Source organism: Eurypyga helias, unplaced genomic scaffold, assembly GCF_000690775.1.
Source record: "Eurypyga helias isolate BGI_N326 unplaced genomic scaffold, ASM69077v1 scaffold4311, whole genome shotgun sequence".
NCBI classification, from domain to species: Eukaryota; Metazoa; Chordata; class Aves; order Eurypygiformes; family Eurypygidae; genus Eurypyga; species Eurypyga helias.
In genome coordinates, this window is record NW_010228781.1 from 1,372 (window position 1) to 73,460 (window position 72,089).

General features: G+C 40.0%; 1 protein-coding gene across 1 annotated transcript; it reads left to right on the plus strand.

The window, feature by feature from the left end:
- Nucleotides 1-1,511: 1,511 nt before the first annotated feature.
- LYPLAL1 (lysophospholipase-like 1) lies at nucleotides 1,512-24,393 on the plus strand (the record flags this gene model as incomplete). The annotated part of the gene is made up of 4 exons (XM_010160123.1): nucleotides 1,512-1,645; nucleotides 11,981-12,150; nucleotides 23,419-23,534; nucleotides 24,154-24,393. Coding segments are annotated over 4 exons (660 nt in total), but the record flags the coding sequence as incomplete, so codon positions are not given.
- Between the last annotated feature and the right edge of the window lie 47,696 nt (nucleotides 24,394-72,089).

Genomic DNA, 72,089 nt, shown 5'->3' on the forward strand with positions numbered 1-72,089 from the left:
GACTCCAGACACACAAAAGGACATGACTGAATTTTGTCTTACCTCATGAGTTTTCTGCAGACTTTTCATGGACAAACTAACTTCATTAGCTGTAAATGTTTCTGCTGGTCATGGTAAAGTTTAAGAAATGTGAATAAATAAGAAAAGATGTTGTCCTGAAGGTGCATTAATTGTATGTGTAAATAAAAATCAATGAAATTTTTTTGCTCTAGCTTTAGCACTCAAATATTTTCCATTGGGGGTTTATAATCATTGTAATAATAAATGGGTATATTCATGTGACATTGTTCAGGTGACCCCATGCAATGTCGCAGTAAGCCTGGCTTAGGGCAGTGATATCTTTTTTTTTTTTTTTTCCTTGTGGTTTGGCCATTTTATTGGAAAGAATAGAGCAAGTTCTGAAGTCAAACTGACTAATTTGAGATAAAGTTAATAGAGAATACTCTTAACTCAGATGAGCAGTTTGAGATGATAATATGTGGGAGCCTCGATTTAAAATAAGTCTAAAGCCCTAGGACATGAGTGGCAGTAGTGGAATTCCAGTTTGCTGAATCCCCACCAAATTTTTAAGTTGAATACCACTACATGTTGTATTACTGCCTCCTGTAAACCATATTCCTTGATGGGCCAGTTTCCTCAAGCTTGAAGTGTTAAGTCTTATTGGAGACTTGTGTGCGCATGCTGTTCAGAGAGGTGGCAGTGACATTGTAGTTAAAGATAACAATGATGCAAAGACAAGCTCTAGAACTGTCCGATGCATGTATGTACATTTGTTGGAAAGGAACACATAAGAATTCATCCTGTATATCTGTTCATAGCACTTCAGTCTGCAGCGATTTTGACTATAGGATGAGTTGATAAGACTAGCAGAAAAGCACACTGAGTCAAATCTCAACTAGTTTTCAAACAGAATGGTGAGATTAAGGTTTTTGAGGAGCCTGCCAGATATTTTAACCCACGCTTATCTCTTGAGCGATTTTTACAAAATATTGGGAGTATTTGACTGATGCTTCCCTTAAAGCTTATGTGTAGTATTAGCATAATTAAATGTGAAGATTTTTTTTTTTAATTGTTCTTGACTAGGTTTTGAAGTGGGTTGAAATAAAATTCTGTACTAAAAGTAATTATCTTTTCTAAGGGGAGCAACAGGCATTTTATTTTTTTTTTTTTTTTTAAGATGTTCATCAGTATTTTTTTAGCACTGTTACCAGCAAATAAGGTGATATAAGGTGAAAAAACACCCCTTAAAAAAGGGGTAAGGCCTTGTGCCTGATTAGTATGTACTTAAACTAATGGATGAGTAAAGTATTTAGTAGAATTACGCTGTGGGGCCTCTTCTTCTGGGGACTTCTTCCAGGAAGCGTTGAGTCCATCTTCCTTGGAAAGGGGATTGAGGCTATTCTAGAAGGTTATTTTCTAGTATTTTGGAGGATTAACTTTGTGGTTTAGAAATTACAGCAACCTGATATAAATATATTTGACACTGTATAGTTTTTCTTCTAAATACACAGAATAATTCTTGCTGTACTCTTCTGTGTGACACAGGTGATACTGGCCAAGGAGCAAGAACATGGATAAAGCAAATCTTGAATCAAGACATGGCTTTCCAACATATAAAAGTAATTTACCCAACGGCTCCTGCCAGGTATTGTTTAACATATTTTAATTGTAGGATTAAATTACTCTATTCGAGTACTGTAAAATACGATTGTGACTATTGCTTCAGACTGTCATAACACTTCCTTCTTCTTTCTCATGTATATGCTTTTTGGCAAAGCTGGAGCTCAGCAGCACTTTGCTGCCCGGGAATCTTGAATTTAAGTGGTTAAGACTAAATGGTTCAGATTTTCACAGAAGTCACAGTCTCTAATTCAAATTCAAGTATTGTTCTCATAGTATCTTTCCATTTCTTTGTAATAAACAGAAGAAGATACTTCAGTGTGTGTTTTAATGGCATCATAGAACTGTGTTCTTGATCACAATCCTACCTGTATTATATCCCATAAATTAACTACTAAAATATTCTGAATATTTCAGTTGTACAACTAAGTAGTTGTATTTAGTGCCAGGTTTCAGTTCTGAAGGTGGTCAGTGTTTTTGGCAAGAAGTACGTGAAGGATCTTCAGCTGCTGGAGAAAGGACTGGGAAATTAAAATTGCACATTTCTTCTAGTTTGGATCCTGACCCAACTGTTTCAAATAGAATTGCGTTCAACATTTGCTGGAGGCACAAAACTCGTTATAGAATGATGCTGTGTGTTCAGTGATAGACTGGAAATAGAAATAAAAAATAGTTATCCCTGAGAATTTGAAAGTTAATGAGGTCAAACCTAAAGACTAAAAGTCCATACCTCCAAACACCTCCATATTTAGCTGTCCAAAGACATGGCCTTATATTTTAGGGAGGTATAATTTGTCATAATATAAATTCACTTTTAAGGTGTCTGTGACTAAGTTAGGAAAAAGTTTCCTTGAAAGGTAATGGGGCTTAAGTTTATTTCTGAATTTGTGCATAAGCATGGATGAATGCTGAAAGGAAAAGGAAATTGTGACATTCTACACAGACTTTCGAGGTACAGAGGTTTGAAAGTCAGAAGAAATTTTCTTGGAGGGTATAAACAAGTATAATAGCAGATTTTGTCTGGCACTCACCAATATGTGAAAAAAAAAAAGCCAACCCACTCCAACCTTTCCTTGACTATGTATTTTTATGATCTACTTAGGCAGGAAAAGCAATTGAGAGATTGCAGTGTGAATGTACTCACTGTGTTACAGAAAAATCAAGCCTGTGAGTGGAAGTCTTTGAAGCAGAGTGTTTTGGGTTAGTAGGTAGTGAATATGATTTTCTGTAAATATCATGCACATTATTTCATTGATGACAAGCTGAAGTGATGGCTGGAGTTACCGTTGGCACATCACACGTAGTGACAGGCTCCTCCTCTTCCCTATCAGCACAACAGGTACTGGGGAAATGTAGGAGGTTTTGCTTCCTTATGAAATGATCTTTCTTCACATGTTATATGCAGGCAGAGTGCCTCAGACCACATCTGTTAGGCCAGTGCTTCACTCTTCCGTCCCACTGTACTTCTGGAGTCCATTCCTTTTTCTCGTTTGTTTTGGCTTCTTTGGGTAACTGCAGATGTAAACTATGTATAAATGATTAACCAGCAAGATCTCCTGACTCAAATGGGTGGCGTTGATGTGGAATTAATTTTTACCTTGAGACTTTGGATTTCACTACTTTGGTAAACAGATGGGAAGAAAAAGATTTGAATAAATAATTAATTCCACTCTTCTTTTTAAGTTGAGGTTACTCTTGTTCTTCTCTTGGGCAGATAGAGGTCATGTATGAGTTGATTCAGAAGTGGTTTTTAGCAAAACTCTGAAAAGTTGTATATTCAAAGAATGAAAAATACCCACACTATTTGTCTTTGACTGGCAATATGAAGTACGCTCGGGAATATTAGTGTGCAGCCCTCTGTTGCTGATAAGCACCATTAGCTGACACAGTGAAATAAAACAGATGCCCTGAAGTAGGGTAATGTTTGCCACTGTTTTCAGCAATGCCGAAGTGAGGTTTGTGAAGATACGTGTTATTGCTTGAAACCAGGATAACACAAGCCTTTACAGAGCGATTTAATGTTGTTGTGGTATTCTAGTCCAAAACATGCTGCAGTTTTTGAAACGTTTGTAAGGGTTGCTCTCCTTTCTTCCACAAGAAGTTAAAACAAGGCCTAGAACATCCAGGCTTGAATGGCAGATATTAAAGTAATTCTATCTGCATTAGGAACTTAAATATATGGTCTGATTTTATGTGCATGTATATTAGTGTTCACAAGAATTCCAAATGCTTCTGACACCACCTGGGAATTCAGCATCCTTGATGATGAGACCTCTAGGTACGGGTGTGCAGATATTCTGAAGAAGGTTCTGATCCGGTCTTTGACTATGCAGAGACAGAGCTGGTGGAAAGCTACGCTGGTGTGAGCGAGAGTCTCTGTGGGTGGCACAAACAGCCGCTGCATTGTCAGTTGCAGGAGCAGAGTGCAAAGCTTGCCAGCAGGTTTTTTACACCGATGATGAAATCAAAGAAAAGTTTGAAGGCAAGATCATAGGAGGATCGCTTGGCTAATACTCTCTTCTGGCAAAATACTGTTAATGTGGAAGTAGTTCATACTCTATAAACTCCTGTCTTCTCCAGCATAACTTACCACATACACACTGAACGCTCTCCGTCAAGGTAGTTGTGCCAGTAAAATCAGGTTTGATGATACAACGGCAGTGCTAGAGACTTTGGCAGGATAAACTGCAGGTCAGGAATACCTTTTTGGGTTTTTGATGGATATGGTTCTGCTGATACCTAGATCTATAGATTTAGCCTTATACATTCTTCGTGTCTATTAAATAAGAGTTCTGAAAAGCAGTGGAATTGACATGTTTCAACAAAACATTGACATTTCGTTTTTTCTTTGTGGAGGATGTGTGGCGATTATGTTTACATTTTGTTTAGATTTTTATCCCAGACACTGAAACATACATATTTTTAATTTACTACATCCTCAGAGGTTCAGACATGTTTTGAATCAAGAGTCAATGTTTGAAAAATATTTTGGAAAACCAGCCCAGTGTATAATCTAGATTAATCCTAAAACATGTTCTGTGGCTCCATTAGCATTGATCTTGGCAAATACTACTTCAGTTTTACAGGTAAAAACAATAGAACATTACTAAGATAAATTTTATAAAACTGTTTTTTGCTGTTCTCTATATTTTTCTGTGAAGAGTTGGACTTTTAAAAAAATATTTACATTTCTTCAATCATTTTTATAATGTGCAGAGTCTGTAGAGAATGATCACCAGATGTCTCCTGGACAGGTAAAGTGTTTGCAATCTTGTCACATTCATCCCCCATCACTTTGGAATGTCCTATGAGTCTCATATTTGTTTCTTTCCTGAGCAAAAATAACAATGTAGATAGTGCAATGCTTATGGTAAAAAACATGCTTAGATTAAAAAAGGGAATAAGTCTTGGTGTGATACAGTGAGGGTAGTGGCACCTGAATTTAGAATACTTGGAAATTAAATGCATTGAACTGGGGCATGCAAATTTTGCTTTATAAAATAAAATTTTTAGACTTTTCTTAGAGAAGTTTTTTCTTTGTCATGTAGGCAACTGGGATACTTAAAAATGAATAGAGGACTTGTTTTAATAGATTCTCCTTTTAAATTTATCTGGCTTTCTTTCAAGATCAGTACTTCTGAAAATAGATTAAACTTGTTAAACACAGCAGAATTGTATTTCCTCTCTCTTGTAATGCTAATGTATATATTAAATTAAAAAAAAAAAAAAACATAGCCCTAGCAGCTGATGCAATCCCTAAAGCCACGTCTACAGGAATAGTTTTAAAGGAAAGGGTTTCCTTTTTCCTTTTTTATTTGGGTCAGGATGGCTGCGTCTTTAAATACTGTTTCAGCTGCTACAACTGTGACTTAAACATTAGGTTTCTATTGAGTTTCTAAATCAGAACTGAATACCACCCAATTGAACTTTTTTAATAGAAAGTGATAGTTTAAATTGGCATTGCAGGAGCTAACGTGGTAAAGCTAAAACCATTTAGGCTCCACTTCTTTTAATAAGTATACCTTACCTTCTATAATTCCCTTAAAAAATCTAGGTCAAAGATTCTTTGCGTTGTCTAGCATTCCATTCTGACAGTCCTCTTTTGCAAGTCAGAAAGTAAACTATAAATACTTCTTGGGTTGTTTTGTAGATCTTTTTGACATTCACTCAACATACCTTTCTGTGGCCAATAAGTCTCCATGCAGAGTTTGTTTTCTGCCTTTTTCCCCCCCCCAATTTATTCTTATTTCCTTTGTCTCTAAGCATGTGGCTGATAAGGAGTGCTCAACGTTGTATGGCCTGGTGCTCCATCCTTTCACCTAAGTTCACATCTTTGCTCAGCTCATGGGTGGAAATGAGTTTCATCTCATCGTAGTCCCCATCTGGCTATACTGCAAAACCACCAGACAGTTTGGCACCGTTCAGCTGCATTGGCAGTCTCCGCTTGCGAGAGGCCTAGGATTGGAAAAGCAGCAGGGGTACTGCAGGTCAGACTTGAGATGGATTGGCAGAGCCGTGGAGGGGAGCACGCACAGTGCTTATCATACTATTTTTGGCTCAAGCAAATGTTATTAATCCTTCACTTTTGTAAGCCTTAACCTCATTCATAAATTTAACACAAAGAAGTCTTTCTAGAGGTGGAAGTTTGAGGGACAAATGGAAAGGGGTTTGGTTGGTATCATGGGGTGATTCCTTCATCTTCTGTAAGTAGACATTTAACACGTTCTGCATAATAACGGTGGAAGCATGCTTGGATAAACTTCATATTTTCCTTTTATTTCTCTTGCATTAGGTGAGGAAAACATGGATATACACACATGAAATGCTTCCATCATATACAAAATACTGTGTGGAATGCAGTAAATACTTGTCACATACTTTAATTGTGCTTTGGGAAAGCAAAGTAGAACATGATGGCAATAATCTTGCATTTCTAATCCCTTTAAGTATATTGTGCTCTTAGACATCCATCTTTGTTTTTCTTCTCTCGACCGTTTTCCAGTACCGAAGAATTGGAGACAGTGGTTTTCATATGGCCCCTCCAGTTGTGGGGTGCTGAGTAGTGTCATTCTGTGCTGTTGCTTTGCAGCCTCTTCAGGGGCTTGTGTGAGCAGCTAGCGTCATTCATCCACCCTCACTGTTGTTGGCCACCAGATTGTCAAAGATACCACTTTGAGTCCCAGAGTGTCTTTCAAACCCTGTAATGGAGAACAGATTCAGGTTAGACCCTGGTTTGCCTCTTGCCATTTTCTTCCAGTGAATTCATAAAGCAGCTACTGCTAGCTGGGTGCTGAGGAACTGGCAGCATATAGGAAAGGTTATTTACAGTCTTCTCAATCTTAATATTGTTGCCATTTCTCTGATTAGTACAAATCCCCACAATTTACACACCCCTAAAAAAACCCAAAACCCAACAACAAAAAACCTTGACCAACCAACTAAAAAAAAAATCCACCAAACCAACAAAAACAAACTCAGAATTTGTCCTGCTGAGTTTTGTGTTGGCTTCTATTGCAGCTTCCATTGTCTTGAATAAATAAGATTTGTCCCAAGTAACAAAAGCTGTCAACATAGTATTTCTTCAAGAGCCATTCCATACTGGCTCCATTAGCTCTCATTTCAGGCAGTATACATCCAGAACAACTCCATCAAAAGCATCTGCGTGTGGTTGAGTGAACAGGCACAGCCTGTTCTGAGGAACAGCTGAAATTACTCCTCATGGAGATAACTCTTGCCTGCTTTTTTTAAAGTATATTTCCAAATCTATGCTGTTTGACTTTCTGACACATCTTCTACTGTGTTACCAGGCCGCAAGGCTTCATTGTTACGATGTGTTGAATCGCAGTTTTAATGCAAGATAAACCTTGGACTAGAGCTTGGAATTATACTTCCAATTTCAATAGGTGGATTCTCTGTGTCCTCCTCCCTTTTCTTTTAAAATTTACTTTCTGCCTCAAGCAGACAGTGAGAATTAAAAAGCAGAATTAAGAGTCAGATTTTCTGTTGGGATGTACTAGTGTCAGCAGTGAGATATTGCAGAGAATTTGGGACTGAGGAGTAACTTCACTTTCATTGGAAAAACCTGCCATCAGCTTTAAGAGAGTCAAGACTTGCATCTATAACTTAAGCAGTCTGGCAGTGTGCTCTCTAGACTTTCTCCAAGGGATGCATAGACTTTCAGAAGATAACATGACAATCCCTCATGCAACTCTGTGTCTCCTAGCTGAGAGGAGGGCGTTTGGGAAGGAAGCAAAAGTGAGGATTTCAAAAATTTTTATCTTTTTCTAATTCTTTGAGTATTGAAGCCTAACTTCACAATAAATTCCCAGTTCTGTCTGACATGTCAGGAAGTTCTGTCTGGAACGTCAAGAAAGCTGTAAGCCAGGACCCATGGTCTGTTTTTTGTGTGACTGCATTAGCAGGGCGATCGTAGCACTGAGGATGAAGGCAGTGATAACGATTGTGCATCCAGAGAAGAGGTTGGAGTGAGAATATTTGCTATTTATCAGTGTGCTCTCTGCTACTCTTATGTTTCTTATTTAAAGCAGCTAGTAGTGCTGGCTTGCCTTTTAACGTAAAATGTTGGACAGGGACTGTGATTTATTGAATAACGAACAAAACCACCTGTAGTTTTATGTGAATCACTGTGCTAATAGCATCATTTTGGAGACAGAATTGGGCATGTTTCTAGATCTGAATTTGAACCTTGTATAGCATCATTCAGGCACTCTCCAGTTTCTTAGTTGAAGAAAATTTCAAATTATTTAGCACAATTCTAAATGTGATTAATTAGGTCTAGAATATATAATCCATGATCCAAGAAAGTGGAAAAGATGGTGTTATTGCTTCTTGCTTTCATTATATTTTCATCATTAGTACATAACTCACAACAGCTGAAGCTTGCCTATCCTCAGTTTGTGAAAACTTGAATGATCTGTGTTACTTTGAAACTGTGCAGTGAAATCAACAGTGAAAATTACTTCTTTTTGAATACATGTTTATAAGATTGAAAGGATGATAAATACTTACAGATATATTACAGGATATAATTTCCTTTTAAGACGTTCAAATATTAGGAATGTAGGATCTTGAAACTGCAGCCTCATGCAAGAAGCGTATGAGAAAACAATTGTAGGTCAGTGCACACCCTTAAAAAGTAAGACCTGTAAAGTTATCAGAAAACGTGGTCTAGAGTGATTTGAGGATGTTGGGAATCATTTTAAGGATTCTTTTCCTCAGATTGCCTGCAGTTTCTTAAATGCTGTGATGATAGCCATGTGTCCTTTACATCTTCTTTTCTCTTTATTTTTAAATGGTAAGGGCTCAGTTTGTAGGAAATTGTGTTTCAAATGTCTCTTAAAAATGGGTACAACTTCAGAAGTAGGATATACCCAGAGAGAGGGTTCTTGATTCTTGTTTTCTTATTTGGTTTTGAATCTTTTGTGTGCTCCAGAGCAAGCAAAACAAACACACACACTCCCCCCTTTAAAACTAAACAACAGAGAGGGAAAAAAAACCCCAAACAAGCCCAACAAAACAAAACCAACTTAGGGGGCTCTATATTTTCATTCTGAGTTTCAACATCACACATTTTGGAATCATGGAGCTTTAGTTTTAGTATCATTCTCAAAAGAGAACAAAGGTAGTGAGGCCCAGAGGAAAAAAATCATTGGGACTAATATTAAACTTAGGAAAGCAAAAAATCCAAACTTAAAGCTGACCGTTTGGTCTAACACTGGCCTTAACTGACCATGCTGATCGTACTGGGTGGAGTTTTCAAGCCACTCTCTATTTCTTTGCTTTTGTGTATTTCAGTCCAGCCTCTTGTGCCACTGTAACATAGGGATTTTTTTAATTTTTTTTTTTCCTTTTGTGGTTTAATTATATGAAAAAAATTTGTGCTGTATTCTTGGAGCTCTTGGATGGTTCCATGCCAAACATATTTGTTTACCGTGGTAATGTCTGAGTTGGAGTGTGCCAGCTAATAAAGGGATTTATTTAAGGAACAAGGTGAATGACTAAAACAGATGTGCCAGTTGGGTGACCCATTAAAAGAATCTTACTTCTCATCTTTATGTAAAGGTTATTTTTAATGCATTTCTGAGAAATCAAGAGTGGTTGCAAGGATGTTTTTGAGACAGCTGAAAGCATCTTGCCTGTTTGCCTGGGAGTCTTCCTTGTGGGCTTAAGACACATCAGTCTCACTGAAGAATTTGCAAAGACAGCAGGTACAAGTCCTGAATTTGGACATCTGATTAAGTATTACAATATTATTATGGATTTTATCCTGCTTACAAATTGTATGATTCTTTCAGTTGTAGGAAAAATATTTCTGTAATTTAATACAAATATGTATCTCCATTCCATGGAAATCCTGGGTCTACCTGCTGTAATAATACCAAAACCTTGCACATCTTTTCTCACACAAATATAAGGTACTCTGGTTTTACTAGAAAAAAAGTATTCTGTCAGTGAAGCATTTTAACCAGGGTTGATCTAAAAGTGTTTGAGAAGCTAACGTCATGAATTAAATGCTGTTTGCCCAAGTGTATAGTCTGTTGTACATCACATCGTTCAAGTGACTTCCAGAAACCCCATTGGTTCTGCCGTTACTGATATTTTTGACTGGAATGTCTCCTCTTAGGAAAAACTTTGGTGAATTAGAGATTTGTAATCTTGCTTCTTAGGTATTGATAATTCATTTGATAAGAGTCATGGAGACAATGGTAATACTAAAGAGAAGTTAAAAAAAAGGCATTTTAATATTTTTTTTTTAATTTAGCTTTAGTGTATAGGATGTACAAAATATTTCCACTAAGTTTTCTTCAATTTAGTAGTTACCTTTTTTTTTAAGAGTCAAGTATGGGCAAACTTGAAAACAAAAGTAATTCCTAATTCTGATGCTTAAATATATGGTTCATTTATGGTTCATTTTATTGTTGAGTTAAAAAAATGAGTAACTACTTAAGGCACACACGACTAAAATTGACCACATACTTGTATGCCGTTTTGAGTAACAGTAGATTGTTGTGGGTTTTAGGTACTCTTGTCTGTTGCTGTTTGTAGCCTCTTTCTTTATATTTGGCTTGCCAGCTTTTAAGTCATGGACCTTATTTATTTCATGTTCATGGCACTGGGCAGAAGATAATCTGTGTTCCTTCACTTTTGATGTGTGTGACTGAGTAATGTAAATAGCATACAGCCCCTTGTGCCCTCCTACTGGTGGCAGTATTTCTGGTTTAGAAATAGCCATTTACATATGTGAAGCCTCTCTGGCATTTATAAAGGCAGAATTCGTTCCTTCATTAAGAATAATTGAAATAGTGGCTTTCTCTTTTTAGATTAGTTGTTGTTTTGTTTAATCCTAGTATTGAAAAAATCCAGGGAGAGCACAGAAGTCAATGATAGTGTTTTCAGTGGGTTCCCATCCCAGACAAATTTATCAAAGGCTTTCTGTTCCTAAGCCATGATTGTAATCGGATCTGAGCTCACCTGAGCTTAAGTAAAAATTAAAAATGTGCCCCCTGATTAAACACAGTAAATAAGGATTTTAGGGGGTGTGGTTTTGAGATGAAGCGTCGAAGTCACAGCAGTATGTTTGATATTAAATTGTACAGCCATTGCAAGGCAATTGGATCACCTTGGGATTTCAGGGCTCTGCTCATCTTCTTTATTTGAAAACAAAGCTGCTTTGAAGTGTAGTTTCCTTGGTTATCTGAGGTTTGAGCAGCAGGTTAAAGCACTCAAAATACTAGTCTGCCAACACTGTATTATGACAAGCGGGGAGTGTCATTTCTCTTGATTTGTGTCTGCACCAGTCCACTAAGCACATGCCCCTTCTTTCAGTTATTTTAGAGATACCTGCCCCGTTAAGGTGAGGATGGCTGTATTTATTTAAGACAAAGAAAAACTGACAGATGGAAGAATTTTTTGTAAATACCTAGAGGTTCATAATACCTATCTCCTGATAGTTTTGACAAGACAACAGAATCCCATAAAGTTAGCTTTTGCAAAGCTGTCTTGTTTAGCGGTTCCTTCAGTTTGTCCTATTCTGAGGTGGGTTTCAACCCTAACTTTGTTTAGGATTAAGAACCTCACGACAGGGTCAAGATTGAAAATGTTTACCTGACCTGATCAACCTTGATGTTGAACAGATTGAAACTTGTGTTTTTACATAGCTTCCAAATGCTGCCTTTGTTCTCAAAGGACCATGCTTTGGATGCAAGGAAATGCAGTGTGACCGGATGCAAATTGAGTTAGACCCAGAAGAGGTTCTTTCTCTTTTATTTATCAGGTATGATGAAGGCTTTTGATCTTATGCTTGGTTAATCATTGGTTTTCTTTCCTTCCACCACTGCAGGCCTTATACACCTATGAAAGGAGCCTCTTCCACTGTGTGGTTTGACAGGTACAAGATCTCTAATGACTGCCCAGAACACATTGAAAGCATTGATTTCATGTGCCGGGGGCTTACAGACGTGATCAACGATGAGGTTAAGAACGGCATTGCAAAGAATAGGATACTAATAGGTAAGAGAGACTTACTTTAATGGGTTTTTTTTTAATGGGTTTTTATTGTTAAGAGGTAATCTACATTGAATTTACTCCATCCTGAAAGCTCATGAACATGCCTTGCAACTACTGATCAGCCTCTTTGGCAGCCAGTCCTCAAGAATATAGAATCGTTATTTAAACCTGTATCAGGTAGGGAATGTGGCTAACTGTAGGCAGTGTTCTCAAAAATGTAACTCAAAACTGTTTTTATTGTAAATAGTTATTTGTAATCATTATTTAAAATACAGAGTGGGCACTGAATTACTTTAAAAAGTACATATTTTTACAATTTCCTTTTAGCCATTTGCAAGGATGGAAAAGCATACTTTCTCAAAATGACTTGATTCTGGAAAGTGGAGATGTAGCATATAAATAATCATGAACTTTTCCCTGCTGCTTTAATAATTGTGGGTTAGCTTAATTCATGGGGAAAAAATTTGCATGTTACCCGTCACTAAAGATTAACACTTGATATCAAATGAGTTATTGGCTGTCATAGTTCATATGTGTCTATGTTTCTGTCCCTCTTAATTTCCATAAATTTCCAGTAATGTTCACAGTACTTCTGTGAAACAGATTGTGGGATGTTGAGGCACAGGAATTGAGGGCAGTGGAGTAGCCTCTGAGAGGCAATGAAAATTCACGAGTCCTTGGCTCCCTGTCCCATCCCTCGACCACAAACTGTTTCAGGTTGGGGAAGAAAAAACTCGTAATGTGGGAACTTACAAATTTATGGTCGACTGAGTCATGCCACCAAACTCCTGCGTGGTGGAGCCACTGCCATTCAGCCTGCCTGTTTTCTTGGTCCAGCCCCATGTTGCTCTTTGAAGGCCTCTGTTTACTTTCCCTCTCTGGCTCATTGCCCTGGCTGCAGAATTCATTGTTTTGGATGGCTGTCAGCACCATCTCTTTGATCTGCCTTTCCTGTCTTATACCTGCTGGCTTGGGAACAACTGAAGAAGTGCAGGTGCTTTTCTGCAGGGCGAGCTGGGAGATGTTCTGTGTACAGATCTAACTTGCTACTAGGCTTTTCTCCTTTCTCTTTAGCCTTCACAATTAGAACTAGTGAGACTACGGGGTGCGAAAGTTTTTTGTTTTTTTTTAAAGTCATAAGCAGAGTAAGGAAGTCGGTGTGCACCAATTGTTTCAGCCCATAAATTCTTTGGAAGTCCCCATCTCTATGTATTTGCATTCCTCATCTGTAAATCAGAAATAATTATACTTACTTTCTCACTCTGAGAGCTTTGATTTCAGGCTTCTAGTGTAAGGCACTGTTTCTTTGCCTCTGTGACAGAGTCTACATGCTTAGATTCTCCAAAGTTAAATCTAATATACATGTAACAAACAAAATAAGGCAGCCCTGAATATTAGGTCCATCCAAAGTCCAGAAGGGAACCCATGTTCCCGTACTGAATGGCTTATGTTACCATAAGAAATTTACTGGTGGAAAATTGTGTCACTTGCAGCAACACGAGATTTAAGTGTTCTTCCATGAGGACTTTGTGCCTTCTCTGCACTAGTTTTGATGATCAACCAGTGTGTGATGCTCTGGAGAATGAGGTTTATAGATCCTGTAAGGTTTCTGTGCATAAAGGTTGGGTCTGGTATTAGTCGGAGTCAGCCTTTGTAGTTGTTTTAGATGGGACTTGGTGCAAATTATTGCCCATCTTCTGGCATTGTCTCTTACAGGAAATAAATTCTGTAAAGGCACCTGGCAGTTTCATAATGTTTTTGATTAAAAGAGAATATGAGGCCAGGGTTTGGTTATGAAGATACAGTCAGTAAGTCTGCACCAAATGGTAGCCTCCACTGTAAAAGTAGAAAAGGGTGGCCTGAATTTTTTCTGAGTTAGGGAAAAGATTGGTGTGCAGGAGATTAATGAAAGATACGGTCGCTTGCTTAGAATGTCAAACTAAATCGTGCCAGACCTTCTTAGATTTCTCTGTGAAAAAGTCAGGAACGTCCATCTGGTACCAGAAGAGGAGGTTTGAGGTAACGAGTGGGGAGCAGGGAGTGGGTTTGTGGTTGGAGGAGGGCAGCCTTCTTGAGGTGAAGGGAAAGATGACTAGAGCTGAGAAAACCACAGTGAAGTGTTGCTATGAGTATTCCCCAGTGTGTTAAGTGACGTCGTACCATGTTGGAGATCTGTAATTGGAATACTGACACATATCTTATTATGGAAAATCAAAACAAAGTAGTTGAGAGGAGAGACTGTAAGACTCAGGAGTTTGTGAAGAGCACTGAGGGCCTTTTCAGGTAGGTCACGGAAGCCAAGAGAGCAGAGAGTTGCATGAAGGGGGAGCCGGCTACAGGGAACAAGATGGTTAAAGGGTTAAGGAGTACTGGGTTGTGGGACTGTCTGTTTTGTAATGAGTGGGAGTTCTAATGAGTGGAAAGAAAACAGAATGAGTATGAGGAGGGTAACAAGATTGAAGGTTATGGTTTTATATGGAATAGTGGACTAGAAATTACAGGCTGAGGATGAGTGTCAGATATTGTTAGATGAGGGCAAGCGAGGTGTTGGGCAAGCAGGAAGGTGGGTGGCTGCTGACAGAGGTGTGGGATAAGAAGGCAAGATCTGAGGGAGCACTGTGCACAGGAGAGCGAGTGGGAGGAGAGGGGAAGCAGGGGCAGGTTCTCAAGCAGTGGAAAATGAGAAGCCAAACACCTGGTTTTCTGGGGGATGATTCTCCTGGAGCCATTCAGACTTTCCACAAGGCTCAAGATTGTGGGCACAGTAAGATCATTTGTTCTGAAAGAAATTATAGCCTGTGCTGTTTGTTTCAGTAGCACAGTTAGCTCTGAAATCCGCAAGTGGCTGCATGTGGGGCAGAACTCTGAAACTGTGGATAGAGTCCAGACTGTGCAATGCCACTCCTCTTTTTCTATATCAAGAGAAATGTTGGTGCTGCCTTGTTTGTAACAGCTGCTCTGTGAATCTGCTGCTAAAGAATTAAATTACTTAATTCACTGGAGGTAAATAAATTATTATTAAAACCTCCATATCAATTTAGGGTAACAACCAGCACATGGTAGTGCACAGCTCATCTGCCCATTCCTATTTCCTGACAGTTTCATGAGTTGCTTTCCTACAGAAGTCATTTGAAGGAAGTTGACTTCTGGTTCATTAAGGTTTATTTCCCCTGACTTTGAAGGAGGAAGGAATGGAGACTGACTGCAATATATAATTACTCAAAAATAATTATATCATCCCCAGAATGTGATAGTCAAAGTCACTGTTTAGCCAAACATTCCTGTGGAGTTACTCTTGCTGGTTTTCCTGGCTAAACACTTCTTGCAAATAGTCCTGAAGGTAGTTTTATATTGACTTTGGAGATAAGACATGATAAAATTAGTCAAATTCTGACACTTGGAGCTTTGGTAATACCCCATCTTAAAAACTGCATGTATTCCTTCTTTATGGCTGAATTCCTAAATTAGCTAACCAAGCAAATAACCACAGTTTTGAAATGTGGGACAATAATTTTTTTTTCTATTTAAAGCTGAGTTGGGTTTTTCAGGTGGTGGTGGTTCTGGTTTGTTTTGTTTTCTTGTGTCTGGTTTTGGTTTTCTATTTAACTGCTTCCATAGTGATAGTAAGCTATCAAATACCTCCACTTTGTTGAAATCTTTGACAATTTCCACCTATCTTGTTCAAGAATGTTAGAAGTTCATGAAAGAAATGGCCACTTCAGATTTGGAGCATTCCAGTAGTGCTCACTTTAGTCAACTACACATCAGTGAAAGGGGCTTTTTTTGTTCTTTTCTTGTTTGTTCTTAGTTTAGGACTACTTTCCTACTATTACAGGTCACTTTTTGTTTAGTGCAGAAATGCTGATCCAAGCGTGTTGGTCTCTGCCACCTGTAGTCACTTGTGTAAGCAGCCAGTGAAAATAAACTTTCCATAACAGTCCTGTAGATTTGACTGTATGCCAAAAAACACATGCATGATTCCTGACCCCTTGTACTGTAACACAAGACACACAACCACTTTTGTTTATTGCTAGACTTCTTACATAGCTACTGAACCATGGTGGAAATAACATGAAAGCTCTGTGCTTCTTGTAAATATTAGCATTTCCATCTCACTCTCAGTGTGTGTGAGAATGGGATGAGGAGGACTGTCTTGGCTTTGACATCCCAGAGAAAGAGGATTCTGTAAATATGAGTAGATAAAAAAAAAATCAACAATAAATCATTAAAATGTTGGACAAATTACTTCACCAACAATCTTGGTGGTTTATGTCTTTGGCTTCTAAGCGTTTTGTTGTCATTCATCCTGTCTTGTATCTTCTGTCTTTATAAGGACAATGTTGCCTTTCATTTAGAGACACTTACTATCTTGACCTCACAGAGTAAATTCATAGGTTTATGTTGCCATTTGTTACTGCAGTTCAAATGACATTTCTCATCCTGCACCACACATTACATGTCTGTGTCCTTTATCTAAATTATGCCTATGTGGTGCTGTGCTCAAAGCAGAACTGTTAGTCCATCTCCCCCATAAAACCAGCAAACGTGATTAATTTTCTGTGCATCAGTATAAATTTGCATTGAGTCTGTACTTCAGGGAAGATGTTTGCTCCTCCTCTGTTTGCACCTGAATTGGCTGTTAATTTTTCTTTTGGACCTCTACTACTCTTTTTACTTACTGATGCACACATGAGAGTTACTAACAAATGCATGTTTCTGTTCATCAGTCATTCAGTAGGATGCTAATGCTAATAATTTTAACCAGAGAGTAGGATCCACCACTTATCGCTTTATTTCACAGCTCTCGACAGAGTCTAGATCTGGAATTGAGGGCCTTGGAAAGGTGGCATATTCTCAGTTTCACCCTGCATGGTGAATGACAGGCTTAGCAAATGATTAGGAGTGAAGATTAGGAGTAAATAAGGCTCATAGCAGTAAACCCAAAAATAATTCAGTGATGATATTGTCATCACATATTATCATCAGGTAATGGCTTTGGGAAGAAAATAAAGTGAATCAAATTCTGATCTTTTCAGCCTTAGTAGAAACTGTTGAAAACTTATGCTTACTCATCTTCAATAAATGCCTGGATTCAGTGCAAAATTAAATGGATGGTTGGGCTTTTAGAGTGCTTGCGAGTCATGTGTAGACATGCCACAGGGTGCACATTAACCTGGACTTTCTTCACAGTCATGCCTACAGAATCATAGAAGAGCGAGGGTCAACAATGTTTGCTAATCCATCTTCATATGTCAGTGCAGGTTCACCTCCATTTAGGCAAATTCTTATCACTGCTTTTCTGATTTGTTCTGAAAGATCTCCTTTAATGGAAGGTTCACAGCTTTCCAAGCTAACCTGTTCCTGTGCTTCACTATTCTTTGCTAGAGAGCCTATTTTCTAGTTTCTCTTCTGTGGATTCAGTTTGAAATCATAAATTCCATAAGCATAAAGAATAGGTAATTCTCTTCCTTTTTCCATGTTATGCTGACTGTAAAAAGGACAGGTGAGTGTTGCAGTAGGGGTGTGCTGTCATCCTTGGAAACAACCAAGACACACTAGGTAAATAAAGCAAGCCACGGATTGGGTAAAGTAACATCTTAGTAAAAATTGATTTGGGACTTTCCATGCATTTTATTTTTCTTCTAGTGCTAAAAATTCATGTTTCCCCTCTATCACTCCTATCAGTTGAAAATAAAACCACAACTGGCTCCGGTTTTACTGAGGGTTGATACATTAGCAACTATTGTATAATTGATTTTACAAGCAAGCAGTAAAACTCGTACCACTTAAGTATGCATTTCAAAATGTGTTCTGGCTGGTGAGAAAGTTGGATAGCAAATGGATTCATATTCCTCACAAGGGGAAGTAGCTGAGCTAGTCAAGGGAAGTTGCCTTTGTTCTGGTACAGACTCAGTTTCTGAGTAACAGACAGAATAAAAAGGCTGTCAAGGGTTGAAACCATTCATTGCAGTTTTGCTGCTGTGCAAGGTTAGTGTTTAGTGAAGTTTCATGAATAGGTTAAAAGGAGAAAACTGCTGCTGTGGGGAAATTCACTTGAGACAAAGTACATGTTTGAGCACTTAACACAGGAGCAGTGTTCAGGGGGTTCTGTGGAGCAGGGAATTTGCTGTTCCACTGGCATTTGTACTCTTCGCTGATATTCGTATATGAACACTGTGAACTGTATATAATACTTCCATTCATGGATGAAAAAGGAAGGTCAAAACAGAAAGTCAGCTTCTTTACAGATGTTGTGTAGAACAAGGTTTTGCTGTTACCATTAATAGAAGGTAAATCACAGAAAGTCCCCAGGGAGAGCAGAAAGCAAACTGAAATGCAGCTTTAGGGAAAAAATTCCTGATAACAAACTGATTAAAGTAACTCTAGGTTAAAATCTCTAAAGAAAGGAGAAAATCAGAATGAAAAATGCTAGGGGAATGAAAAGAAAGTCAGGCAAGAATATGTAGTGTATTGGGATGATAACAGAATGGGCAAAGACAATTTCTGACTCTGCTGGGGTAGCCTTATACAACAGAAGGGTGTTGGTCTCTCCGTGCACTGTGCTGGCACAGGCAGTGTGCGCCGTAGCATTTATCTCTTGCCACTGCGTTACCAAAGCTGTACTGACAAATCTGAAGAAATAAAGGGAAGATGAAGAACAACTACTAGAGGGAAAGTAGCAGAGAAATTTTGCTTAAAATGAATACCCCAAAACCCACCCCTGCACCAAAATCTGAAATCAAAGTCTGAGGTTTAGCTTCTCCTCTTCTGCTTTTGGTTCTGTGCCGTAATGAAGCAGTTTCTACCTCTGCCACGCAGACTCATGCGAGAAGAGCTCAAGCCCTGTGTCTGCGAGGAACAGATCTTAATGCCAGTAGCAGAATTCATGCACTAAATGTGATGGAGATCTAACATTTGTTGTGATTTTTATGGCTGTGATTTCTAGGGTGGAAAACTGCTTTGGCTTTTTAAAATTGTACTGGGAAGGCTGAAATAGTGATCCAGTTTGTTGTTTCCTAAGTCCATAATCATTATCTGTAACAAATCGACTGAGGTATTTTACAGTCACAATTACCTGACTCAGGAAGGAATCGGCAATGTGTAACCCCTGTTTGTTAGAGATGTGCTTTTTTCTGTGAAGACGAATGAAAACCTAAAGAGCAGGCGGCAGAGTTTTTAGCATTCTCTGCAGTGTATAGGACACACTAAAGAAACCTCTGTGCTAGATAATAAAGTTTGTCATTTTCTTAGATACAAACCCAAACATTGTTAGACCAAATACAACGAAATTAATAAAGCTCCAATTTGACAGTAGGTAAATACTTGGTTTCCTGAACTTGGAATAGTGTTGAAGTGTCATCATGGACCGGATTATCGTTTCAGACGGGTACAAATGAGGAGCAAGTTCATATTAATCAAGGTCTTTAGCAGAAGTGAGCAGAAGGTTTTAAACACACACTTTGATGTTTAAAAAGCTCCTAATGCCATTTACAAGCTCTATAAAGAAGATTTTATCACTGAAGAATGGCAGCTGTGATGAGGGTTTCTGTTTTATTCAAGCAGGAATAAATGAGATATGAGAAATTCAGTCTTCGTTCACCGTGTTGCATCATTGTGTGTCTGGGGTTATCTTAACGTAGTTACAGATGATATTCCAGCAAATAATATTTTTTGTTTTTTTTTTAGTAAAGTAATGCATGGGAGTTTCCTTCTGATTCAAATTCTTTAATTTTTGAAGTGTGACAATCCTGTGATTTCAGCAGATCTTCCTGAACTAGCAAAGCAAGTCACAAGGAGCTCTCTTCTCACTGCAAAGTGCCCTTGCCTAGAAACCAGCACTACACAAAAGCAGATTTGAGGTCGTAAATGCATACTTGAGTGAAGTTTCTTTGCAACTGAAAGTGCTTTTCTTAATTGAGTCTGGTTTGTATGTGCTTACCTTTTAGCCTGTGCATAAACCTGTTTTATAGGCAGGGAAGTTAATGTGAATAGCTAGATGTTTTCCTGAACTAGTATCCTGAGCATTGTAGAGCCAACACCTTTTAACTGTTTTGAAGCATTAATCACAGATCTCTTTAAAAATAGATATGTAGATGAACATACTTGTTATGTGAAACCTACTGGAAAATTCTGGACTTCCGTGCAAACGCGTTCCACTTCTTGGAAATAGATTGGTGTCAAGTGAAGAGCTTGCTGCATTCTACCCAGCTAAGGTTGAAATGTTGCTGTGTCATTTTTATCTTGATTAACACTCACGACACAATCTGCTTAGCAGTGCTGTGAGGTTTATGTATTCTTTACACTGAGACCATTGGTGTACATAAGCATACTTCTGTGTTTTGCTTACATTCTGACTGCAACTTCATACATCTGTGTAATATACGTACCTGCCTCTTATTTTTCCTTAATCTGAAATTTGAATTGTTATAAAAGTTCTTGACTGAGCACGTCAGTTAGTGTTATGTCAAATTTATGCTTATACTGAAATGCTTCTTGTAATAGAAAAAATGTGTCTCCAACCACAGTTTCTTACTCAAACTGTTGTTTGTGAAGCATTTACTGTTTAGAATTTACTGTTATTGTTGTGGTGTCAAGTGATAAACTTCAGGTTTTCCCCTGGAAAACCAAATTCAAAGAACTAGTCCTTTGTATTGTATTTTCTCATAGTAGTATGAGCCACATAAAAGAACCATTACCTAATATTCTTCTAAACAGAAGGTGACTGCATTGTCAAAGACTGCTGGTGAGTAATTGCAGATAGTGTTGCCAGATTGTGACTAACTGGGTACAAAATTTTAGATTAAATCATTTACAAACTAGTAATGAGTTTTCAATGCAGCTTTTTATCCTGTATTCTGAAATACTTAAAATGGGCTTTGTTTTATATGTGGACAAAGTATATCTGTATTTATTTTTAAGCAAATGCAAAATGATCTCTTACGCTCTAAGTGCTACCTTTTGGGTTTGGAGATGACAGCATCATTTAGAATGATCAAAAGGAAATGAAGTAGTAAATGATCATATTCCACAGAAGCGAACAAAGGAGACTTCAGCATAAGTTGTTGTTGTTTATATAATAACTTTGCGTAGCTGTTATATTTTACATATTTTCTCAGAAGGCTGAATTTCTTCTCTCTGTGAATGCGGGGTCAATGGTGTTGAATTTTTGGGATTACTGTAACACTTGTGCAATATATTTTTGGTTTTCATCCATTGTAGAATACTATTACATGGGACGAGAACATGTCTGGTACGAAATACAGATGAGATTCTTACAGTAACATTTTCAATATTTTTATTTTTGTGAATACAAGTTTATTTAAAATTTCAGGTGATGCAGGTTGTGTGAAGTTTTTAAGGTGTGCTCTGAACTTTTTTACACACATCCAGTCCTACTTTTTCTCAACTACCTTTCCTTCTGAACTGCCACTGGGCACTTAAGACGTGCTACATTTCACTTTGAACTGGTTAAAGATTGATTCGTAGGGTAAATAGCAGGTCCTGGCTTTATTTACCAAAGATAAACATCAGGATATTATAAGCCCTCTGGTTGCATAGCTAGGGGATCCCAGGTATGTCTCCTAGTTTGAGGATACAGCTCTCCTAATTAAATTAAGGAATGTGTTTGAAAAAGGAAAGCAAGACTCCAGTCTTACATGTTGTGTGGTCTTGCGCTTTTTCCCTTTGATCCAAGTTCTGTAAGCCAGGAACCTGCAGATACCGCTTTTTGGCCATAATCGGCCTTTCAGACTACAGGGTGACAATGAGTAGGAAGAAGAATCAGAAATTCAGTAGAAATTCTGGTCAGAAATTCATCAGAAATTAAAAAATAATATTGTGTAGGAGAAAGAAAACACTTCATGTCTGGATTAGTCTAGTGTTTTCAGGAAAGCTTCCTATGCAAATCCAGCCACATCTTCCAGCCATAACATGAGATGGAGCGTGAGCTAGAAGGGCCTTAGACCTGCTGGGACTTGCAGATAAACACGCTGGATTTCCCATTAGGAACAGTCTCACCGTGACCCAACTAATATTTACAAAGTGCAGCATTTTCTGCCCCTGAGCTGGCATGCATCGGAGACTTCCTGTGCAGTTCCAGGGTCCAGTGAAGTACCAGAGTTGCAGGATGTCTCTGGGCTTTGTCAGTGCTGCAGGACACTGATTCCTGGCTGGGTTTTGTTTAGCCCCCATGTCAAATTTCTGCATAGCACAGAAGTCGTGTAGCCCTTGGAGAAGAGCAGTTCCCATTTTGGAGTCGCATTTTAATGGCTTCAAAAAGATGACAAGCTGAAATGGTTTGGTATTTTGTCTACTATTCTTGCATTTCTTCTTCAATCTCTAATTTTATGTTTCTTGTGTGAAAATGTCTGAGCTTAGATTTTTGGAGATAAACACCAGTTAATTAACTACCTGGCACAAACCAATTGTATCACCAGTGCCCTGGATCCTAATGCAGCTCTAAGTAGAGCTGCAGTCATAACCTTTCTGCTGGTTGCCATCTCTGTGCTAGAAGAGATTTCAGCAGCCAGTCATTCCTCACCCCAGTCATTATCTGGATACAGTCAATAGAGTAGCCTATGTACTGTGTCCTTGTGAAGTAATGCGGTAGTCGGATTTCTTTCCTAATGAATAAGCATTTGTCATGTAAAAATCATCCCTGAGGAATTGTCTTCTGTAAGGAATGAGTGCACCAAAGAGATGTATGGAACACAGAAAGCCATTAATTCAGAGATCTGTTAGGGCTCAGATAGGGTGCATTGCAATTTTCCCCTATTTGCTACCCTAAGTTATAACAACAGAAAAAAAACTCAACCTCTGTGTACTGGTCTGATGTGGTGAATGTTCATTGCTTATGTACAGTAGTGATGCAGATCTTTCACGTGTGAATGCCACTAGCCTAGGAGAAAAATAAGTTGAATTAAAAAGCAGTGAGAATTATCTATTCATAGAGTTTTGCTTTGTTAACGTTGGAGAATACATGACCACAGTGTTCAACTACCTGGTAGGGAACATACATGAATGGCTTCTAAAGTGATGGCGTTTTGGATGATGTTTTTATTTTCTCTCTGTAGTGAATCTTCAGGAGTACTTTACCTATCCAAATTCTTAATTGAATCATGCTTTGATTTGAGATCATTGCAATTTTTATGTTACTCTGGGTGGTTTTTGATTGCATTGTGTATAAAAGAAACAAGTCTGAAGAGAAAAATAATGCTGAGTTACAAAGACTTAGAGCAAAATCCAATCTTTGTTTCTTTTGTTTCATTCTAGGAGGCTTTTCGATGGGAGGTGGAATGGCAATGCATTTAGCATACAGATTTCATCAGGATCTGGCAGGTGTCTTTGCTTTGTCTAGTTTTCTCAATAAAGAATCTGCTGTTTACCAGGTGAGTGAGTGCTAGACTTTACAGAAAAAACTGCTTAGCTAGAAGAAAAACATGAAAACTAAAATTGAGTATGGCTTGTTTGTTCATCTAAGGCAATTGATTAATCTTCTAAGTTTAGACATTTCCTGAAAATAGATAAGCAGAATACTAGGGAAGTGAGGCTTTAAAGCTGTCCTTACATGATGTTTTGTTGCTTTTTTGCACAAACGGTACAATTATTTTATTCCAAGTAAGTCACTGTAGAAGCAAATTAAATGCTTTGCAAGTTGTCTGTAGTTGTTAGAGAGTCCATGCAAGTGTAACTATTCTTCGAAAATTTGTGATGAATTGTAATACTCATGGGCTCCATCTGCTGTCATGAATTTTTTCTATTTCTCTTATTTGGAGAGGGATATAGACCTTAAAATAAACCCTGTCATTTGTCATGAGTTAGCACATTGGAATTTGAAATGCAGGCTTCTACCAATACTTCCTTGTTTGCTTTTGTAGAGATAGTACCGTATGACCACTTAAAGGCAGGTTAATAAATGAAATGCTATGTAAATTGTTACCATGTAATTGTAAACTATTCTTTTAAGATGTTTAGTGGTATGTCTGACGGTGTTTCGTCTCCATCTAGGCTTTGGAAAGAAATGAAAGGGTTCTTCCAGAATTATTTCAGTGTCATGGAACTGCTGATGAACTAGTTCTCTACTCATGGGGTGAAGAAACCAACAAGATGTTAAAGTCACTGGGAGTATCAACAACACTTCATACTTTTCCAAACCTTAATCATGAGTTAAACAAAACTGAAATAGAAAAATTAAAAACCTGGATTGTAAAGAAATTACCTGTTGAAGCAACCAAGACAAGCGAATAAAAGAAGATGCAACTTTTCTATATGTTCTGATTTTTGTAGGTTTAAGACCATGCGTGGCACGTATATGGGTGTCCCTTGCGTGTTATATAAGCACAGCTTCAGGTAGACTCAGTTCTATTCCACAAAGTTCACTTGAGTGGTGAAATGATGGTGCTGACTATTAACATTCTTTTTATCATACAGGTTTCTTTTCCTGTTTCCTTGCCCAGTTTTTAAATACATATCCACATCAGTCTATGGGGACTGATATTAAAACCATTCCTAAATAATGAAACCAGTGCCCAGGAATCATTGTTCTGAATTTCCCAGATACGTGGGGGGTTTTCTGTGTGTGTTTGTGTGTGTGTTCTAAGGTGGAAAATACACAGTGGTGTGGTTGTCTTTCTAATAGGATTACAGCAGGAAAAGGCCAATTGTTAAAATAATGGAATTTTACTTGTAGAAATATGTTCATACATTCAAGTTAGTTCACTGAGAGGGACTGTGTTGGCTTCAGTTGGATTCTCAGCATGTGGGAATGAATGTCACCTCAAAAAAATAACTGAGGTTTGTGGTGTATATTTGTTTAAAAGTCATAAGTAGATGTGTCGAGCTATACCACAGGCTCTCATTGGTTTTCTGCTTAGAGATCTAGCTTTACATGGCTTGCTTGAGCCCTGTGTGGCTTACAGTGTAGGTTTTAAAAAAAATGCCATCATGATTGTTAAGATCTGTCCTGTTTTTGAAGAAATCATTCTTTGGGCACTGTTCCTGTAGAAACTTATTTTTGCCAATGGTTTTATTTTGGCCTGCAAGATCCCATTTTAAATTAAAAGATGAGGATACTTGACTCCTCTGTGAATATTTGAGAGTTGTAAATAATGATTGTGATATAAAGAAAACTTGTATCCCATTATTTTAATGGTGGATGATTCATCTTTGTGTCAGTTTGACAAATTAACTCAGAGTATAAATATCTATTCTTATGTAATTTTAATGCCTTTTTTTTTTTAATTTCCCCTCCTCTGCCCCATTTTCTTCTCCCCAAATTCAGTAATTTTATTAGCATGACAAGGTATTCAGCCTTTTGCCAAAGTCAATAGATCCAAGTCTCTTGCTTAATCTTCTTTCCCCTTTCTGGGGAGTGGATCTAGGACACTGTTGTTTGCTCTTGTCACAGCAGATTCCTGCCAGTACTGGCTATGGCTCCAGAAGTGTCGGCCAGCTCCAGGGGACTAAGAGTTTTGTTCGAATCGTCATGCACCGAGACCTAAGCCAGCTTTTACCTATCTTGAAGAATAAGCAAAGGGGAAAAAATGTCACTGTTCAAGTACAAGGCATGTAATTGGCAGTAGCAAGTAACAACTTCCTGCTGCTAAAAATATTTTGCTTTATTTCATTTTGCTAGCATTAGCAAGTCAGCAGTCTGTTCTAAAAACCGGGATTTTAAATGGCACATGAAAACTCAGCTAGTTGAAACAGTAACTGAAAAGCATTTTTTTCCTGGTGCCTTGGGCTTCCTAATTACTGCAAATTAAATTGAAACAGGTGTGTTTGGAGGCAGCTGAGCTAACATTGCCTGGGCCCAACTCTAATTACAATCCTTGACAAGTGAAGTTAGAGCATTTCAGCGATAATACATCATTTTGAGTTTTGCACCATTTTCTGCTCTCCCTGCAGTTCCTATCGGGAGGCTATTTCAACCACTAATGCAAGGTGGTAATTCATTTTGCTGACAAGGCCATTCAGATAGGAAAGCGTCAGGTGCCTGGCAAGGTGGCTTTTAACAAGGTCAGAGAACAGCGCAAAACAGTCGAAATAAGACTGTGGAAGGAATATAAATTATTACCTAGCCAAACTGTTTTTGCAGTCTCAATAATTTCAAATACAGTGAATGCAGAGTTTGGGTTTGTTCCCTTGGTACAGGCTGAGAAGCAATCGCTGAGATCTACATTGCGTGATATTCTTAGAAAACAGTGACGTCCCCAGTTTTCATCTCTTTTCTTCATCTTCCTCAGCTTGTGAGTGAAATGCCAACTAAACAGGAGATGCATTGCGGCATAAGGTTGGAAGTCTGTTAGCTGTGTGCTGTAAAGGGATCCCAAACCTCAGAGTTTTCAGGTCACTTTTCGGATGTTAAGACAACTTCTCAGTAGTGTTTTCCTTCAGCCTGCAGGTAGTTACCGTGAGGACAGTGTAACTTGCTTAGCCTGTTTGCTGACCGTGGTGTGGCCCTGTGTCCCTGGTGATGCCCAGCTCAGGTTGGACAAACAGATTCAAGTTTAGCCCAGAAAAGTCAGACTGCTGGTTCGTATTGAGAAGCAGCCAGAGGCAATATTAGTCCTTGAAGACATTGGGCCTGCTGTTAGATCTCTAGTCAAATGAAAACTTTAATAGTCAAAATCAGCCCAGCTGTTTGACAGCACGTTTCAGAAGTAATCCAGATAGGTTTTTGAGTGACTGGGCTGTTTTGATCTGGTCCCTTTTTACTACACTTAAAAGAAATTTTCAAATTGATACCAAAGTACAGGGCAGGGGTTCCTTTGCCAAAAGGGCATCTCAACCATGCTTAGGGCACTACAGCTCCAGCACCTACCCATTGATTGCTGTGTGGATTCTGAAGTACTGCATAAAATAAGGGTCAAAAAGAGCTCCCTAAGGGACTAACTGGTTGCACGTTGTTGGGACAGAGTTACAGTAGCAGGTGCCAGGGCATACAGAGCCCTGAACTGGTATGTCTTACCAGTTGTACTGAGATTTAGATGAAGAGAATGGAAAAAAATCCAACTGCTTTCATTCATCCCTAATCTTACCCTCCTTGTATCTTTACGGGTGTTCACATATAGTATGGAGATGTTAAGAATATGTGGCATCTACCTCCTTAGGAGCAAACTCAGGACTCTGTCTCTTTTTTTATTTTCTTGTAAATGGGCTTTCTCCTGTTTCTCTCGTACAGAATGAAGGAGAAAAACATGTTTAAAGATACAGTCCTGTACATCACTTTGAAATTCTGCAATTTATTCCTCAGTGCCAAGCATGGATCTTTATCCCTTGAGATACTGAAGACAGGAGAATACCAACTAGAAAGTAGGCAACTGTGCTGTGTAGACCCAGAGGCATCAGGAGCAATTAGTTGGCATGTGGTTCATGTTCCTACAGTAACTCTTTTTTAAGGTTATTTTCTTTTTCTTTTTTTTTTTATAAAACTTAGAAAAGAGTTTGGCATTTAAGTACAAACTTTTAATACCTTTAAAAATATAACTGAAATAACTGAGTGAGTAAATCCCTTCAGACTGATGTTACCTTGCTGGAGCTTGGTACTGTTTTGGCGAAAAACATAATTCAGTAAGCAAAAGAAAACTAGTTTAAATTAAGCTTTAACTCTCTTGGGTTCAGTTAGCCTGTTCCATATTGCTTCAGAAACAATGCACTAGTGTTTGGACCCACCCCACCCCCTTTTTTTTTCCATGATTTTCTACCATTAAGCATTTATATTTCAGATGTTTGAAATTTGCAACTAGATCATTGCAGTGAACTTGGGTGCCTTCTGAGTAATTAATGTGCTAGTACAGACATACAGAGCCAGAGAACAAATGTGAATAAGGAAGAAATCAACTGATCAATGTGGGAAGCCAGAAGTCGTAATTTTGACATTAAAGTAAGAAGTTTTCTACTTAAATTAATCTCTTCTCATGTTAAATCTTTAACTCTAGCTTTTTTAGTAAATCATCCTTAAAGCCATTTCACAAGTCTCTACAGATTAAGTGAGCCAAGTGGGTGAATGTAACTTGTATTTATAAAGATGAGTTCCAGATGGCAATGCACGTGAACGGGAACCTAGTGGACGATGTTAGAATGAAATTTGTTAAGACACAGATGGAGGAGAGCAATAGGAGTTTTCTTTCCAGTTGACACACATTCTAGGACAGCTGAAAAGGTTGTTTGGGAGATCTTAGAAGAAAAACCTACTCCGTGAGCTTTCCAACTTGAGTCAACCTTTGCTTGCGATGCAGCTGGTTAAAGGTGCTCTAGAGAAAGGAAATAACACAGTTACCAATTCATGTAGTTTCCTACTTCCGTTTGTTCATTTGTTTTTTCCAAACGCATATCATGGCTGAGAAGAAAGGGCAGCTGGCAGTTCTATTTTCAGTGCCAGATTGGCTGCTCCAGTCTTTATACACTGCAGTGGGACTTAACAGCATCCTGTTCGTGTCTTAGTTACTGACCGATCAGTAGCACTTGCTCAGCACGTGGGAGACAGGTGCTTTTCCTGTATAGAGCTGTGAGTGAGAATATTTGTCTTTACAAATGCGAGCCAGAAGGAAAAGGCAGTGGTTTCCCCACTCCCATTCTGTACTGCAGTGACCAGTGTTAGCTAAAGACATGAGACACCTGGATTTAATTCCTCCACCCTTCTGGGCATGTTCAATTGTGTGCCAGGTCAATTTATCTAATACCTTTTTAGTACAGACTGTATCATCATTCACAAGAGCAGAGAGGTATTCCAGATTTTCCTTTGCTTAGGTGAGTACCTGCAGAAGAGTTGTGCTTGTTCTCCATCTCTGTCTTAAGAAATGTTAAACTGTTGATGTAGAAAAGATGGAGCATCTTGCATCAGTACTGATGACTGGTTTGAGTAATTTCCTGCAAGTGTGGGATACTGACCTGCACCCTCTCAGGCAGAGGTAGAAAATGAGCTTGGTCCCTGTGTCTTGGGTGAGCACTATGTTTACTGAAAACTTAGGTTTTAAAAAAAAATTAAAAATTTAGAGTAGATAGTAGTGTGGATCTAGCAAGGCCCTTTACTCCTCAGGGCACAGTGGGCAGCCTGACTACCTCGTAGCTAACCTGCCGTTGTTGAGATTTTGCAAGTTTGAAGTACAGAACTACCACTCTTGTTAAGCATGTGAGAGCTGTCGGCACTCTTTGATGAGGAGGCACCTGAAATCTGTTGTGGATTGATTGTATAAATCTATAGGCTCCTTTGAAAATGCAGGTGAAAGCTCCTTGCTCCTTAACTTGGGTTGTCAAAAATAATTGTGTAGTGAGTGTTAAACATTATTCTTGGATTGTTAGTTGCTAATGTAATTAATAGCAAGTTAGGTTCCTGAGAACAAAGCCAATGAGACTTTGTAACCTGGGCCTTAAAACATAGTGAAGACAGTCAAAATAGACCAGAGAATACACTTACAACTTTTCCACTACTTCATAGGTTGGATGATAAGGTGCTCAGGGTTCTTGAAAGCATTTATTGTTTTAAAGTAAAGGCAGCATGAAGGAGTAATAAGCTAGTGCTCTGATGCTCAGAATAAATCCACAGGAGAATGAATTGGTTGCTTGTGCTTTCTTGGTGTAGTTAAAGGTGTTTGTCAGAATGTGTACCGGTAGGCATCAAGTACAGCAGATTGTAGTTGGAAATAAAAAAAGCCATCAAGAGATGTTACTGTCATTTATACAGTAGGGAATTTATAAAAACATGACTTCTGCAGCTTCTTGGCCAATCAGAGTGCAAGGCTTACCTCCTGTCCTAGTGAGTCTTAGTGTCTGGAGTGCATTTCAGCCAAATACTGCTACTCAAGCATGTGAACAACCTTTGCTGCCTTAGAGCCTATGGTTCCCACTGATGGATCTACATAGAATGTCTGGCTTCAGAGATGGAGTTTGTTTTGTTTTGGTTAGGACGGTTTGGGGTGAAGTTCTTAATGTAGCCAAGGTCTTGTGGGGGGCAGCCAAAATAGTTATGAACCTTAGTCACAGCAGTGATTTAATACTTCCAGAGTAATGAGAATGGTTGGATGCTCAACCATCCTTCCATTCCACGGCTGTGATTTTTAATTGCTAATCTCTAGCCCAGTTAAGGTATGCTTATATCTGAAGGAGGTCTCTCTTTTGGGTTTACTTTTTAATGAAGTATAAGTTAGAATAATTTGTAGGTTAATGTGATACATCATTCTGGCAGGAAACTTCATTTGTATTTAAAATGGAGCTCCCCTTCATTCTCTTTGCACTGCAGAAATAGTAAGGGCTGATTGGTGACCTTCTGGGCAAAAACTATTGCATTGGCATCAATAGGATTTTTCCAAATATGCAATAATTTAAATCAGGTTTTATCCATAGACCCATCATGACTTAAACCTTAATCCTGCACCTTTCAGAGAAATGAATGTTTTTCAGTGTTTCCATTGAAGAGGTTACAGCCTAAATGTGAAAAATAAATGCCTAATGAGGAGCTCAGAGTTTGAAAATGGGATGAACCTTTTCTCTGGTATGCTTCAGGGTATTTTCCAGTTAGGACTTAGCAGTGGCTGGCTGACTGCCACCCTTCCTTCCCCACTGGTTTGGGAAAGGAGAGGAAGCTTGATTTGAAGTAGGTTCTCTCTCCTGTTGGGCAATCAGCCTGTGGAGAAATGTTTGATCCCATGACACATTACATCAGATTTACACTTAGAACCATGTAGATTCTTCTTTACAGGAAGAGATTTTTGTATTGGGGACACCTGCAGCACAAAAATAATTTTCTCAGTAATGAACAGGATCAAAAATGAAGGATGGTGCTGCTGGTATTTTTAATAAAATGTTGACTTTTGGGGTTTTTTTAAATAATGTGGCCTCTGCTTCTGTTTGTATTTATAATTTAACGTGACTCATAACCAGAAGTCAGAACTGTCCTGGTGAAAAGAAAAGAATGGATATTAAGATTACATGTGCCAAGGCAGATTTTGTATATCAAAAGCTGACAGAAAAGACAATTTGCAGAAGTTTGACTAAGCTCATCATTAAATCATCCTTGGCTCCTTCTCAGTTGTTGTTGGGTTTGTTTGTTTGTTTGTTTTGGTTGGTTTGGTTTTGGTTTTGTGGGGTTTTTTTTTAAATGATCCTTCCCTAAGCAAAGATATAAACATGTGAAACGCTGAAGGTGACTTTCTTGGAAGAATTGGGTTTTTCCCCGCTAAGGAAATACATTTTTTCTGAAGATGTCCAACTGATTAATGCCAGACCGCATGGAATTACTAAGTGAAATCCTCAAGATGTTCTATTGTGTTTATAGCACAACTCAGTTGCCAGTGTTTCGCTGTATGTGAAAATATTTGGCAGCTTTGTTGACCAGATAGGCAATGGTATGTGAATTTCACATTTTATATGAAGGCCCTTGGTTTCACATCTAGAATTTAAGAGTTTGATGTTCAGCTGAAACAGCGGGTAAGTGATTGCCTTCATAATTTCTGTAAAGTGTCATGAGAAAGGAGACACTTGTGTCGTGTTCCACACCACCAGAACTGGACATACACGTTTGGTTTTCCTGAAGGCATTTTTGGACACAGCTGGCTGTCAAGCCTGGAGTTGCCTGTCGTCCTGCTGGCCTCAGCAGATCTCCCCATGGCCTGTGTGGAGATTGAGGTTTGCTCTTCTCGTGTTACACGTGAGTTCCATCTTCGTAGCGGAACCCCCTTACTACATTTGGCATGAGTAGGCTGAGAAAGTTACATATTGTATAAATTCCCTTCTTGAAGCACTACCAGTACTTTGGTTAAGCCACTGTAAAACTACTGGTATGCATTTGTTCATAGTTTGGAAAATACTGTTTTCATTATAGTAAACCAATATAAACATCAGCAATATTCCTATCAAACAAATTAGTTCTCATGTGAAATGTATGGTAAGTAAATTTGTTGTGTAGCTGAATACAGTGTTATTTAATGGAACTTGATTTGGTGCCAACCAAACATATGGATCTTTAAATGCATTCCCCTTGTGGGTGTGTTGAAATCGTCCGCCAATAACATGAGCTGAATTCCCTTCCAGACTTGCAGGCTGGCTGCCCTGATTGTATGAGGTTTTGAAATGCAACAAATAGTATTGGTGAGGGGGAGAAAATACAGTGCAACAATTTCTGGTTTGTTAGTTATTTTTCAAAAAAATTGTGCCTGACTAAAACTTTTCTCACCTCCCCACCCTCCTTTCAGCCTGGAAGAGAGTTTTGGGTTAGATTCAAAAGCCATAAAGGTTCTTTGTTCTTTTGGGGATATTTGTCCCCATTTCTCTTTTATTTCTTTCCGTTGTACAAGAGGAAATTGATAAAAGGGGAGATAAATGGAAGACAGGGAAATACAGGTAAATATTTTTGTCCATGCCTTTTTACAGTATTAAAATAATTACTATAAGAAAATGTATATGAAAAAAATATATGAAAAAATACAATTTTTCAGAAAACACTGCTTTTGTTTCCCCCCCCTTCCCCTCTTAGTTGTGACAGTCTGTTCTTTGACAGGAAGCAGTACTGGGAAAGCTACTTCAGCCATCACGGTTTTAGCCACAGAACTTTAATGGGCTAATGCAACAGGTTACATTACGCTTGCAGCAGAAGTAACAGCGTAGATCCTTGTCTACCAAATGCTTCTGTGCATACTTCCATTGATTGCTGTGTGAAATAATATTTGAAATGAGCGTCATTCCCTTCTTGTAGTGAAACAGATACACAAGTGCCAGAAAGTTAAAATTCAGTGTTCCTCCATCGCAGGCGGTGCGTGAAGGTGGGCTTTAAAAATGACTTTACTGTAATTACCTCAAGTCATTTAAATGTAACTCGCTACAATTTCTTTAAAACATTCCCTTTGTACTTAATCAAATGCTGAAGTCATGCTAAGAAGGATGGGCCTCATTTAACTTTGTCAAATTCCCTCCAGTGCTATAACCACAAGTGAGTGTGTTACAATGATTTACATGTAAAACATCTACATGTGCTGTTGTCTCTTGTAGTCAAAACTGTGTTTTTGGCTTACTGAGACAATTAAATGGCACAAATCATGTTCCAGGATTTGTGCTCGGCATGATATTCCGAGCTTTGAACGCGTTAAACTTCTGGTTGGCTGCCCAAACCTGGTAAGGTTACCTGACGGCGGCACACAGAACTTGCAGGCATTCAAAAGTAGCTTAAGATCCAGGCACTGGATTGAGACCACCTTGGAGGAACTTGGCTTTAGAGAGAAGCAGGAAAATAAAATGTTCATTCAATAAATAATTAGGAGGACCTGTTAATGCTATATGGAGTAGAGTGGAGTCAAAATGTGCAATACACATCAGCCAAGGACCTGACATGAGTGGAGTTACTGGGGGTTTGACCCTGTGCCAGCTGAGGAGCTGCTTCCCCTGGGTAGCGCATCAAGTAGAGGAGGATGTCAAAGGGGCAATCCAGCGGTGCTTTTGTTTTTCTTTTTAAGCCCAGAGTAAATGTGGGTGAAACAGTGGCATGATGCTGACAGCTGGAGAGGGGGCACTTGTGTTGCAATTAATACAGCAACCAGTGGCAAGCTGAAAGATGTCCTTACGCCCACAAAAACTAGGTTAGGGGCTAATTATAGATGGACTGATGTAATGGGAACATTCTGACCCACTGTTATTGTCGTAATCATAGTTGTAAGTCTGGTAAATTAAAAGGTCTGTTTTCCTTGCTTTCCACGTACAAATGCCATTTCATAACATTTTGGGCTATTTCGGGGAGGTTACAGGGCTCTGAAGGTGATTAAACTTACTCGGTCATCAGCAGCTTGACTTGTTAGCCAGCCAAGGACTGCTTAGAATAGTAGTGCTTCATTTTGTTGATTCTCCTGAAAATTTCTTAGCTGAAGGTGAGATGTGGTCCAGGGAACCTCAAGTGCCAGACTGAAAAATGTACAGCTAACATAATCTGCTGCGTATTTTGTTAAAATCATGGCAGGAAGGGAAGCAGGCTGGGAGAACTGTCTTGCACATTGTTCTCCCACGGTGCAACGTGGAGCAGTGTGTGTACAGTAGCAGTGTGTTCTGTGGGGCACCATCCAAGAAAGGGGGAATCGGTGCAGTTCTGTGACTTCACTGTGTAAATCCAAGCTCAGTCATCACATACATGCAGACACACAGACTTTTTGTACCTCTCTTTTACCACATGTGTGTACCGAGTTGGTCTGTGACCTTATACTTAGGACCTTATTTTCTACAAGAAAACAGTGGTTTGTGTCTCAGGCCATCTCTAGTGTCAATCAACTCCCAAACTGTTTCAAGGCAAACCCAAATTTTCAGTGTAGTCTGTACCATCACAGGTCATTGCAGCTGGTTTGGTTGGCTTTACCCTGAAATGGCTTTGAGGTACTCGCCCTGAGTTCTGTTAGGTCTTACCTGGGAAGAGAGATCTAGTCCCTTCCTACGATGTTTTCAGATTGGAGACCAGCTCTGTCCATATCGGCTTGGTGAGAGCGGTGGGTTGGACTCGGGGTAGAAGTGTAGAAGGGGCAGGAGCCCAGTGCTCAAGAAGTCTCTTCTGCCTGCAAGGGCAAGTTTGGCATATGGATAGCGAGGATATTGTGTCTCTGGTCAGCAGCAGAGTAATGTAGGCCCATCAGCATGCTGTCAGGTTGGTTGGCTGTGAGTAGGTTGTGATCTTGCCTGCTCTAGTCAACAGTAAACTGGGCTTTCCTTGCACAAGTCAGATGCAGAGACAAAACATCGAGGTCAGGTGTGTTTGAATCTGGTATTGCAACCTGAGGGGTACTGAGCGAGGTGCTGTCATAGCAGTACACATGGATGAGAAACAAGGACCCGGAGGATTTAACCTTCTAGGAAGAAAAATTATGTTCACTACTGTTTTGGTTTGTTTGGTTTGGGTTTTTTTTTTTTTCTTTGTTTTAGGATCAAAAGCAGTGTATAATACAGTGAGCCAGGATAGTGTTTGAAGTCAGTACTTGGGAAGAAGATATCAGAGGTACAAACATGATGCAATCTGATGAGACGTGGTTGGAGAGGGTGAGGGAGGACAGCAGAGATGGTGAATAACCTTCAGAAGACAGACCCTGGGGGCCTTAACCTCAGTTCAGAGAAGATGTAATACGTACAGGGGCCAATGGGGGAGTAGAAAATGTCAGAAGCTCTTAAGAGGGGCAGAAGGTCATGATCTGTTCCCCAGCCACCACTTGGAGATAAGCGTCTCTCTAGCAGAGAATCAGCAATATTTAAAATATATGTGATGTGCATAAAATAAAGTGCTTTGTCAGCTGATCCGTCAGCCAAATGTAAAACACAGTCAGAAGCTTTTCAAATCTTCATAATGTTTTAAATTATAAATCAATGTTTTTACACTACTAAAATTACCATAAACTCCCAGCCTTTGTCATGAGCTACCACAGGAAGGACTGCAAGCCAGCAAATACTTCTTGCTAACAATTCCAGAATAAACTCCTAATTCTTTCCCAAAAGACTGAAAAAAATTATTCCCAAATGTTGTTCAAACTGGTGTAGATAAATCTGGGGCTTTGGTTATATAGGGAATAACTCTTAACTAAAGGTTAGAAGATTGCTAGTTAAAAGACCCTCGAAATGATGTTAATTTAGCAAAGTGAAACAAAAGTCACACTGTATAAAGGAGAAACTGCTCAGTCAGTTTCTCTGGCACAAATAAAATGTGGGAAATAAAGCAACTGCACAATGGAATAAATACAGAGCTAAGAACTTGTCATTTTGTTGCCAATTTCGTGATTTTGTGACGTATTTCATAAAGCTGTAGCTCCTATAGAGTCATGATTATGTGTCAATTTTTGCTTAAGAACATATCAATTTTTAAGTCTGAATTGCAGGGAAACTGAAACTATGTTCTAAAACCTCCAGAAATACAAAGCAAAGGGAAAAACCCTCCAAATGATCTTTAGTAAAAAAGATAATGTGGGGTTCTTTGTTGTTTGTTTTTTTTTTTTTAGCTGGTCATACAACTTCAGGGTATATAGCCGAGTGCTATATTTGAGTAAACTGTATTTGAGTGCTATGTTTCACCACCAACTTCAAAATGATTATCCAACCTCAAGAGAAATATTTGCTAAGTAATATGACCAGGTCAAGATGAGGGTGATTCTACTGCATGACTTCACTGCCATGTGAATTTACAGACATGTAACTTAAAACTTCATTCTTGCAGATAAACTTTTTTTTTTTTTAACTATTTATGAAGTGAACCTGGAAAGCGCCTGACCTCCATCCCCCTTACTTTTTTTTTTTTTCCAGATTGGGAAACTGTTGCCACTTCTCTTGATATTTTGTTCCTAGATGAAATCTCCAAGTTCTTCAGTCTTTCCTTACATTTCATGTTTTGTAGGTCTGTATGATTTTTGGTTTTCTTTTCTGGTTTACTCCTTTTTAACACGTGATGCTCAAATTCAGTAAAGTACGCTGGATGAAACTTTGCCAAACTACTGCCTGTCTCTTGGGAATCGTGCTCACATTTTTAAGGCCAACCCAAAAGACCTTTGACCTCTTGCGGCGTAATGATATTGACATGTATTTTGTTTGTCTTCTGCTATAACCCCAGATCCTTCAAAGTTAATCTCTGCTTTGTAATGGTATAAAATCTGACAAAAGCCCCACAACTCTCTTCTTAATTGAGCTGGCTTTAAAAAAAGGAAATTCAATTTAACTCTTGCTTTAAAAAAAAAAAGGGGGGGGGGTTGTAGAATTATTTCTTGGGTGGAGAGCTTTCATTTCTCATTTCATCCCAAAGCAAATTTTTATGGCTGAGTTATAAACCCCTGAAAATTGCAGTTCATAATGGAAACATTGGCAGACCCTGAACGGCGCTGCTGTAAAGTAGTACGAAACTTTAAGTTTTTCCACTTTTAGACCTGAAATAAAACTAAATTACACCACTTTCCATCCAAGCATTTGATATTTCCCCCCCCTTTAATTTCTGCTGGATCTGTCCAGTGTTTCCTGACTTCCTATGTTGCCATTGGACTTTTTCCTATTGACTAGGCAGTTCGTTTCATTGAGTCAGTAGATTTAGCAATGGAGAAGCTCAGAGTGTTGTTTACTGGGGTAGAGGGTGCTAGGAACTGTAGTGCTGGCTTGAGGACAGTTACAGTGCAGATTTATGGAGGAAATTTACAGCAAATAGGGCTGGAATGAGTGCTATGAGACTCACAAAACCTGAATTGATAAGGATCCCTACAATGTTCTGCAGAATAGAAATGTTCTTCCAGACTCCATTCAAACCCATGGACAAAGCGGATGCAAAAGCACTCTAAGAAGTGAGTATCAAGATTGTTTTCCTTTCCCAAGGTGGGAGAAATAAGGCAGCAATGTAATTTTTCATTTTTCAATATGCTATGTTATTCCAACGGAACATTTTTATCAAAAAGTGGATGTGATAGCAAAAGGCAGAATGGAAGTCAGCAAGTGGACAGGGCTTTTTTCTGGAATTATTTCTGGAGTCGTTTCTCATACTGGCACAGGCTGCAGGAAGCCAAAGATCAACATGTGGGTTATTTATAGCCCTTTTCTAAATTACTTCAGTGCAAATGATCTGTTTAGCTACTTCAGTCCTTAGGGCAACAGTTGCAACACCACTTACTTGGCCCCGGTGGTATTCCTCTTAAAAATTATGGAACCAGGGCATCAGCAAATAACGTATCCTTGCTTTTCTTTTTTGGGTCCCTCCTTGAAGATAAATTTTTTTGTTTATTGTTGTTGTTTTATTGCATCCCAATGGATCTGTGGTGAATCTTGGCATGAACAGCTGAGGGCTATGATATATTTCTAGCTGTATTTAGCTGCCTTGTCCGGGCAGTTTTGCCTTCAGCCCTGTGACAACTCCCCAGGCTGTTGAGGTGTCTGGGACTTTGGCATGTGGATGTGCTTGCTGTTTCTGGAGCTCTCCATTGACAGCAGATAAATTTCTTTGGGCTGTAATGGGAATGATTCTAACACAAGATACGGGAGACACTGCCTTAGGGCCATAGATAAAAGTGATGTCTATGTCTCCTCGGTGACCGAGAATCATTTCCAAATAGTGAATTAGCTTAGGTTGGATTAACATTCCTGCCGAAGGGTTTATCCATGTCCATACTGTTTTTGCATTTGCCTTTTCATGGATGTAGGAGCAAAGCCTGTACTCCATTGTAGTGAAAAACCCAATTGTTTTTTCCCAGTCAACTGGAGAACTTTGTACCTTTATGGGGGAATTATAGTAATGCCACTGATCAACTAGGAAGCTGATCAACTAGAAAGCTACCTCCTTTCCTTATTTTTCTCCTTTCTCTATGGAAAAATAAGGGATTCCAGCACAAAGCATCTCCAAAACACAGACCCTTCTTAAAAAGATTTTAGATCCAGACAGGATCTGTCATTTGCCAGAAGTTTACAGTACCTGTAGCCCTTTACTGGATGGAAGCATGTGCGAGCTCCGTCTGCTGCAGGAAAAGCTAGTTCTTTAGCTTTTACTGAGGAGCTGAGCTATTTCAGTTGACTTTGTATGTGAATTCTAGGAGCTGCATCTGAAAAACTGTCTAATATTGAGCCCCAGTAAAAATAATGATAAACTGGAGCAAGTCCAGAGGAGAGCCACCATGATGGTTGGGAAGATAGAGCGTGAGAGGTGCTAGGAGTTTCTGAGAAAATGGGGTTTGCTTAGTTTGGAGAAGGCTATGGGTGGTTGAGGAATCTAGTTCCCATCTTCCACTGTCCAAAGTGGAATTTTGGAGCAGATAAGGTCAGAGTCTCTGAAGGACACCATGGCAAGAGCTGATGATCACAAGTTGTAAAAAGGAAAATCATGTCTGAATGTGAGGAATGTATTACTCATCATGAGAGTGGCTAAGCACCATGAAAAGTCCATCGTTGAAGGTTTCTGAACCTCATCTGGACCTGGTCTGGCTTTGAACACTTTTAAGCTGGCACTGCTCTAAGGATGTTGGAGCAGGTGACTGCCTGAGGTCCCTTCCAACCTATTTTTTTTCCTGTGAATCTGAATTTTTTACCAGAGGCAGCATCAATATGGGGAGAAAAAATAAAAAATAAAAGTACTAAAATTGCGGTTTTGCAAAGCAGGTATGTATCAACATGACCAACTGAGAGAAATAGATTTCCAGCTATTTACTTTTAGTGGTTTAGATTTCCTTTAGAAAATAAAATCAGGAATAATTTAGAGTCTGAAAGTGAGGAATCCAGTGACAATCAGAATAGCTTAGTATTTTTAGCTCCTGTTTTTCAATTGTAAAACATCATTTAAAAAAGAGTCTATTTGCACTGCAAAGCAGAGAACCACTGCAATGTTTCTTAACACACATTGAAAAGTATCAGTCACATTCTCCAACATTGTGTACGTGTGTATATATTAAATATGTACGAACTTCGGTTTATATGTTTTCAGTTGCTTAATGTACATAATTTTGCATTTTAAAAATTGTGAGCCTGGAGCTGTCATATAGGATGTCGTGCAAAACAGAGCTTTCAAAAAAAAAAAAAAGTCATATAGAATTACAAAAAGCTAAGGTGATTTACACTTACTACTGACTTTGTTTCTTTCCTTCAGCTGAAGCATAGTCGTGGAAGGCAAGTGTGAATGACGGGCTTCTTGCTGATCTATCCCCTGTACAGAAATCCAAGTCTCGTCACTTTGCATTGGCTTTACTTTAAAGCTTACCAAAAAGATCGCCTGCACAGTAAAACAGTCTAACTTGACCAGGTGAATAAACAACCAGAGACGCAATAATCGGTGCTCCACAGTGCTCATCCTTGTGGAGCCTCTTCTGCAGGAAGCCAGGAGGCAGATTTGGGATCAACAACCAGGTCTGCTGCACTCTGGGCTAGTTCAGCTCAGTGCGTTTGTTGTGAATACAAGCACCAAAATCAATCAAAAGCTGATAACCTTGTGTTATAGGTTCCTGATTGTTTTTAAACACTGATAAGGGCACTTTGTAAGATCAGCTTTTGATTTGTAGCTGCTAACATTTGGAAGAGACGGAGAGATGCTAATGTCCCTTCTGGCATTTGTAGCTATTTTGCTTTCTGTAGATTTGTGGGCTTTACATGGCATAAGATCAAGCAATAACAAAGCTGTGACAGTCAGGGTTGCTGTTGAAGTACGGAATGAGTCCTTTTGGCTCCAAACATGTTGCTCACTTTGCAAGTCGGTGTCTGCTCGCTCCAGTGGATCCTTTTGCATAAGGGTCATCACATCACATGTAAGATTGTGAAAAAAAATACGCTGTCGGGTTGCATCTGTGAGTGGATGAAAGAAGGCTCTGAGCTGGGATTTCTTTTCTGCTCAGGTAGGCTTTTTCCTGCGCTATAGATGTCCTCGCAAGACAAGCAAACATTGTCTCTGTTATTAAGCCAAAAGGAGCAGATAAATCTGACAAATTTTGCTTTTCTGCTGTTTTTCTCTTCTTGGTTTATAAAAGGTCACAGTGTGAACCACTTCAATGCCTTCCACTGTTATTTTTACATTTTGTAGTGCTTGAATGATCTCAGTGAGGGAGCGTATTTATTGTGCATGCCATTCAATTTAGATTCAACTGCAGCACATGACTGCAGCAACTTAGAGGAAAAAACTGGAAAAAAAGTCCCTGATGTAAAGCTGGCAACTGCGCCAAAACAGTAGTGCCAGTTATTTCAGTGCCTCACACAGTGATTTACGAATTCACTGCAAACACATTTAAAGATTTTTTGGGACAACTGTGCGTATTAACCAGCTCTCTTGAAACCTTGGATGCAAACTTCTTTTGATGCTGATTTTTCCTTTTAATATTTTACTGAGAGGCATTAGAAGGTGACAGTAGGGAAATGCATCATACTTTTTAGTGCCACCCATGAGTTTATCCCTTCAGTCTCCACTATATTTTATTTGGGAAAATACATGCAATGTCTCATGGAAGAATGAATACCTACAGGATTGATCTGAATCCTATAGCTGTTTAGTAAGCTGACATAATCTTCTTTTCTCCACACATGTATGCCTATGGGGTTCTTTTAAGCTACTGAAGAACATGAGAAGCAGTTTGTAGCTGGAATCACCGGTTGTCTTAAAGCCTTTCCCTGCTCTTTCCTAATTTGCACAGATTAAACCTGAAGGATTTACAAGGAAGGATGCAGCTGGATGGAGGGTTGCAAGTAAGGACAAAATTTTTAGGATATGCCTGCCAATTTCCTGACCTTACAGCAGCAGATAGGCTCCTTTTATTTGAGGCAGGTATTTACGTAGCTTTAGCATAGTTTCTATCACAAGCCTCTTGTCTATGATGGATATTTCCAAATAGTGCTTGTGTTGATGGTAAATGCAGAAACCTATCAAGCCATGCAGGAGACACCAAAATACCTTCTTATTAGAGAATATTACAGCTGTCGTCTTCCTATTAAACCTGCAGTGAAGAATGACTAAATGCCTCCTACAAAAAGTTTTAAAGATTGATGGAGTTAGTGAAAGTTCCAGGTTATTTCTTTACATTCAATTTAGACATAGAGAGATGCAATGGCTCTGATTTATTTGATCTGATAAGGTCCCATCCCACCACTTTATCCATATGATGGTAAGGTAATGCAGAGCAAAGTGCCAGCACAAAGTAGGTAGCAAGAACTGTCTAAGGGTTGTAGGAGGAGGTTGGAAGTAAAGACTTCTTTTTCACACAGTGTGTAAGCCTGATCTGTATCATCCCATCTAGGTAGTTACCTGCAAGTAAGGTAGATAACATAAAAACTTTGGAAGATATTCCTATTTTTGTAAGTGTTCAGTGGGGCTGTGGTGGTAACGACAGTAGAAAAGATCCTTTTACTCTCACTGCACATATACTGCATCTGTCTAGGGCTCAAGTATCTCAGTTTTATTGTATATCTATTTTTAAAAGCTGTATATATATATGTTTTATAACTCACAGAGTCTCCAATGCACATTTACATGCTACAATGAGGTCATTTTTCTGGATAATTGGGAAAGTTAAGTAATTGCTTGAAAAAGTAAACATTTCTTTTAACATCCATGAAACAAGTCTTAGAGCCGTTTGATACTTATACTCCTGAAATTAAACAGTGGTTTACGTCAACATGAAATACATCTTGAGCTATCCTATGATGTCATGTGGCACTGCCAAGGCATGTTCAGGCTATTTCAATACCCTTCATTCATGATGGGGAGCCTCATTGCCATTTTACTTTTCCCTTAAACAGTGAAAGGTAGTATAGAAAATGTGCTATCCATATGATTTGTGTGTATTTATAACATACCTGTTGACAGCTTAAGACACCAGTGGGACAGACTGGCGGAGTTTTCCTTCTATCTTTTATTGCCTTTATGCTCTCCAAAGCATGACTTTATGGCAGCAAGATATTTGGAAACACACACACACCCCTCCTCCCCTCCACCCTTTTTTGTTGTTATTGTTGTATTTATTCAGGACAAAAAAGAACAATCTCGGTCTGTGTCTAGGCTTCCTTATTTTATGTGGTTTAGGGTCATATAATCTCATTTCAGCCCTGTGGGTGATTGCAGCTTCTGTGCTGATATGCCAATCTTTCTCTGAGGCACTTTAGTACCTTCTTCAGTAGAATTTCCCATAAGAGTTTCCTAATTCATCAATCTCTGAATAAGATTTAACTGCAAGATCAAGATTTGTCTTTTCAGGTAAGAAATGTTGATTCCGGGATTACTGCTTCTAATGAAGCATCACAATCTAATCACTTCTTTGCTTTCACCTAGTGCAGGGGACACACAGTTCAGGCAGCTGACCCAAACAGACCAAGGAAGTATTTCATTCCATAGTACGTCATGCTCGGGGCAGAGGCGAGGAGGGGCGCCATTCCTCTCCCTCCCTTACTCTCTCTCGTTCACTCCCGTACACTTGCTAACACTCTCCCTGACTCCTGCATTAGCTGCTTTGCTACCTCCTGTGCTGGCTCGTTCGGAAGGGAGTTGGTGGGTTTGTTTAGTTTGCCCAGTTGTGCTGTCACTGGTAAGGTTCACTCGGAATCTGCTGAGATAGGCTCTCAGGCTCTGGCCCTTGGGCTGCGGGTCTCGATCTCTCTGGGTCTGACTCTCACTACTCAACCCCTGGTTGTGCACTGGTCAGTGGGTGGTGAGAAATTGTATCATCATATTGTATCATATGTTTTATTTTCTATTATTTGTATTATTTAATATTAGTAGTATTTGTATATATTAATTTAGATTTAATTAGTAAGTAGTTCTTACCTCAATTTTATGAGCTTCCTTATTTCTTTTTTCCTCAGATTCTTCCCCTCACTGGAGGAGGGGAGAGGGATTGGTGAGAGTAGCTTTGTGGTATTTTGCTAGCCAGAGTTAAACCATGACACACCTACTCTCTGTAGTTTTTGCTACCTTATGTCATTTGCCAAACTTAGTCTCAAGCTCCATCATCTTTGTCTTGTCACAGTTTCATGGCCCAAACTCTGACATGGATGTCAGTTATTTGTTTTGTTCCTAGTAAACAGTAGTATTCAAGTCAGAGACAGGAGTGAATTTGGGTAGCAAAAAGCTAAATACCAGTTTGATAAGAAAAGGGCCAAGTTTATCATGTAAAGATGAAAAGAAAGGAACAGACCTTAAGTTTTTTTGCAATAGAGATACGCTCACTGCATAGGAAAAAGGGAAATAATCTGATCTCAGAGCATGAGATTCTGCATAATGGAAGAGACATCAGAGCCCTCAGCTACAGGATGAAGGCTGAGAACAAAGAGGCAGGGGGAGTTTACAGTGTGGAAAAATAAGAAACCCAGGGTGACTTACCACAGAGGCCAGTGAAGGGGAACCATAGGCACTGAGCTTGAGTAGGCATTCTTGCAAATAAGGAACAAAAAGTGAAGAAACAGAAAACAGTGTCAGAAGTGGATCCTCAGCAGAAGTCACTAATAAACTCAGCCCCCTAATGGGTGGTTAGATATCCTGTAATACTTCAGAGGATGCTGACATGTCCATCAGATCCCTAATGTCTTTGATTAGTTCTGAATGTTCTTAGATTAGTATTTGAAAGCTTTGACATCAGTTGAATTCTTCTTGAAAATCCTGGATGTAATAGACAATAGTTGATTTGTGTGCTTGATGTAGCATCAGCTACTTTCTCTAAGGGAATCAGAAACACCCATGATTTCAACAGGTCTGGGTGGATCACTCTACAGGTAATAGAAATCAGTCACCCTAATTTTGTTTTTCTGAAAAATGACCAATATCTGCTATAGACTAAATAAGCCTTTGTTTCCCTTAGATTGCACACGTGGCTTTCCAGCCCCTGCACAGGTTTATCTTTCAAACACACACGTTCCCTCTAAAACATTCATTACATGGTACCTTACTGTACTTCTGTAACTATTTGTTATGATGCAGAAATAAAGTAGTTTCTAGCTCATTGCTTCAGGAAATGAGTGCATAAGCAGCTCACTGCTGTTAAACTATGGTCAACTTCTTCTGACACTTAGTGGCACTGTCAGCGTTATTATGACTTGGAACAGGGCAGTATGGGAAGTTACGTGATTGCTAAGGGCTCTTTTTGAAACAGATTTACGCATAAGGAGTGCAAGTTACCAAGTAGTATTTTAACAATAAGTTGACCAAAAAATATTTCTAATAAACATTAGAAAATGTCACCATAGACTTTTTTTTTTTTTTTTGGAGAGCTGTAGAAAGACAAAGTGTAAATGCCCCAATTTTCTGAAACAGAGCTAAACAGTCTCTGAGGTCCCTGGGGTGAATCGACAAAGAGCACCCATTAAGATTGATTCTGCATTCAGAGTCCAAGCTGTGCAACATCTACAAGCACTGCACACTTCCACTTCCAGACAGATTCCTCAGTTTGAAAGAATGAGGGGAAACAACAACAAAAAAAAATTACCATATACTTCGTCACCTATTGTCAGATAAAGAAGGAAGCCTTCAAGGAGCGGCCAGCCCCTGAACACTAGCTGTGAGCCCAATTCTCTGAAAGTGCTGTCTTTGGTGCTCATCAGTAAACTGGGCAACAAGGTTAAACATAACAATGGACTCATTAGTTTGAGGGGTTTATTTATGTACTAAGAGAAAAAAAAGAAGCTTATTTTGCACAGTAAAATGTAATGAGAGACAACATTAATTTTAAATATGATATTTAGAGGGGCTGTAACACTGACAGCCTTAGGAAAAATAGTCCAGTTTATTTACAAAATAGTCTCTATAAATGCTCTATAAGTGTGTGTTCTCTCACTAGCTGCATCATTCACTTACTGTTGGAATCTCACCTTTTTATAGCTTTGGGTCAGCATGAAGCATTGTTTGTTCTCTGTGTCACCAGTCTGATATTTGTAAGTCAAAGGTGCAGTTTAAGCATAGGACTGCTCTAGCAAAGAAAGGGATGATTAGGACCTACATACTAAAAATGGCCAGAGAACGTTTAATTTGGTATGTGTCCTTTTACCACCTTATTTCAAAGGACAACTTCAGACATGGGCTTAGACATGTTCAATTTTGACTCTTATTTCTGATCTGTTTCAGTCTGCGAGAGTCTGTTTTGTGTTAACGTTTATGATGGAAAGTCTGTGCTTTGTGCTTTCCTCAAGGACAAATGGAAGTCACAAAGGAATCTTTAGCAAGTATTTCAATATCTTGGTTTTGAAACTTATGAAAAGTTTCCTGTGTTGAAACGCCTCCCTCTAGGAGAACAATGGAGGTCTAAACAGCAGAGTAGAAATCCATGGCTCCTGAGCCTTGATGCAGTAAATTAGGGAAGAGGGGAACACAGGGCAGGAGGCTTTAAAAATAAAAAGGTTACAAATGGTAAAGAAATAATCCAGTCTATTTTCAAGCCTCTGAGATGGATGGCTCCATGACAATGAAGGATAATAATAAACCAGGACCAGTGATGTTTAAAACCTATTTTGCTTAGTAATAACTGCAATTACAGGTCATACCTGTTTGTATTTTCTACTTTTACACATGTAAAAGTGTTCATAATCCATTTGTTCAGACACCAATCAGACCTGACACATACTGACCGAGCAGTTTTCATGAAACCTGTGTTCATGAACACCAGAGCACCAAACAGAAAATTTAGGGTTTGGGTTTTGTTTGTTTTTTCGTGTGTTTATTTTTATACAGGTTAAGGTTTGGGTTTTGGTGGTTTTTGGTTGTTGTTGTTGGTTTTGGGTTTTTTTTGTTTTATTCTGCATCAATAGAAGAGTGTTAACAAAGCATTATTTACAGTACTTTAGGGTATATATTTGATTTTTTTTCCAAATAAATCACAGAACAAATTATATTCCAGATGATATGCTAGGTAATTCTTAATCAGAACCCCTCCAAATATTTTCATAGCTCATTTAAAGACACAGAATTAATCAAATCCTGAGAGAAACTGCGCTAGCTCTCTCAGCACAGGGTAGAGTTTGCTCATGAGCAATTACGGTCTTTGAGGAACAGCCACATCCTGGCTCAGCAGTCAGGTCACTGGTCAGAACATGAGTGTTTCTCCCATGCTGTCCGGGTAACCCCCAAGCTGTGCAGGCTGCCTGCAGAAGCAGCTGCCTCAGGTGATTTGTAATCACATTTACAAAGTTCTCCAACTTCAGGGATCTTGGTACAGAAGGAAAGTTAGTCCCTGAAGTGCAGAATCCCATCACCTTTAAGCGTGGTTGCTTTGCCCTGGCCTCATTGTAGGTGAGCAATTGGATTTTCTTTTTTTATACATGCTTTTAATGTTTTTTTTTTAATGCCCAAAGAGGGCAGGAAGGATTTAGAAAGCATCCAAGTACTTCAGTATGAAAAATTTTTAATGCAGTATGTCTTTTCAAAAGTGTCCTTGTCTTTCTTCCACTTTTTGAAGTGCAGATTATTTTTACATTCCTTTTTATGTTGCTAGCCACTTTTCATGACTAACCCATTATCAGGGTTCAGTTAAAATTTTATCTCAGCTCTTAGAGAAAAATGATGTCTTAACCTTAGCCCAAGAATGAAGCAATACACCTTGCTTTTTGTGCGAACAAAACATTCTTAGTTGAATTTGGATTATATTTATGAATCTTATTTTTTCTTTAAGCGAACATAAGATATTATTGTTTGCTTGGAATCTGTTTGCCTTTTAACTCTTTCTTTAGTTCAGCTGCTGACCTAAGAAGAGAGCTTGATGCAGAACAAATTTCTGACTATTATTGTGCAACTACCTTAACTCAGATGAATCCCTGAATTTGTTCCAAACAATGCTGCTGTCGGATCATTGCAGAATTGGTAAGTAAAACTTGCCTTCCAAATCCTGGCCCCAGCTAGATGATGGGTAAAACTGAAAATAAACATTACATTGCTTAGGATAGAAGTAGTTAGTCAGTTAAATACATGTCTGATTAGGACACTGTGTCTGTTTCATCTTATACAAGTAATTTTCAATATGGTAAGGATTCACATATCTAAAATTCCCTAGGATGTGAGGAACTGGTTGATATCCTTCAGAATTTTTTGGGGAAGCTTTCAACCTTTATTGCTTCATTACATTTCAATAAAAGCAGGAAGAACACTGTTGTGAAGGGGGCTGGTGAGATAGCAGAATTGCACTACACAGCTCTGGTCATCTGTGCTCTGGAACGATTAAGTAAATTAAAGCATGTGTCTCCTGTGAATGGAGGGTAAACAGAAAAATGAGAAAAATGACTGATCTGTGTGAGCCAGTCATGGGGATTAAAGGGAAAGGAAAGAATTACTTAAACTAAAGGATACCCTTGGCCCATGAACAAATGGGCTTGAACAATTCATGAATAAATGAAGCTTTCAGAAGAAGCTTAAGTACAGGGTCTGGAACAGTCTTTCGTCGGGAGAAATGGGTGAAACACTGACCTACTTTCAGCTGGAGCATGGTTAGCTAACAAGAGGGGCTTGGATAATGCAGTTATTGAGTGGCCTGAAGAGCCCAGGAGGTCCCTCCCCAGCCTGTGGTCCTGTATTACGGGGAGCACAGAAACAGCAGCAGCATCCTGACAGGGACGACAATGACTGTCGCTTTCCTCAATGTCCTCATTGCTTTTCATCTGCATCTTTATTCTTCTTTGATTAAACAAAATTTAAATTAACAAAATCCCTGCACTACAAAGATTGTGACTGTAAAAGGTATGAATAAAGAAGGTACAAAAAAGCCTGTTTATTGAAAGAAGAAAAAAATACAGTAGAAGCATCTCTTTTCCCTCTGAGTTTTTCTGTTCCTTGGGCATGTTTATCTTATCAAGAGTCTGTGTTATTGGCCAAGTGTTGTTGGTTTTTTAGTAAGGTGAAATAAAAATAAGGAATCGAAGTCATTTACATGATCTAGCTTTTTTAGAGACTTTTTTAAGATTGTGAAATCAGAACTTTCTACTCTGATTATGATGACTAAAATTAAACTTGCATTGTGGATGACAATTTCCATCTAGTATTGCAGGTGCATTCTATCTAATGATCCTAATCCAGTTTCTCATTGGATAAGTGGCAGGATCACAAATTGAATTCTCTGCAAAATGCTAATTAAACACCCTTCAAAGCAATTTTAGCTGAAGCCAAGCATTTTTTGGGCACAGGCAAGAATTAATAGGCACAGCTTTTTGTCTATAGCAATAAAGTCATTCAGGGGAGATCAGAAGTACAGTAGATTAGCTCCTCCATTATGTGCCTGCCTCCTTTCTGAACAAACTTCCAGTCAAGGCAATAAAGCAAGCTTCAGTCCCCATTGCTGTTCAGCCAAAGGCCATGTCAGGGTACATATATCAGCTTTCCAAAGCAGTAACAACACATTAGCTCATTAGTAGCTTCATACAAAGCAGATCTGGAGTCCCTCAGTGAATAATATATAGCTGCCTTTGTGTTGCCAGGATTTTTGACAAAGAACTACAAAGTGTTTCTTAAGCTCTAAGGAGCAGCAAGACAGTGACATAAGAGACAATAAAATACATGGTATATTCAGTTAGGTTATTGTCATAAACCTCCTTCCCTGATTAAACCTCTAAAAAAGCCATAATGTCTTAGGACAGACACCTGTATGTTTAATTCAATGATTTGAAGTATATTTAAAAAAAAAAAAAATTAAAAGCATCACATCTCACTCTTCTAATTCCCCTACACTCTAGGGGCTGAAATCACATTAGGTTTCTGCGAGACTGAGGTTAAATGTCACTTTCGTTTAAAAACAAAATCCCATTAAATTGACTGCATTAAAATCCCATTTAAAATAAATAAAATAAAGGTAAAAACATTTTCAGCTAAAAAAAATTTACTCTGCTGTCCACAGATGACAGGAAATTTTGGTTGAGGTAGATACACGGGGTATTTTGCTTATTACAAAATATTCTGAGGTCTTCTGTGGAAAGCCAGTTGATTCAGATTTTATTAAGTAAAATTTATGTTTAGTCACCAAGAGACAGAAATAGTGGAATCCTAATGAAACTTTCTTACAGGTAAATAATTCATATATAGGCACTTTTGATAAAGTTATGAGACATGCCTGCATATTCAGAAAAGCATCTAAAAACCTTTGAAAATTAACACTAATACATTCAAAATCTAGTTCCCATCAGAGACTACATATTTCCATGAAAATATTAATTTTCTGTATGACCAGAAAGTAGATGCTTGCCCCCTTCCTCAGAAGGCACACCTCCTTTTGGCACAGCACCTATTTGCTGCAAACACGTATGTAACACTGCAGACAAACAGCGTAACTGTCACAAAGCCTGGTAAGACAACGCAACAGCAATTTCATGCAAATCTGACAGCCTTGGCAGGAGTTTAATTCTGCAGTGCTGCTGGCAAAGAAAAACCCATTTAGACAATACATACTGTAAGACATCCACTTCATGGGTTACACAGAATGTAAAGGCTGACACTGATCAGGGTAATGTAGCACTGTGAATTCTCTTACAACAAAAGAGAGCTTTAAAAATAGTATTTATTTACTTTGGTTGGCCCTGCCTTCTCATCTGTGCTTTTTAAGGATAGTGACTGAAAGGAATTAGCTTACTGTGATCAGTACAATGTTGAAAAGGATGGATTAATGAAAAACAAAAAAAAACTTAATTTCTTAGAAACTGAAATTTCATGTTCTTTTTAAGACATTACAGAAACACATGGTGACATCTGAAGATATTCAGCCCCCAACTACGTGAATGAATTCCTACTGCGACTGGATTAAGGGTTGGAATTTATTGTAAAGGCTCTGAACCTAAGTTTTTATTTATTTATTGCTTCCCACAGGGTATTTTGAAAGTAAGTGGTGAGTGCAATGAAAAACAACTTGAAGCAACCACAGCCAGTCATCCAAAACCCAGTAGGTTTGCCCACTGCCTTCTCTCCCCAGTTTTGTGAGCGTGAACATCTGACTTTAGTCATCTCCTGAGCATTTGTCTAGTCCACAAGGCAAGCCATAGGTCTTGGCTATTCATTGTGGACCTTTCCGTTCTGTTAAGGACACCACCTAGGCTGTATTTAATAAGACTTTATCGGTCTGAACTCTTTATAGTTGTGAGAGGGGACTGTGCATATAACTTTAATACTGATCATCATGCAGCAATGATAAAATGTGAATAACACCTTCCACCTCACAGCAGCTTTCATCTGTACTTTGCTCAAAATTGTTTTGCTCTTTTTTTTATACTATTAATCTGTAAAGTTTCACAACTTTTGCATGAGGTAGATGACATCATCAATAATTTACATATGATACAGGTGCTGCAACTCTTCTTGGGAAACACCACTAACTTGGCTACCCATGCTGCTACTATCAAGGGAAGGATTTACAAAATTTCCTGAGAGAATAAAAACAGAGTGACTTGTCCATGAATCACTGGAAGAATTAGAAATTTCAACCAGGAGCCTTGTTACACCTCCACATACTAACCTTAAGTAGTGCCTACCACCATACTTATTCGATAAATTGCTCAAATCAAATGGTGATTCTTTTCCAAAATAAGCATCATGTGGCTTATTTTTAAGTGTTACACCATTTAATTCTCCCTACACAGTATTTCTAATGAAGGACACCTTTACTTATCTAAAAGAAGATTTCATTCAGGAACCCATGTTTACTTTCTTTTTTTAATCCATATACTGATCTCCTTGTGGCACAACAGCCAAGATGGAGCTTTGAAATATTGTTATAGTGAGAGTTAGGATATAGCAAGCCCTTGGTTTCTGCTGTTTTGTTTGCATTTTGTTTGTTTTTAATAGCACATTAAAAATTCTGTCTTTTGAAAAAAAAATGTTGCATTTTACATATGTTTTTATATTTATATAGAAAATACTAATTCATGAAGATATTGTAGATCTCAGAATTAATGATGAGTAATCCTCAGGGATTTTTTCCCTAGGTAAATATACAAGATTTTTTTTTTAATCTTTAGAAGTGTTCTCATATTTAATCTCTTATCCCTAGCCTTAAGCGTCCATCTCATAAGCTGTCCAGTCACTATGTCTGTCATCCCTTTAAAACTCTTTTACATCAGGTCTTCAAGAAGCGCCTTGTGGAGAGGGTCTCAGAACTGAACAACTTTGTACAGTTGAGCTAGAAATATGAGGTCATACTTTTTGATACCTTTAATTTTTAAGTGCTGTAATGGTATTTTTGATCCTGAATCTAGGCAGGAACTAATGGTGAAAGTCTGAGGCTTCAGAAGTTGTTAAAACATGAGCTTCCTCCCCTTAAGCATCACCAGTATCCAGAAAGAAACTGGAACATATCATCACCTTTTCACTTCAATGCCATAACTTCCCAGGTGTGTTCAGGTTTTTGGTTTTTTCTTCCGCGAAACTTTCACCAGTTGATTCAGAGTGATGTTGGACAACACAGGACAGTATAATCACCGCCTTTTATTAACACATAATTGCAAAGGAAAAGCCTGATCCACCTTCTGGTGCAGGCAGAAATGCAAACAGTTCAGGAAACAGGGCAGGAGCAGGCAGAAATGAGGAGCAAGGACAGTCTGGTGGGAACTGATTAAGGACAGAAAAAACCCACAGAACTGGGCTGTAGTGACTTCTATTCATCCCACTGCCCTCTTTCAAAAAAATTTAATACAAGAGGAAAAATGCCCCTCTTCCTCTCCCATTCCCCAACAAGGACATGTTTCCACTTTCAGGAAAGTACAAATCAAGGCGTAAAAGCTCCTGCCTGAAAGCAGAAGTTGGAATATCTGGTGGGAGCTGTAATTTGCTCATCACAGCCTGGTTCTCTTCCATAAATCAGGATCTGCAGCTGGATTATATCCCCCATAAAACACCTTGGCCAGAGGTTCCAGGCTGAGCATCTCTTCCCTCATCCTGTGATGGAGACAGTGCCAAGAGCGCTTTGGTAGTAAATAAACACAGAACAAAGGCCATTCAGCTGATTCTCCAGCTTTCTGCTGAAAGGCAAGTACAGATGTCAGAGTTGCTCTGGAGAGTGGGAGGCCAGCGCAAGAAGGGGGAGGTGAGAGTTCAGTGTATTTCAGCAGTAGTCAGGACAGAGGATGAAGAAAGGAGGATGTAAAAAGATGAAAAGCATCCTGTCTTCTCTGAAACCATAGAAACAGACTTAAAATAGGCTTTTGAGTGCTCACCGAGGTCCTGCCTATACTTTTGTTAGCCTTGCCAATTTTCCCCTGAATGATCAAACTTGTGGCAGTGAGAATCGGTTTCAAACAAGTCCCAGAACTGCATTTGTATTTGCCTACCTGAGGAACTGCTTTGTCTCTACAGATCGGACATACGCAGGCGGCATGGGTGATGAGAGCTTGGCTTGAAGCCCAGGTCCCAGCTCCATGGTCACAGGGTCTACAAAACACCTCCGAAGATCACTAGTCATGGCTGAACTCTTCAACCTCGTAGAATGACTGTTGGTACTAAACCCAACCAATTGCTGTATTTTGGGAAATCCAGAGTATCTTTCCTCAGCCCTATTATAACTGGGTTTTGCTTCCATGATCAGAATGTTTCAAAGGAGAGTGACTGCAGTTTAAACTGAGGGAGAAAAAAAAAAATATATGGAGACCAACAGTAATGGGTGGAACCATGTTGGCAAACTATCCCTCGAGGAATAAAAGGCAAAGGACAAGATGGAAAGTCATTCAGGAAAGAGCAGACTGCCACAGCACAATGGTGCATCTCTCCTTCCTGTCAGTGAATGCACAGCCAAGCCATTCTCTTTCCAGCTGTTCACGGTGTCTCTGCCAGGAGAGTCACAAGCCAAGAAGCTTCTGACAAAGCCATCCTTTGCAGGAAGAGTGTCTGGATGGTCTCAGCAGATCCCCTCCTAATACCTCTGAGGTTATGACTATCTGAGCTCTAATAGGGTTAGGCAAGCAGGTACCTTCTCACACCAGTTTTGTTCCCAGCAGCTTTGATCCACCTATTAAATTTAATGCCTGTGGATCTTTAGGGTTTGCTTCTTTCCCATAGCTGTTATTTTGTTCATCACTGCAATTATTCTTATAAAAGAGAATAAGGGATGATTGTTACAAAGGCCAAGGTACTGATGGAACATATCTTTACAGCTGGGAATGAAGAAATCACCATGTGAGGAAGTCTTATTTTTTTAAAGATAGTTATGGGTTATTTGATTTGATTAGCAGGAGTTAAATAATCTGTTTATTTGACAGCATATTTTAAAAGACCTTTGAGAGCAGATCACCGAAGGAGTTGGATGGAGGCCACCCCTTGTCTCTGAGGCAGATGGATGGATGAGGGGAAATACATTTAAGAAATTTCCTGTGCCTCCATTTGGGAGGGAGGAAGGAGGGCCCCGGTGGACACAGCTTTCAACCCATAAGCATACTTTTGCCTAAGCAGGACAAACCTGAGCATGAATCAGGAGGGTAACACAAGAATAAGGTCTCTGAAGCATAAACATATGAATAACTTTTCTTATTTATTGTCCTGTTTTTCCCCCCCCATTGTTTCAAATCCACATTTTTTCATTTTAGTGCAAGTGGGTGATTTTTAAATGAGAAGCAACATTGCTTATCAAATACTAAAACGTTTTCATTCAAAACGCAAAAGGGAAATATATCAGCTTAAAAAACCATCAAGACCAGATTCATAAAGCCATGACAAATTAGTGGAAAACTCATAGTGAACCTCTACTTCTTTCTGAAAATAGCTCTCCCAAAATTTGGCATCCATCTCCAAAAAAAAAAAGAAAGACTGCATATTTCCCAACAGCAGCAGAGTGCCCTAGCTTTCAAACACCTGAATAGACATGTGAAAATCCTTTCACTCTGTTACTAGGTCTGTTGATTCCTTCCCATCCTTTGTCCCTTCAGAGGAAGGGCCACCACTCTGCTGCAGTCACTGGTCCACATGCTTGTCAAGGGGCAAATCCTGATTCCTTACTGACCTCTCCTTATGAAGAACAGGTTCAGTTGGTCACCGCAGATGAGACCATCTGTTTTCTGCACTGACTCCTCCACGGGGGATATCTGACCTCATCCAACTATTTGTTCTTCTTTTCCATGAACCAAATACTTCACTCTGTGGTAGAGGGGTTTTTCTCCTGCTGTTTCCAATTGTTAACTGTCTTCCTTAACATCAGAGGCAACCAATATCTTACCAGTCACTGACCTGGATTTCAAAAAGGCAGATGTCCCTGTGAATGTAAGTCAAGTCATTGGAAAATAGCCTATTATTTTTATGTCTGGGATTTCCCCTGCCAGAAATCCCTGCGTCTGTTAAGCACTCCCCATCGGGACATCCTCACCTGGTACCACACAGCCTGGCACTCCTCATACGTATGACCCTCACAAGCAAGTGGGTTTTTTTCTTCCTTTATTGAAGTGTAACCAATTTGGAGTTTACATTCATTACTTTTATAGAGGCTACCCAAAACTATATCTTATTTCCCGAACTGGAGAAGCATTCCAAGTGTCTACAAGATGCAAAGCTACAGCATTATCTACTAGCCGATAGTTGCTGCAGAACTCGGGGTTCAGAACAGTTAAACTGTCTGGCACTCACTCAGGTTTGTCTTGCTCACTAGGTCAGGCTCTTCATTTGCATTGTTCATAACTGGTTTTGTGTCCTTCCCCTTGTTCCCCCACTTCCAAGTAGCTTCAACTGTGAGCCAGTGAGAGATCTGGTTACATATTTCTTTTAAATCCTCCTGTTCTGAAAGTATCATAGAGTCAGAACGTGGTCACAGTACTCTCTGGAAATGCACGCTGATGACCTGGGAAACTGAAATAGCCCTCAGAGCAGTTAAGGAGAATTTGCAGGAATTCCTTCATGCAAAGCTGGGCACCCTAAAAGAAAAATGCTTTCGAGTTCAAGCTGTTGTTTATTTTGGAGCACGTTTCTCTTTCTGCTTTCAATGGTGACCTAGGAATGAGCTCACCATTGGAAGCAAATCTGTCTTCTGTTTCCACTCCTAAAGGATTACCTACTCTCTGAAGCGCATGGGGTTATTGATGGCCTTACACCAAAATTATGATTTGGAATTCTGTGGAAAAAATAAACACACACACACATACACGTGTGTGTGACACTGACAGATTTAAGTTCAAAAACTTGTTGAAACATTACAATAAAGAGAGATTGAATTTGTAATAAATAGAAGGCTTCCTATATTAACAAATGTTCTGCTTTGTGCTCAAACAGGAAAATATCTAATCTAGCATGACTGTGCGGGAGAATAGCAAAAACATATTGTTTTGTAATGCGCATATGGGCTGTGTAGCTTTTGGCAGCATCTCAGACTGAGATCCAATTAACAAATAGCCTCTCTCTGCCTTTGCGTGGGGTTGTTTAACATGGTTTTCTACAAGCAGATCATGTGAACCGGAGCCGCTGGCAGCTGATTAGTGTTTTGGTTACGAGGCTGATGACAAACCAAGCAGAGGCTGCTCTGGCCATCACTCCGTGCTGCCCTGCAGAAGATGATGAGTGTCAAACACCAGATCTCACTAACATCACTTTGACAGAGTTCAGTCCGTGGGACCTTGCAGGCAAGCAAAGGCTGCCAGCACGTGACAGCCACCTACCATGTCATTGCCAAAGATCCCCTCATCTTGGTTTCATACCACCTCCTCCTCTTCTGACCTTGCGAGTGCATGTGCGTTGAATCCCTTTCCCACATGGGGACAGACAGGTCCAGGTTCCACTCTGTAAATGCATTAGGCACTTTGCTATTTCAGCCTCTGGCCGGTGCTGTGGGGAGGAGTTAGAGCCAGTGAGTGACAACTGGCCCACCAACATGCTGAGATGGGAACTTTTTGAGTTAGAGAGATGGCTTTATTGTTCCTCTTCTATTTCCTCTCAGCAGCTAGCCTATTGACAGAAAGCCAGATGCAGTAGTGACAGACATGGTATAACACCAGAAGCAGAACAAAAAGAAAGAACAAGCTCTGGCATCTCTATTCGGTGAAGTGTCATCCTGCTTTGAAGTCACTTATTCTGAAATTCCTGGGAAATTACCTGGAAGCTGATTTCTTAAGTTTGCTTTGGTGTCTCCTCCCTTTTCTGCCCTTTGTCTCAGTCCTTCACACATTTCAGAAGGAAGGATTATTACAAAACCCACCATAAAACCCAAACCTACAGATGCAGGAGAGACGTCTCTTAAGTCATTCCTTCTCTTTTTTCACTGATGTATTCTCTCAAGAGTGATAATCATCTTTTTTGAAATGCAGGTCTAAGACGGAAGGAATTTTTATCTGGAAGAGTAATATAAATTAGCTTTGACTGCCAGTTTCCACTGATTATTACTTTCCAGGCGGAATTCCTACAAATTCTTGAGGCATGACCTCTGATGAAAAAATAAACCCCTTTAAAACTTGTTTGAGAAATTCCAGATAACTTTCACAAGAGATTTAATTTTAGAGCATTAACACAATCTTGGTTGGAAAGATAAAACTACAATGCAGTTATTTGGTAGGAGTCATTACTGAACAGTGAAGTCATTTGAGCTTATTTTACTGTGCTTATCTTTTTGCTCTCCTATTTTCCCCCCTCAAACTAATTTTATTATGTATTACTCAGTGCACTCTGGATTCACCCTCATAAAAGGATAAAGTATCTCAGCAGATATCCAGGCTTAGACAGTCAGTTTGAGAGTAAACTCACAAGCCTTAGTTATCTACACCAAGCAGCGGATGCAGAGAGTATCGTCTACATATTGTCAGTTAGTGCTCATGAGCTTGTAAATCTTGGGTTTGCGAGGCTTAAGCTAAGGTAAAAGCTGCCACAGATAGAAACGAGGTGCTTTAAATACCAGTGCCAAGCACTTAACGGCAAATGCATCTTTGAATCAGATTTCACCTCTCCTAAGCAAATAAATTAAAAATATTTGCACCACCGAATCAAGAGAGCCGCTTTCCTGCGCCTCCGATCTGCAGACGCACAAAAAACACACATTGGAAGATATTAGTTTTTATTGCAATCATTTTCATGCCTTTTTGAACATTTAGGGCCAGAGTCCCTGGTGCGTTGCTTGCAAGGCGTGCACGCACTGTGATGAGGTGCCCTGATCCCGGGGACATGCAAGCTCCCGCTCTGCGCTCCCACCAAAGCACGTGCCCACTCCCGCCCAGAGCGCACCATGGATGAGCAGAGCAGCAACGCTGCCCAACAAGGCATTTCCCATCTCAGGCACGGCCCGCCACGGGACTAGGGGATGAAAACTGCAGTGCTGTCAGGACTGCCACCTCTAAATAGGGAAGGGCTTTTGAGGGGAATTATTCCTGTATCCTCAACATGTGACTTCAACCTTAACTGCCTCATAGCTGGCTGAGGCTTCCAAAGCCAAACAGAGGAATCAGGCACTGGTTTCACTCATTCTGAGCAGGAATTAGCAGCTGGCTCCAGTCCCATGGAGAAGTTCCACTTTACTCTCACCTGTACCTGAGGCAACATATATTTATGTTTTCAGCCCAGCTTCTGCCTTCTGAAGTGCTTCTCTTCCACACAAGCGTTAACAGCTGGTACTCCCCCCGGCCGATGACACTGGACAGCTGGTGCTCCCCCCGGCCGATGACACTGGCTGCCCACACACAGGCAGCTGCCCAGTACCACTGCACTGGTCTGTCCCGTGTCTCTGTGGGAGCAGGCACCAGCTGAGGATAGGAAGCTGCCTAGGTCATTAGAAGCTTCTTTTATGTGTGAGGGCCATCTTAAAATAAAGCCTAACCTTTCCTTCCTGACAGCTGCTTACAACATTCCGCTTCAGAAATTCACTGCCCTGCTTGAAAGGAGCATGATCACTTTTTGGCTAGAAAAACAGCCTTTTGGGGAACATGTTTCCATTTGGAAAGAGTCCCTGTTTTCCTGCAGAAACATCAAATTTAGTCCTCCCTCATCCCATTTGTTTTGTCATTTTCTAATCCCTTCTTTTCCATTAGCCCACACTGCTCATCTCGCTGGCAAAATGGAAGAACAGAGCAGGGAAAGAATGCAACCCAGAATTTCTTAATCAGAAAGTCCTTTCTCTTTCTATTCAAAATTTTTATAGTCAGTCTTTCAGCTATAATTCTCTTTCTGGCTATGCCAAGTAAAGAGTATATTACACCTCAGATCTCCTCCTCTTGTCAGTGCTTCCCTATCGGCAGTCACTGCATTATTTCTTTCCAAGCTCCATCGACATAAAGCTCCTTCCTCCTTTTCAGCTCATCCCCAGAGCAGGAGCATTTCAGCCAGCTGAACTGGTACTAATGTAATCCTGGCTGAGCAAGAAAAGGTTGGTTCAAGCTCGATGGTTATGTGAAGCAATAACTGCATCCAGCAGTATCTTGACAGGTGTAGGTGTGCGCCTGATGCTTATATATACACTTTTCCCTTCAAGGAGCGCCCAGCTGCCTTAGCCAAATTAGCTGGTTTCTCCACTACCTTAGCTTTACTGACCAGCTTATTTACAGTGTGCAGAGTGCAAGTGTATGATTGATAGTGCAGCTAAGCTGGACTTATTCATTTACCTGCACTTTAAGGGTGTAAGTTTGGGGGAAAAAGTTATTTGAAAGCCAAAACTTTCTCTGTTGTTTTATGAGTATCTCCATATAGTACCCATTGGAACAGGTCCCCTCCTTGCTTGACCAAACTCATTAACCAGCGTTGGACTAGAGCTCACTCCTCTGAGAAATGTAGGCTTTTGTTTTTAATAAAACATGTGGGCCAAATTAGTATGCAAATAAATGAATGACTTTCAAGAATTCCCAGATAACACTTGCTGAGCAATGGGTCAGGCCAGATTTAATCTAGAAATCTTTCTGCTGCGTGTAAATGATTATGTCATGGCATTTGTCTTTAATTACTAAACTGTTTCCAAAGGCTTGACTCATGGCATGTTTCTCGGTTAACCACAGAAACTTGTACTACAAGATTTGCCATATAGATTTTTTTTTTTCCTACAGCATTGTTAAGCCCTGGCTCCTGAAGAAGGAATGTAACAATCTCCCAGAGATAGACACTTGATCTTTACAGTAGTTAGAGCTTTTTTTTTTTTAAATAACTTTTCCCTATAAAGGAAAAAGGCACTTTTGACTCATAAGGGATACTGTAACATCCTTAATACTGACGGCAAACCACGGAGGTGAAAGTGTTTCAAACACATCTATTTAAATATCTCTGTATAAAACCAAATATGAATGAGCACTTTTATAGATCTATGTATGATTTCTGCAACAAGCTGTACCTTTTTCTATATGCCATGATAGCCAGCCCTTGCCAATGGCAGATATTTCAGAAAAGGCTCATTCTCTCCTTGTTCCTAGCTATATAATATTTCTTGGTATCCATGAACACTTTCTTACATAAAATCTGAGCACAATGAAGCATACCAGCTACTCTGAATTAACAGATCGATCTGGGAACCTAAAAAGTGTTTGAGGAAGGGAAAAATTAGGATTTTTATTTTCTCTGTTAAAAGGAAAATGTTGACCTTACCATTCAGCTGTGGGGACACTGTATGATTGAGCTGGTGGCTCTGTAATTCATAGGCAAGGCCAGAGGAGAGAGATGTAGTAAGCAGAACCAACTCGCATGGGTAAACTGGAAATTTAAAGTCTTCTACCCGCATCTCTGTAACTTCAGTCTGATAAAGTGAAAATAGGAGTACGAAGCAATGCAAGCTGGTGGCACCAAGAGCAGAATAGAAACAGGCTGCTGCTGTCTTTCAAAGGGAAATACAGCAGTTGGAGACTGTCAGGGAAGAAGCACGTTCCTCCAGTAAATTTATACAGTGCTACAAGTTACCTCCACAGGAACTGTTCAACTCTCTGCATTTTAGATTTTAGCAAAGAGGCTGGTAGAGGCGTACCACCTGCTAAGCACCCTGAAGAGCTTCTCCTTTTCTTCATCTCCATCTTCCTCCGGCCTTACCCTCCCCAACCATGGGGCAGGAGTGCCCACACAACCCATCACAGCCAGTTAGCTTGCTAGAATGCACAAGAGAAGTCTCACACTGAACTCCTGAGGTTCAAATCACTGAGCAGAAACATTGAGAAAAACACACATCGAGCAGTCACCAAAACAAGCAACATCTAAGAAAAAAAACACTCACCTATTGAGGTGCCTAGGGCAGTGTAAAAACTTCATTCTCTGCAACATTCACCGCAGCTCGCTCACAAAGTCAGAGGACTCAGTAACAAAGGGTGGTAGAGGAGGGGTCACCTGACCTTTTTAAGAAGCAGAGATTGACACTGATGAGGCTAACCTGGTCCAGCTGTTGCCTGGCTCTGGCAACATCAGGAGGGAAGCGCTGCAGGGTTCAGGTTATGAAATAGTAGCAAATAACCTGTAGGCTTGGTACAGCTGAAGGAGTAGGTTTTTAGGAGCTATCGTCTAAAGGTTCTGAAGTTTCCATCTATAATAGTAAGCTAGCCCTGAAGACTGAGTGAGGCAGCTTTTTTCTAAGCTTGTACACTAGGGAGGGGAAATCCAATTTTGTACACTGTGGACTAGCCCGTAATGCTAAATTAAATAAAAAATGTTCCCTACAAGAAGCAGCCAGAATTGGGAGAGAAGCATGAAATCAAAGTCAGGAAAAGGGCAATGCAGATCCAGGTATCTATCTGCTGTAGGGATCGCCCTGATAGGTCTAGTGGTCATGATAATTCACTTCTTAATTGTCCTGTTTCCAGATTAGCTTGGGCTTCTTTCTGTTTTCCACATCCTAGGCGAGAATTCACCATCTATTAGCTATTAGATCTTGCTGGTGATATTCTTACCTGGCCAGTCATTCCTAATGAAACTTGTTTTCTTTCTCTAAGTTACCTACCCCACCTCCTCTGCCACCAGGCAGTCATTGCTGTCTGTACTTATCCTCCTCACTGTATCAGGCAATTCACATCTGCTTGCAGGCTTATCGTGTTTCCCTCACGCAAGTCTCTGTATCTTTTACCAAAGTTCTGTGTTTTGAGGTGTTACTATCTTTTTTTCCCGTATTCTTATGTTCCCACCACCTGCTCCTATGCTACATGTTTAACCCTTGTTAATGGAGGTGCTTGAATCTTGGTTATACTTTTTCTTTTCCATCAACTTTTAATGATCTAAAAATGTAAATGATGAGTTTGGTTTTGGAAATATAGATGTACTTCCTTTTCATTTTGTACCTCCTGTTATAAAATATGTTTTGTGTAGAATGTAATATGTTAAGATCCTTGAGATGAGTATCAAGTGTGAACTGTAAGGTCCTGGGCCCAGACTTTAAATTGTTGTGAATTGTCTGTAAATAACTCAGAGTAGAAGTTAGCAAAGTGGCCCTACAACAGTACAGGATTGACATAACCCTTTCCTGGCCCCCATACCCTGCCTGCATTCCCACTTTGCAGACATGGGAAAGAGAAGTACTGTCCTGGTTTGAAAGTACATGTTTCCAGTTGAATTCTTATAGATGGAGGAAGCTTACTGCTGGGAGCATGTCTTGGACTGTGATACCTTGTTTATGCCTTCCCAGAAGCTCAGAAGGGCTCAAACCTTCCAGCTAAAAAACACCATCAATAGCCTCCTTTAGGTTAAAGCTTTTCTCCAAGGCATTCCCTAACTCAATCGCAGTAGCTTGCTTTGGGATTGCATGTTTTGATCCCCTCTTGGAAATGATCCATCTAACAAAGCAAAGCAGGCTAAATAATAGCATCTCTAGAGTGGGAGGTTAACTGGGGGTTTTTGTTACAGAACCTTATGTACGATCCCTCCCTACCTTGAACCCACTAAATAATGAAAGTCCTGTGAGGACAGTTTAAATATTTCACTCATTTTCATGCTGTCTAAACTACTTCTATTCCAATGACTTTTCCAGTGAAACCAGCAAACACACAATTAATATGTTTCTATGACACTTTCTGGAGTCTTGCACCAATGTAACCGGCAGAGTAAGGATGACTCTTCATTAGTAATATCTATACATTCATTACAGTAAAGCAGTTTCCACCTCTGGGCAGGGTTACAACTAAGATAATAATGTAATATTAAGGAAGATCCACGGTCTAAACTGCACATATCTTCCCAGGAAAGGAGGGTGCCTTGGGCAGCCCTTCTCTAGCAGCAGAATATTGCTGTTGTCTGAATTTGAGGAGCTGTTTACAGGAGAGGTATGGCTGGTATCAAATGTTGCCTTGGTCTTAATTAAATGCTTTAAGTTGTAGTTCCTTAGCCTCCACTCACTGCCAGGTTATTGGAAGGGAAATATTCTGGCCTTAATCTGAGGTATAAATTAAATATGTTTAAATTGCTGAGCATCCACTGTAATATGTGGACTGTGTTTTCTTATTCATTGTATATGTGAACTGAACAAACCTGGCTTGGACTCAAGTGAAATTTGGCATTGGGCAGTGGCCTGCTGGCCTCTAGGACTTTCACAAGAATGTGATTCCACATTTTATGTGGCTGTGTACTTGTGAATGGAATGTTTAAATAAATAGCAAATTGAGTCACTTAGCCCTGAATCAACAAATACAGTGTCCCAAAAGGGATTCCCCTCAATTTATAGCCGTATCTTGCTGAAGATTCATATTCTACTGGTTTCAAGAAGCTTGGAGTTGAATACTGGTAACATGGCAGGCAAACTCCTCTCCTAGCAAATTCATAAAGCAGACCATGTTACTCCAGCTGCATGGAACCTTTAGGAGAGCTTTGACTCCAGGGCAGCTCCACCTGGACACACACGTACACACACACACATATATATATATATGTGCTTATAACAATATCCTGTTCTTGTGTCTGCAGTGTTCCCTTGCCTCTCTCCCTCTCTTACTTTTCTCCAGTAAGAGAATTCATTTTTAATAATCAAAAATATCCTCTATCTTCTGTGCAGCAGGTTGGTTCATTAGTATTGGGTTAGTCACAGACATAAAATTCTATTGAATCACTTGGTCTGTTTAAAAAAAATAAAATGGGGTGGGGGGAACTTCTTCCCAAGTTTAGGGAAGAAGCATATATCTCAATAAATTTCTGTTATCATGTAGCAACTTAAAATATTGTTCAGTCTTTGTTCTTCATACCATAACAGGTCTGTCTGTACATTGTGGACAAGGTCTCTTACCAGTTTCTTCATCTGGCTACCTGTTTTTGAAACAAAAGGACAGACTGTTTCCGACTAAGGAATATGAACCTCATCCCACTGGAAATTTTGCAAAGGTCATCTGCTTCACTTTGAGTCTTAAAAGAAAAAAAGATAGTTCTAAAAGGTACTTTCCTTTCTGTGACTTAAGTTCATGACCATTTATCATTATGCCAAGTCAGTTTCTCTTTTGAAAGAAGCTTTCCAGAAAAAAAAAAAAAAGGATGACTTGAATGAGGACACACAGAACTTTTCCTGCAGCCAGAGTTAGCCACAAGGCAGTTGAAATGCCATTCCTTCCATGATGTGTTTCTGCCCAGCTGTCAGTCAGTATGTGGACATAATTGCCACCCTTTTGGAGAAAATACAATTTCTGGAAAAATTGGAAATTTTCATAAAAACAAATTCAAACATGTAAATTTGGTGGACTGGAACTGAAACACTCCAGTTTGTGTCTTTAGGTTGAACCTTAGCTCGCATGAAATGCTGTTTCTCATTCCAGTGAACAAAAGATGGGAGTGGGGTGTTGAGTGCTGAGCTTTGTAATGAAAGTCAAGAGTTTACGTTGCAAAGCAAATACTCCTATGGATTTGAAACACAGGTTGGTCAGATGTTCATCGGATGGTAACCTAGCCGGACCTTTTAAGGCCGTGGTAGCTGCTTCATGGCTGGAAAAGGAATTAAAAGGCTTTGACCTATATTATTGTAACACAAAACAGGAATTATGGGACAACACCTGCATGAGCATCTGGGGCGAAACTCTTACATTGTAGTTCAGACAGAAAGGAGAACATGTACACAGGCAAAGTCCATATTTTAGACTTAAGAAGAAGGTTTTGCTCCTACGGATTGCAAACCTTTCACAGGTCCCCAGGAAAAGGCCTGCTATGGCTGTGACAAGTCATGCCACCACCACGGTACCATCTGCATGTTTGAGATACAGCTGTCCTGTGGGTGTTACCCTTCCACAAGGTACCTTACCCTGTCACTGCTCAAAAAAACTAGCAGCCTCTTATTCTTGGTTGTTACGCTCTCGTATAGCCTTCTATCTTGCCCTTCAATTTTTCCTTCTTGATCTTGTGAAACAACCCCACACAGTTTAAAATGAACTTGTTACCTCTCTCTGGTTGAAAGGATTTATTAAGAATTACTCTAGATTATGTCAACTGACTTTAACAAAAATGGCTTTTGATTTCATATCTGTTCAGATGCTGACTAGGGTTCGTGGTTTTTTCCCCTTTATTGGATTTGACATAAATATCCACACTGTGATCCTTGCCAGCGTTTGTTTTCCCTTTTGTAAAAGATGAAGAATACAATAATTTTGCCAGTAGATTTTGTGATCAGCAAAGTATTTGCACAGCCTCGTTTATTTTTCTAAACAGAAGAGGTGGGGCTTGAGTGATTCAGGGAACCCACTGCACCCTCTTCTCCCAGCTCTCCTGCAGTCTCAAAGGCTAAATGGCCTTGTTCTTACCCAGAGGGCCCATCACGGAGAGAGGCAGGTTACATTGGTACACGGAGCATGCTTTTTCTCGAAGATTTGTTTCATACAGGACTCGGGACTTCTCACCAGTGCTCAATGAAAAAAAATCACCAGGCCTATGAGTTCCCTCCTAGTATTCCCTCCTAGTACACAGACAGACAGTATGCCCTTTGGCAGAGAGAACACTTTCTTTTCCCACAGAAAAAAGGGGAAAAAGATTCTTTTATTGCACTGCTGGGACACATGCTGCTCTCCAGGGAAGCGCTCTGGAGAGCGGGGTGTGTGATGCAGTGCTTACCACTGTGTTAATAAATGACAGTCAGTGAACGCTGTGATGGAGTGAAGCATTGCAATTAGGCCAGAGTGCCAGTGAAGGGTCCTGACGTGCCCCCAGACCCCGTCAGAGCTGGGGTGATCCGCAGCAGTGGCTGAGCAGGACTAGGTGAGCTTTGCATCGCTGTTACCGCACGCCTGAGCATCCCCAAGGCAGGCGGCTGCTGGAGACATGATCCCAATGCTCACTATGCCTCCTATAAAGATGCATCTGGGTCCACACCTGCTGGTGGTAGGTGTGAGAAGTCGTGGGGCTGGGTGGGATGCTGACCCCCTTTGACCTTCCCATGCTCCACATGGTGGAGTACGGGTGGTGGGAGCTGACCCAGCAGTTCTCTGGTTTGTGTTCCCAAGGCTTCAAGTGTGCCAAGGCAGCAGTGGAGGGAAAGGAAACTGCCTGCATGTTTCTTATCTCTCCAGAAAAGCACTAGCCCTTACATGAAATCCAGATCATCCTCCATGCTATTTATCTGCGCTGCCTTTGGCTTTGAGGGCACCTGCAGCTTGCAGGGCAGCCAAAAGGAGAAACCCCTCCCGCAGGGGAAGGCAAAGGCTTCTGGTCTGCCTCCCAAAACATCATGCAGCTGGCCAGGTTTGGGGCACACATGAGAACAGGTTATTAACCTTCTTAAGGAGGCAGGAAATCTTGAGAAACAAATTGGCCACTAGCCCTAAGATGGCCCAGTTTTACTGCCCTTTTTCCAGGACGTGGCAAAACCACAGTCTTGGCTCTGCTAGTCTTGCCTAGGGCCGAGTCCAAAGGCAGCCTTCTATTTTGAGGACACTTGTTCAGGCTTTTGCAGTGGGATGTTTTTGTAGACAAGTGCAGAGGGAAGATGGAGATTTGCCTTGCAGAGCAGATACTATGCAGTTACCACAGTTATCCTCATCTAACTGATGAGAAGCTGCAGCTTCTAAAGCAATAGCATTTTGCAGCTAGAAGAGTTGCTTTTGAAAATTAATAATTGCAATTACCTACGGAAGTCCTTGCCAGACTCCTGCATTCAGTACTAGAAAGAATGGGTTTGTCCCAGCCTTTGAACACAAGATCATGGTACATGGTAACCCAGAGAGAACTACAGTGACTCCTCACCAGACTGTTGAACCTGAAAGGGAACCTTTACCACCCACCCATGAAAACAGATTGAATTTATGTGGACCAAGACATATACTTTTTTCCTTTCAGTTATAAAAACCAAAAACCATATATGATTATTCTTTTTGTGTGTGAGGATCATAATATTTATGGTTTAAACTCTCTGAAACAAAGATAACTTCATGTCTTGCAGGTCTTTTTAGTACTTAGCATTATGATTCCCCAACTCTAGCACAATACAATTAATGATGTGAAGAACTGTCTTCCAGATGTATACTCAGCAAAATATACAATGATACTCAGCAAAATATAGAATGAAGATAAACCCTGACTTCTCTCAACTTCAACCTCTGAAGTCGGGGGGAAAATGCTGTTTACAGATCATCTTAAGAAGGTCATTTTCCCAGCCTGTGTAAAAGATGCAGTATGGTGTTAATGTTCATCACGTTCAAAAGATTTGTATTATTATACCATCTCAAGCCTTTACTTGGACTGGATTATTCCTGCAGGCCAAGTCTCTGGACTCTTCAGCCTACCTTCTAGACCTGGCTTCTTTGGAAAACCATCCCCTTTTGCAGCTAACACAACTAGCCATCCACCCTGGTGGGCTGAAGTTCACTGGGGGATCCAGCACCACTTTGGTTTTTAGAAGAGTCACTGCACCCCTTTTTGTGGTTGACCTCTTCATCTGTTGCCTTCCAAGCTGAGGTTCACATTGGACATGGAGGAAGGTATGGCTGTGGGAGGCCATTGCCGGCTGTGGTGGACCAGAGCAGTTACGTGTGTTTTCCTTCTGGCTTTCTCAACAAAATTCACTTAAAAGTATATCCGGTCGGATGAGTCAACAGACCTCCATGAGCAGCGCCGACAGCAGAATCAGACTGGTCGCTGCCCACGGGCAGAGCGTGTCAGAGAGGGGTTATTCCTGAGCACAACAGCCACTGAAGTCACACGCTGAGAATTTTGTTTATAAAGTGAATTCCGTAGGTACAAGTCATCAGGAAAAGAAAAAGCCCCATGGACGGTATTATATAATCCAGATAAATTTACTAATAGGGGATTTTCCAGTGGAAGAAACCTTACATCATGCTTAAGTAAGTAAAAATAAACCTGGCAGTTGAATTTGTTTTAAACACAAGAAGAGTCCTGATGAACTACTAGTTACATTTTTTTGGCTAATTATTAGTCATGCTGAGCAATGTGATGTTGGTTGCAAGTTTATTCCATAACTGCATCCTAACCTCGATATTAAAGTAGCAGAGGCTTTCAAAATCACTTTGTAAGGCTCACTGTTTCCAGAGAACAATACACTTTCCTAATTATGGCTGATGTTTTAGCCATTATTGAACCTCTTGTGACTGTCAGAGAAGAAAATAGCACTGGGATTTGAAAACAAACATGTTTCTTGTGAGGTAAAATGAATCAAGAAAGGTTTGTGTAGCAACCCCACCACCACCACCACCATGTGCCAGATACATTTAAAAAGCTTTCTTACAGGCAGAAAAACAACTACTTTCATTGTATTTTGCATCTAAAGATCACTAGTGCAGGAAGATGTGGTTTGATATCAATAGCCTGCTTTGTTTAAATAGTGCAGAAAACCCCAAAAATTATGAATAATATTTATGACAGATTAAAAGAAAAAATGCAAATGGGGAAAAGGATCCAAAGTGTGGCTGAAAAGGTGTGTCATGGCCTTAAGAACAAAGCAAACACATAAGATGCAAAACCAGGTCTGTTTCCTGGAAACAAAACCTTTATTTTTGGAGAAATAAGAAAAATAAATAAAAGATCTGTATGACAAGTCTGTGTTACATTTGATAAAAATGGAATATTCAAGCAGGCACGGTGATTCTGGTGATTCACAGCATGCCACTGTTTATCCACGAGATGCATGATGAGGTGTTCATGACTTTCCATTGCTGAGCAGTAGGATTATCCAGAGGGGAAAGTGTGTTTGGGTTTGGCAAAGCCTCACTGGCTACTTTATTACGAAACCTTACAGTTAGGTCCATCACAGCAAACGCAAGTTAGTGGCAGAGAGGTGTTTTTTGGATGAAAACAGAAGTCTTCTGAACTTCTGCTCCACAGAGAGGAAAGCCAAGGTGGGTTCACTTGGGTGCCAATTATCGCTTGTATGTGCTGATCTTACACCCAAGATAAGTAAGAACAGCTTTAGGCCAACTATGAGTCCCAAAGGGTGAGATAAGAATGAGGGAAGCGCAGATGTTCCTTCTCCTCCACACGTCTTTTGCTGGGGGTGGACAGTGGATCATATAGAAATTGGCCAGTACTCATTGCAGCTGTCTAAGTTTGGCCATTCGCTTTCCCTCCACGCCCACCTCCTCCTCCTTCCAGGCAGCAAATGGAGCATCTCAGGGAAACAGCTGACCTGCAAAGTCCACATCAGGTACAGGGGTTTCCTACTGGGGCTGGTCATTCCTCTACCTCCTTCACCTTTGCCAAAGGCGTTTGCCAAAGGAAATAATTCCTGTCACATGTGGATTTCTCTTCCTATGCTGAGTCTTGGCATCGCTAGCCTCTTCACCACTTCTTTCAGCTGCAGGAGAATCAGCCCAGCTTCTGTAATTCTCAGACTTCCTCCAGGTTTCTTGAAACAACAGGCTGCTGTTGGAACCGCTATTTCCAAGCAAATAGAGGTAGCAAAGCCTATCCACTGAGTTCACCCTAGATACTGGACTAGCTTAGAAATGGAAATAGCAAGTTCGGTCACGTCACACTCCCCTCAGGTCCCAGCTGGCAACAAGAGGGACCGAACGCAGGCGGTAGGGCACTACCACACCATCCCAGCATCCCTAAGCAGAAACCTGGAGAAGCCACATCGGCTGTCCTCAGAGGAAAACGCCTTCCACGCGCTGAGATTGAGCCAACCAAACGGCTCTAAGAAAGCAGGACTTCTCCAAAAGGAGCTGAGGGTGGGTGCAACTGCCAGAAACTCACCAGTGCCCCTCTGCAGTTTCCTCGGGCACATGGATTAGCATTGATGCTCTTTTCTCGGCTACATTTTGCCGGCGGAGACTCTGCTTCCAGGTGGACTGGTCCACTGTAAATAAGAAGAGGAGGCTGAGAAGAGACCTGATCACTGCCTACAACTACCTGAAAGGAGGTTGTGGAGAAGGGGGTGTTGGTCTCTTCTCCCTAATGACAGATGATCGGATGAGGGGGAATGGACTCAAGCTGCACCAGGGGAGGTTTAGATTGGATGTAAGGAAGAAGTTCTTCACCGAAAGGGTTATCACACACTGGAACAGGCTGCCCAGGGAGGTGGTGGAGTCACCATCCCTGGATGTGTTTAAGAGACGGGTGGATGAGGTGCTGAGAGATATGGTTTAGTGGTGGACAGATACGGTTGGACTGGATGATCTCTAAGGTCTTTTCCAACCCAGCGATTCTATGATTCTAAAAGGCTGGCGGTCTCTATATGACTTACCTGGTTTAGGCTGCAGTAAGAGGGGTTTCACTGCAGCTGGACTTGCTCTGAATGAAAATTCTGAGCATGAGTTTTCCTTCCCCTTCCCACAAAGGTGGTTTCATTGGTACAGCGGGAAGCAGTGTGGATGCACTGACGTGAACACTGTGGTCTGTAGCCTCTGTCAGTTGATGTTAGGCATAAGAAAACAAAAAGCTTTTATTTATTTTTTGTTAAACATGGGCTGTGTTTGTTGAGCTACCCCTTAGAAAAAAATACATGTTAACATGTAAATTCTTCACATCTCAAATGGAAACACTGACATGATAAACACTCTGCCACTCACTACAGTTTTTTTCCAGAGTGGAACTGGCCCTTAATATCACCTGGCTTTGGCAGGTTTTCAAAGCAAGCACAAGAGGGTTAAGGGCCTCCACTGAAACTCCTCTGACACCAAGTTATGGACAGGTCCATTCCAAGCTGAAGGGCATCCCACCGTGGGTCATGATGCAAGAGTCAAATTAAAAAACCAGCCACTTACTTTTAAGTGGCTCGATGGGGACATTTGGGTTTGGAAATGTGAATTGCATAATTTAAAAAAATAACCTTGCACTTTGGAACCTAGAACTGACAACCAGTGTATAATATCCCACCAGCAGAATATGAAAGGAGAAATTCTGTCTTGGATGGAATGTGTGGGAATGCTTCTGAATTTGCCTCTGATTCTACCTCTGAATCTTGAATATTCATTCCTCCTGACCTTTCTGCATCATGCATGTTCCAGAATCTGGAATGTGATTCCACATGAATCTCACTTTGAATAAAAAAAAAGTTTTGATAGTTTGGTAAGTAGGAATATGAACTTGCAGTTTGGAGTTTCTTCATAAAAGTATTCACACGTTCTTTTTTTCATGCTGACCTTTGGCTCTGGGCAATGATGCCAATAACCTTTCTGCCAACATACTGATGTAAAAGGGGAAAAATTGGGGGGTGGGGGAGTGTAATACTACTGTCCTAGCAATTGGATCCAGCTGGCCTCCTCAAATACATCCAGCCACAGGGGGGGAAAAAAGACAAAAAATAACTTAAACGTAAAATACATGATTTCCAAAGGTTTTGTGCACAAACAGCTTTTATGCATTTGAACTAAGTGTTCTGCATGTTTGGAAATCAGTCCCGGGAGTGGAACTGTTCTGTGCCAATAATATTACAGGACAGCTATTCCTCATTCCCTGGTTTGTCCCCTCACATTTTTCATGTTATGTTAAAGTTATTTTAGGTCGGAATATAAAGGTTATTTCTTTGTACCTTTCTTCCGTAAGCCTTGCTTCCCTATTACCCCCATTCTCGCTTTTCCCCATGTGTGTTTCAGCCACAAGTCTGATACTTGTGGGGAAACTAAAACCCTGAAGTCGTGCGGTCCTGGATTTCACCATACATGGATGAAATGACTCTGTGGCTTTGGCTCTTTTTTGTGATACGCAGCGTGGTGGTTCTTGCTGTGGCAAAAACCTGTATTAGCTCAGTTGAAAGCACCAAGCTCATTTCAGACGTCTTACACAGCAGGACAGCCATCACTGGGAAATGACTATGAGGTTCTCTTTTGTTGAGCCGGTCATTTGGATGTGAAAACTTTCTTTATCTGTCATCACTTACCAGACCTTCTGTCCGAAGTGTCCAGCAGCATCATTTCTGCCTTGGCATCAGGTGGCAGGCATCGTCTAAGAGCTTAATATGGGCAGAGAAAATAAAAGACACCAAATGAGGCAGGTTTCAGCTGACCCAGATCATAGCAGCAGGCATCCTGGGAGTTTCTAGCCCTGCTGCACACCCTACAGTTCTGTTAGAGGTGGGTTGGTTTGCAAGAAGGAGTTAGGAACTTGCCCAAAGTTGGATGCTCTCGGGGTAGGGGGGGCTCTGGGTGTGCAAAAGGCAGCAGCACACACAAACACACTGTCTTTCTCAGCACAGCTGCAAGGCTGCCACCCTAAGGCCAGAGGGATATGCAAAAGCATAGTTTTCCTTCCAGTAAAGGCTCTCCTAGTACCACGTACGCTTGATCTCAGCAGGATCAAGGGTCTGCCCAGCTTCCTGCAGCAGCCTGCCTCCCGTTTGTACTTCAGCCGTATGGCGCTTCAT